Here is a 72,089-nt window from a genome sequence, read left to right on the forward strand (position 1 = left end):
GAACCGTTGCACATACTTGGATGGCATTGGTGCAAATGGGCTTTAGTAAAGTCTGCAGAGTTTGCCACGGTACCGACTGTACCGGCGTTGGCTCAGCCAGGATTCTGCAGTGTCGAAAACTTCTGGACCGCAGTGGCTCAGGAAATAGGCTCGTTTCCTGTTGTCTGAAACTCCTTGAGTTCGTTTGCCTCGAGGAAACACTCAAGCGAGCCATGTATGACCCCATTTTCCTTAGCTGGGTCGAATGGCGCTAGCGGTGTGTAGCCGGACATCGCTGCTTTCCGCCCTTGTTTTGCTGGGTTCGCGTCTTCCTGGTGAGTTCAGCTCTTTTCCTGGCGCTCTTAGCCTCGAGATCCCACCTTCGTCGCCAGTGTTAGATTCGGGCAATAACGAGGCAGGAGACCAGGATAGTGACAACAGCTCTTTACTATATGGTGAACCCAGCAACCCGGGCTGGGAAAAACCTCTCCTTATATACAGTACAGCCGGTGGCTTCAACCAATCAGCAACGTGCTATTTTCCCGCCAAAACTTTTAAAGATACATTACACTTGACTTACGATCACAACCAAGTCCAAAATTTCTATCGTTAAGCAAGAGGGTTGTTAACTGAATTTAGCCCCATTTTACGAGCTGTCTTGCCACAGTTGTTAAGTGAATCATTGCAGCTGTTACGTTAGTTACACGGTTGTTAAATGAATCTGGTTTCCCCATTGACTTTGCTTGTCAGAAGGTCACATAGGTCACTGTAATTGACGTGCCAGCTGCTAAACATCCAAATTTTGATCACATGACCGTGGGAATGCTCCGATGGTTGTAAGTGTGAAAAAAAGCCATAAATCACTTTTTTCAGTGCTGTCTACTGTAGGAATTTAGCACCCACCCCCCTCCTAGAAGAATGAAATATTTTAGAAAATATTTAAAAAGGCAGAATATATTTCCCTGGATGAGAAATGGAGAAACATGTTTTAAAGACAAAGCAGCTCCCTGCAACTTCCTGCCACCCCCCACCTTTGTCAGTGGGCCATCATCTGCATCATAATAGAACCCATCTAGCAACTGAAACTCACCACATGGCACCTGGGAAGATTACATCAGCCAGCAAGGCTAGCTAAGACTCCCACCCCCTGGGAGTCTGACAGCCAATCAGGGTACTCTTCCTGTGCCCCAGAAAGTTCAAAGCTCAGAAAAAGCATAAAACCAGGGAGCACACAGGATCTCATCCCTTTTCTGTTCAGGAACTCAAGCCATGTGATCCTGACCACCATTAAACCATCTTTCCAAGCAGCCTCCATGTTTCCAGTGTCTTTGTCCCCACTTGGAACTGAACCCAGATGGATATTTCTTCCAACACTACAGTGTGGTAAAGCAGTATATAAGTCTAAATGCTATTGCTATTGTTGTAACTTTGAACAGTCATTAAATAAATGGTTGTAAGTCGAGGACTACTTGTATACCTTCAAAGCTCAGAACTGTGCAAACGATGGTATTCCCTGTGACAATGGAAATGAAAGATGGACAGGAAATATTTTCATTTTGAACCTTTGTGTTGTTGGGAAAAAAAATCCAGGTCCATTTCCAAGCCGGGAATAAAATGGAGGCTGCTTAAGAAAGGAAGGTCCGTTTATTTGATTAGCAGAACCAACACATCCAGAGCGTGCAGTTCTGGGACAGCTGACCAAATGGAGTTGAGAGTGGGTGGGTTTTTATACTTTCTTGATTCCTGTGGGATCATGTTGGGGTCATTGCTGACCCTATAGGCAAAAAGGGAAATGCAAATCCTAGGTGTTTGTCTGAGCTAATCTTATCAACCTTTGGCTTGCATAATTGAGTTGCTTATCTGGAGTCTGTGTCTGACCCAGCCTTTCTGAATGGATTTCTGCTTTAAGGGAAATGTTCTTATTTAATAGTCCCCCAAATATTTTGTTCTCTAGGAGGATGGATGGGTGCTGGCTGACTTTCTACAGTGTTGGAGAAGAGTCCTCAGAAGAGCATGGACAGCCAAGAAAACGAGATGTATGGCTCAGTTACAGTGGCGATGGAGGCATCATTGAAAGATCTGAAGGTTGAACAGCTGGCAGCTCATTATGGAGAAATCTATGTGATCACTAAGAGTCAACAATGATTCCATGATACGTAATCAATCAATTAATTGGGGTAGTTTTAGAGTAGGGAGTTATAAACACTGGACTCATACTTGGCTTTTACTCTGCATTATTCTAAACTTTTGTAGAAGCCAAAAATGGCACCAACTACTTGCCCATTTCCACCTTCCAGCTAGAGCAGGGGTCTACAACCTTGGTCCCTTTAAGACTTGTGGACTTCAACTCCCAGAGTTCCTCAGACAGCTTTGCTTTGCTTTGCTGGCTGAGGGACTCTGGGAGTTGAAGTCCACAAGTCTTAAAGGGACCAAGGTTGGAGACCCCTGAGCTAGAGATAAAGGCTGACCGTTTTTCCCTTTTCTACCGAAGGCGACTACTCTCAGCCGCTAGAGGGCGCAAGAGACTCACAGACGACACCAAAGAGCGCAAAGGAATTACCAAAGAGGGCGTGGCTTGAGGGGACTGGCAGGGCGAAGATTGGAGCGCTGGAAGCAGTGAGGCGTGGCTAACGAGCCCAACAGTTTATGGCTTTTACGTCATGATATAAACAATTAGTGTTAAGAAATGACGGAGAAGCATCGCTTATTAGGAAGGAGACGCTTTGTGGCGCCTACGATCCGAGAGTGGGCGTGGCCGTTTCCAGTAAAGGAACGAAGTCACCGGGGGAGGGGGGGCACTATCAGAAGAAAATAGGGGAGGAGGGAGAGGGCGTGGCTCCTGTGGAACCCCTTCCGCGGCGCGTGTACTACGTTCGAAGGAAGGGGGCGTGGTTTCATCAGCCAGAGCAACGGAGGGCGCGGGGACAGGCGGGGGGGGTGAGGTGGGGGCTGAGATAGGACGGCTGGTTGCCATGGGTTCGCTTCCGGCGCTGCTAGCCGGAAGTGGCTGGAATTCTGGTGCTGGTTGGTGTCTGGCGTCGTCCCTGTCGGTCAGTGTGAGCGAGGCGGGGGGTGGGGTGAGGACGGAGCAGGCGGGAGTCCCGTTTTCCCCTTGGCCGCTCGCAGGAGGGAGGGCAACAACGGCTCCCAAAGGGAGAGAGAGAGAGAGCATGGCCGAGGCAGTTTGGGGGAGGAACCGGGAGGGGGCGCGGGGCTCGTGGACCTCAGGACGCCAGCTTTTCCCTCCAGATAACCACTCTCTTATCTAATAAAACCTGTGGCGAGGTGAAGGAAGAGCCCCCTCACCCCACCCAACATTGCTGAGGAGAGATAACGTTCAATTTTCGAAGGGAGCCGATGAGAAAAAACTCTCGATGGGTGCATAAACCAACCGCGGCGTTCATACCGTAGATAGAAGAACATGAGGAGCTATCTAATATTGGGCCAGAGTATTGGTTTATCTAGGCTAGTGTTGGCCTTCCTGATTGGCAGCTGAGATGTCAGTGGAGATCTCTCCCAGGCTGATTTTTGGCAGGGTAATTAGTGGGATGGATGACTGGATGTACCATAGGTGCATGGGCATCCCTATATATATATATATATGAGGAGAGAGTGAGGGGCTGATTCTCACCTTCATTCTGGAGATGAGATGGCCGAGCAACTCTGGGGCTTCCATTTTTGGATCATGTGAAATGTCTTTGCTGAGGTTAACATTTAAATTTTGTTACAAGAAACGTGGATAAAAGGAAAGCTTGAAGCCCAACTCTACTGGAAGTAGTGATTACTGGTCAAAGTATGTTGCAGTAACTTATCCCAAGATCAGAAATGTTTTCTAATCTGGATTTACATGTTATACAGGGCATGGTGTCTGAGGCTGGAACAACTGGAAGAAGACCCTGTATGGATAGTTTAAATCCAGAACAATTATGCTTATTTGTGTTTGCCTTTGAAAACTACTCCATGGACAGATTTAAGTTTGAAGACAAGATCTGAGGAGTCAGTCAGGATATGATAATGGGACATTGTGCCTTGTGCACTCAACAGTACACGTACTGTAGAATGGACATCGTACTGTAGAATGGACAACTACGTTATGAGATGGAAAACTCTTTAAGAACCTTAAAGACTTGAAGGGAATTACCGTGGGATCAGGAAACCAAGTCACAAACCTGAAGTAGTGGCTGGGATTCCACGAATTACCAGCATAAGAAGCTCTATCTAGACAGTTAAAGAAACATCACTCATTTTGCTTTACCTGTTTGCACTGATTCTTCAAGAAGAAGCTTGGAAGGGGGAGGGGGGTGCCAAGAGGCCCCCCCTCCCCCAAGAGAGGGTTTTTGGCTTTCCATCCTACATCTATGGAACAAGGATGTTTACCAGGTGAGATTTATTATAATGGAATGGGATTTGGTATAATTCATTTGAGATATTTTATTTATAACGCTGGAAGAGCGTGGTTGAATATCAATGTTCAAATCCATTTTTGGCATGTTTAATACGATTATTTTAAGTTTCTGGTCCTAGGAGCAGAATCTGTTAAAAGCCAATTTCTTCTCTTTAGATTTCTTTTTGTGTCTAATTTTCTTCTAGTATATAAGGTAAGGTAAGTTGATTGATATTTGTTTGGCTTTCATTTATTTATTCTTGGGCAGTGTTTCAATTTAGCTTCGTGGTTACAGTTCTTTAAATATTTGAACTTTCTTGTAAAAGACGGGTTTTTTTATGTTGCCTGCACTTGAACATTTACATATAGAACTTGGGCCTCCAAGTTCTTAGCAGTAATTAGTCCAAGAACAGTTTTTAGGTCCTTTAGCATTAGTTTATAAAGAAATGTACACCTTTCTACAAAGGGACTTCAGGGGAATCCAGGAATTGGGGCTATATAGGGCAGAAAAGACCATATATAAATTTTGCAGGACAAGCCAATAATATACATGATAGTTACATTGAATGCTAATTGTACATCATCATCATCATCATCATCATCATCATCATCATTATTATTATTATTATTATTATTATTATTATTATTATTATTATTATCATTTATATCCCGCCCTTCTCCGAAGACTCAGGGCGGCTTACACTATGTTAGCAATAGTCTTCATTCTATTTGTATATTTATATACAAAGTCAACTTATTGCCCCCAACAATCTGGGTCCTCATTTTACCTACCTTATAAAGGATGGAAGGCTGAGTCAATTTTGGGCCTGGTGGGACTAGAACCTGCAGTAATTGCAGGCAGCTGCTGTTAATAACAGACTGCATTAGCAGTCTGAGCCACAGAGGCCCTTTATACATATTATACATATTTATATTATATTATATGTATATATTTATACATATTAGTCCATGTGGATTCTTTCAAGATGATAATGAGATATTCTTTGAAAAGTATTTTCAGGACCAATGTAACTCTAATTCCTGGAAACTAATGTGAAAATGTGTTCCTATTCATATGTTTTGAATTATGCCAGATTTTATAATCATTTGTACTGGGAAAAGATGTGACTAGGATATTGCCCAATGTTGATCCTACCATTTCACAAGCCCAGTTTTAGCCACATTTGACTAGAGTAGCTATCCTGGTATGGTAGTTATATCATGAATTAGTGCACTCTTAAAATAATCTGCAACATTTTATAAGTAAAAGCTGTTATGTATAAACTATATCATTATTTTATTTAAAGCAGCACATACTTTAAATAAAATGGTTTTTTTTTTAGTTTATGTTCATGTAATTTGCAGCACTCTGATGCAAATACGTTTTGATCAAAGATTTAAGCACCCTTCTTTATAGGGATTCTGATAATACATGTTTATTAAAATATCTGCATAATTTATTTCAAGCATAGCCAGTTTCAGAAGAGCCAGTAATTCTCTGAGAGTTGAATGTGGATTTCTTCCCAAATCATTCTCAATACTGAATTGGGCAGTTATTATGAACTGAAGTAGGAAGATGAATGATAAATTAATTTATTCCATTTAGATGTTGCACGATTCCAGATAACTTCGGGCATCTTACATTACAAGAACAATAAAATACAGTGTGAGTAATAAAGTACTACAAAGGACAAGAAATGTGTTCCAAATATGCTGGGTGTGCCAAAATAAAAGTGGCTTATAGTGTTTTTTTTTTCAATCAGTGGTATGGTTATGATAAATGATATATGGTATGACCTTTCAGCCAGCAAGACAAGGAACTGTGGTAGATCTCCAAGACATCAAGCTCTGCTAAGTAATTTATTACCATATAATATTAAATTAATGAAACATTATGAAAAGGGTCCCAGTGAGCTGCATATCAAATATAAGCCCAGTTGATAATGAAATCAAGGTTCACATTTCTGTGCCTCTTTCTCCCATGCGTCCAAGGTAATGAGCTAGAAGCCACTTCCTTTTGATTAGGAGGGACAGTTTCTATCTGGCCTAATTCTGTTTAATGGACTGATCCAGTGGTGTGTTGCCCCTGATTCGGTCCGGTTCTTGCGAACCAGTAGTAAAACTGGAGGCGGGGTGTGCCCACCCACCCGGATGTCGCCATAAACCATCTGCGCATGTGCAGAAGCTCGGTGCATGCGCGCAATCCCATTGCAAACCGGTAGTGAAGGTAAGTAGAACCCACTCCTGGACTGATCTCTTATCAGTCTCTTTGCTTTTAATCATGTGAGACTCTGCTCTCACAAATGATCTACAGCATAACTGATAAATTGATATACTGAAGTAATTTAAGTAATCAGACATATACAGCCTCTGTGTTTAAATACACTACATGTATTGTATAGCACACATTCTGTACATGTTGTTGACTAACAAATCAGTGTTGCTGAATTTGCTTCCATGATAATTGATCAGGCTGGTCCCCCAAAGGAAGTTTTGGCCCATCTTTATCAGATGCTGGCAGGTAGTTCTTGACTTTCAACCATTCATTTAGCGACTGTTTGAAGTTACAGTGGTGATGAAAAAAGTGACACGCAACCAGTTCTTGCACATACAACCATTACAACATTCCCATGTGATCAGAATTCAGGCGCTTGTCAGCCACTATGTATTTGCAATTCTGAGTCATGTGATTGCCATTTGCAACCTTCCCAGATTTGCTAACTGAGTCAATTGGGGAAGCCAAATTCAGTTCACAACTGTGGTGATTCATTTAACAACCCTGACAAAAAAATATTGTAAAATCAGGCACGACTCAATAACTGTCTTGCTTAGCAATGAAAATTCTAAATTGTGGTCGTAAGTCAAGGACTACCTGTATGGTGAATACAGGACTTCCCCTACCCATGACTCTGCTTCTAATTATATAATCAGAATAAGAATTCTTGCTTTTAATATTGATTTTTTTCAAATATAGGGGTATAAAAGCATGTGAAGAAGTCATATATGATCGTTTTAATTTTTATAAATATTTTTAAAAGAAACGAGCAAGTAAGCAAAAGGAGAAAAAGAAAAAAATCAGAGAAATATGTAAGTGGACAAAGTAATGATTAAGATTGTATATCAGTATATCTTTGACTAGAAATTGGCCATAAAAAACACTGTTGCATTTAAGTACCTAACATTTTAACAGAAGGAATTTTGATATCGAGTTAAGCCTAAATCTCCACTATTTGTTCTTTAAGAATACAAAGAATACCTACTGAAAAAAGTATAGATAAAGCATTAGTTTTTAACTATTTGTCATACTTTGCTTAACGTACAATATTTATAGACATTTTTAAAAGCTTATTGAAATCGGTTCTTTTTCCTCTTAAAAGTTGTACTCTGGATACTTATATTTTACTTACTGTGCAGTGTGCAATATGTAATATGTATGGGACCCATTCTTGCTTAAATTTGATTAAACTCCTGTTGTGAATATATGCTGTTACTTTTGCTATTACTTCACATATTCTCTCAAATGTAAGTTTTCAGTCTGATATTTTAGGTAACACATCTCTTTTTCAATGTTGGACTAAATTTATCTGTGCTGACGTAAACGGTATCTTAGTGATTGTTTTTGTTAAGGTTTTGGAATTATGCCTAGTAAGAAGAATTGTGGTTTCATGTCAGATCTGATTTCTAAAATTCTCTGAATAATGCTGTGTGTTTCTTTCCAGTACTTTGGGGGCTTTTTACATGTCTACTACATCTGATTAAATGTTTTTTTTCAGGTTGATGACATTTCCAATAATAATTACTACATGATTTGTCAATGTTTGGCAATTATTGACAGTTGTATACATCTATAAAATGTTTTGTATTGGTTTCCTCATAACTTACAACCTAGAGTAAATTTTATATTCCATAATTCTTCCCTTTGTTGGTTTATGATTGTTTCTTTAAGATTTAAAACATTTTATCTTGCAGTTTTTTATTTCTTTAGTTTCGATATGAGTTTATATGTACTGTACATCTGAGTAAATGGTCTTGATTCTGTATGAACATTTCAAGTTCCGTCTTATTTCTTAGAAGCCCTCCCTCATTTGTTAGGTCACTTTAATTCTTCCAGAATAAAATGAAGAATTCATGTGTGATCCTAACGAGTCTCCCCTCTGGCTAATCAATTCAGTATGAGGGCATAGAACTACTTCCTTTGCATGAAATTGGGATTAACCATTTTGGCTCAGATATGAGTCACATGTGGATGGATCCAGGAAAAGCTCATGTGTCAACAATGACTTGTGTCCAAGAAGATCTCTTTTACTGTCAGAGCTGCGGGGGAAAAGGCTTCTTTGTGTTGCTCGATCTGCTGAGTTATCCAGGTTTTCCATGGTTGCTAATATTTGTGTTTTTTTATAAGGGTGCCTACATTCTATAGCAAAACCACTGCTCCAGGAAGAATTTTTTGTATTAAATAAATAAATATAATGATTTAGTAAACTGCCAAAAAAAACAAACCTTAATGACCTTTACAAGAATGATATTATCAACTTACTGGATTGGCTAATGGCCTATTCTCAGATAGTGTCTAGGAAGCAATAGATAAAATATGAAGACATTTCCCCCTGATCAGCAAACGGTCAGATTTATGCTGCCTTCATATGTCATAATTTCTATTTAGTTATCAGACTAAGTGGAAGTTACCACATATCCTCTGATATGCCATCTGATGGTGGTTTTTGTGGGGAAAATAGGAGGAAGGAGTATTAGGTATGTTTGTCGCCTTGACTAATTTATAAAAATAAAAAGGGTGAGATATAAATAAAATCTAAATTTATAAATTGACTTGATCTTTACTTTTGTGATGAGCCATCAATTGCTGAGGTTTATTGAACAAGCTTGATAAAATCTAGTGGGTGAATAATGAGCATTACACTCTTTGAAGCTCTGAGATTTAGAATTCAGCACAGGCTAACACGAATTCAGTGGTCTAGGAATGTGTACATGTTCTGGAGAAGAACTAATTTTATTAGCATTAAATATTGAAAGCCATTTCAATGCAGTTGTCTGGCTTGGCAGAATGTATGAATAAACATTGCCAAGCTCAGAGATTTTTGCAAAGCTAGAAATCTTTGACTGGTTATGCTGAGATTTTATGCTCAGCGTTTAATTGCCAGTGTGGTAGATGGGGAATTCTGAAAGTTGAGATCTACACTGCTTAAAGTTGCCAAGTTGGAAAAACACTGATATAAATGTTTAAAGAACTGTGATGCTGTGTAATACAGCTTCATATCTTGGCTCAGCCAAAACTTTTTTTCTGGCTAGTCTCGATGCAAACGCTTTCCTTCGACATAACAAACAGTATTGTAATAAGTAAGGTAGTCCTCAATTTATGATCTCAATTGGGACCAGATTTTCTGTTGTTAAGTGAGTTACATCCAAGTTTACAATCTTTTGCCACAATTGTTAAGTGAATCAGTCAAATAAATCCAATTTCCCCCATTGACTTAGCTCATCAGAAGTTGGCTGGGAAGGTTGCAAATGGCGATCACATGACCTCAAGACACTGCAGTAGTCATGAATAACATGCTGGTTGCCAAGTGTCCAAATTTTGTTCATGTTTCTACGGGGATGCTGCAACAGTTGTAAGTGCGAGAGTACTGGTTATAAGTCACTTTTTCAGTGCTACTGTAAAATGGTTGTAAGTTGAGGACTACCTGTATAGAGGGAGAAAAAGTCTCTTCAGGGAACCTGAAGTTCAGGAGTAATCATAAATATGAAGCCTGCTCCTTACCATAAGCTCATTGGCCTATGGTAGCCCTGAATACTAGGACAGAGTTTTTCAGTCTTAGCAATTTTAAGGTATTTGGACTTTATCTCCCAAAATTCTCGGAGTTGAAGTCCAAATGCATTTAAAAATGCCAAGGTTCAGAAACACTGCTCCAGGGCAATGACTTGTGTTACCTTTTGACTTTAAAATGGTTGCACAGTTTTTGTGACACCAAGAAGATGCAAATTTCCCTTCTTCACTTCTCAAAAAGGATTTTTTAAAAAAATAATAAAGAGCAATATTCAGCAGATCATTATGCATACTGAAAAGTGTTTCCTAGGCAGTGATCTGTTTCTCTCTGCCTCCTTAAAACAATAGTAGCCATGCAATCAAAAAATAAAATAAAAATTGTGGCACTTTAGCAACTAAGAAATACATTATCTTGGATGTCATGTTTATATGATAATGGTCTATGTTTTAATCTTTACAGGCTGCCCGGAGTCACTGATGTGAGAGAGGTGGCTATGCAAACAATTTAAATAAAATAAAAGTAAAGATAAGATAAGTTACGCAAACATTTGTGGGATGTATCTGTTTTATTAGATAGATTGAATTTTAGGTTTATTGGGACATAATATGCCTCCTATATCTTCTGAGCTAGGGAGTAAATTGAAAACAATTGAGAAATGCAAAAGATGCCGCCCTTACAGTTGCCTTCTTTATAGCGATTGCCGTTTCACGTAGACACAATAAAAATATCTGCCTGACCAGCTGGCTTTGCCTCACCACCTCCCAATTGACATTCAACCAATTTAATAACATTCTGTCTGGTTGGCTCGCTAAAGCTGCACCACTCCGTTTGGTTGTATATTTTTGCACACGTTGTTCCTGACACACTGTTCTTGTCTCTGCTTTGAGTTGCCAGTAGGAAAAGCTAGGTCATATAGCTTAATTGGGGAAAGCAGCAAAACTTTGAAGAGAGTGGTGTTGGCAACTGGTGACAGGTCTTTAAAAAAGTAGGTCAGGATGGAAGAGTTTTATAGGATGAATGCTGGCTATTCTGTGGTTGAGCAGAGGACAGATCTTGCTATTCTGTGGCCAATGCTAATAAATGATCCAATCAAGAAAGAACGCCACTGGCCTGTGGGCATATTATATGGAATATTTAACAAAATTTGAAAGATCACAATCAGCACTGCCAGAAAAGTGGAATCTGGTGGGTATTAGCTACTTTGGAGGGTTGTATTTTTTAAGTACCACATTCTCTCTGGAAAACTTTTTATGGGCTTCTAATATTCACAAGAAAGGCATACCAAATCATTTGTAGTTATAGGTCCTGACCTGTTTTCAGCAGTTACAGCTGTCTAGAAACTTTTGTAATGAACTGAAACAGATTTTGAGTACTTTGACATTGTCATTTTTATATGCTTTCATTCTGGACGGTATAAACTTTCTCTGGGGAAAAATAAAACTCAAATATGTAATTAGGAAATACTTTTCACAGCTGTGAGCAAGACTTTTGTTATCCGGCAGTCTTAGAATGGCTATGTACAAAAAGATAGAGGTAGTCCTTGGGTTACAGTGATTTTGGGACCAGGACTGCTGTCTCTAACCAATGAAGTCATAAAGTGCAACATTAGTGATGACAATCCCAGTCCTGATTGCCACTATAAGCCAAGACTACCTGTAAATCGATTGTTCATAATCATCCTAAATTGGATAACAACATTCTTGCATATGGTAATGTAATGCTTTACCTTTTAATTATATTGTGGCTCAGAGACCCTTTCAATCTTACTTTATTCTCCCATTTTTATATGGATCTATTTTTGCTTCCATTGTTTATATAGGGACTCCTCATGTAATGTCCACTTGTTCAGCAACCATTCAAAGTTATGGTGGCACTGAACAAGGACTACTTACAACAGGCTCTTGTAATTGTGGCTGTCACAGTGTCTCGGCCATGTGGGTTCCATGTATGACCTTCAGTGCTGACTTTAAACCATAGGGAAGCAGATAGGAAGTCACAAATGGCAATCATGTGATCACAGATCACTGCAATGGCATGGGGTTTGCCTAGGGCAACTGGGACTACCAAAACTGCTGTCATAAATCAATATGATTGCATGACATTGCACCTTATGACAGCATCACTTAATGACAGAGTTCTCAATCCCAATAACTTTCAGTAAACAAGGACTCCTTGCATCCCCTAGAAAATATTGATGTGATGCTTAAGCGTATATGTTAAGTACATGGGAACTATGATAGGAGAAATATACGTAGGTGATGGTAAAAGAGAAGAAAGCAACATGCTTATAGGTGTCACTTACGAGGTTCTATTGGGTTAACAGATAGATGGAATTATTCAGATTTCCATTCAAATCAGAAACCTGTGTTTCATTACAGCCTTGTTTTTATGCTTTTCTTATTAGCTCAAAGTAAGAATATATTATCAATCTAATGAGAGGGGCTATAGGAAGTGTGTATAAACTCGTGTTAAAATTTGGGCACAGTGAATTAGACTGAAACTTTTTGGAAATCGCACTTTCCAAAAAATAAAATTAAAATGAGGATTCTCATGTTTAGATGTTAGGCTTTAGGTTTGAACAATAAATATTGCAGCTTCATCCCAAGTTCACTGCAAATATCAAATATCTCTTTTTTACTTTAAAACATGTGATGTACAAAAAAAGCATTAGACCTACTTTTTTAAAACAATGCTGTGTGGTACTTTATTTTACTCCCAGCATAAGGGCATGCTGCAGCAAACCACAGTGCTGTTTATACATTGCTTAAAAGAATAAAGCATAACCAAATAATATTTATTGTAAACTTACTTGAAAGTTCAAGTAAGTAAATTTTGAAAAGTGTTGGCAACACATCTCATACTTCAAAAACTACCTTTAAGGTAATTTTAATTCTTTTTTTCAATACAGTAGTGCATTATTAATGTTCCTAAACAAGGGATAGGATACATTAAGGAACCAATTCAAATTTGTTCAGTTTTGCCAAGGTTAATATTTTTACAAGCATTCTTTTAAGATTGCTTGCTCTTCATGCAAAATCATTGCTTCTTCACCTAGAAACAATTCTTATTCATCACTATCCGCTAAACAAATCCGCTTACAAAATTTAACATAGATTTCTTCTAAAGTTTGTTGTGTGTATATGTTTATTTTATTTATTTAAATTTAAATTTTATTTAAATTTAAATTTAACAGACTGATATGTGTATATCAGTCTGTTAAAATACCAAGATATTTGCTGTGAAAGGGTGAAAAAGATTTTTACTGAAAAAGAGAAATGCTAAATTGGAAATGACAACTTAAATCTTGCTGATCTAAAATGAAATTGTTTTAAAGTATTTGAAGTCATTGAAATGAAAGTAGAGCTGCTAAAATGAGTGCATTATCTCAACAGGTGTCTGTCCACAATGACATAGCAACTTTCAGATTTGAACAATTTGAGAGCCAATTATAGTAGTTGGAAACTAAAACAGACACATTTGCCTTGCACAGGAAATGCTTGTGTGTTCAGTTTACTATTATCTGTTCATTATTCTAGACTGATGTGCTGCCTTTAAGAGTTTTATAAACAGAAAGATAGCAGACATTTGACATGCTTTATTAATGTATTTTTAGCTACTTGCTGTCTATGGTCCCCCAAGTTGCACATATAAACAGAACTTCTGAATGTGTTCCACTAAATCCAATTTTGTATCATTAGTCTTGGAATTATTCATGGACTAGAAGAGGCTGTATGTCATGAGGCCACCAACTGTATTTCATGGTGGAAGTATCAAGCCCAGAAAAAAAATGTTTTTTAAAAAATAGATGTGGCCTGAAAGAAAAAGTTCTCTCAAATAAGCTATTTTATTAAACATTATGAATGTTGCCTTATATTGCCTGTTTCAGATGTTCAATCTCTTCATAGCTGTTATCAAGCATTATGCCCCAGACGGAGCTGATAGGAGTCAGTACCTTGTATATGTACTGACATACAAAGTACTTATTAATAGAATGGAATACAATTCTTCATTGGCCATATGACAACTCTAATAAAATGAATCTTTGAGGAATTGCTTGCTTGGTTGGGGGTGTTACTTGGAACCCTGACATATGTGAGATTGGAAACAGAACAATTAATCAGTGGAACAACTTGCCTGAAGAAGTTGTGAATGCTCCCACACTGGAAGTTTTTAAGAAGAGATTGGACCATTTGTCTGAAATGGTATAGAGTTTCCTGCCTGAGCAGAGGGGTTGGACTAGAAGACCTCCAAGGTCCTTTCCAATTCTGTTACTCGGAATTTGTCTTTGGTGCATAAGTTCTCTGCCCATACAAACAACAAAGTGATAAATCATAAATTGTAAATCATAAGGTACAGTCACAAATCATAAGATACAAACAGCAAAATGATAAATCATAAAATCATAAGATACCAAAAGGAGAACGTAAAAGGAAAAATGAGAAGGATAATAGCGATACAGTCCTACTATATGGGTAAATATCCTTAGGCATAAGACAGTGCTGTGGGAATTAGGTGTTTAGCAGAGTAATGGCACGGGGGAAAAACTGTCTTCATGACCAGTTGTTTTGGCACGCAATGCTCTATAGTGGGTCCCAAGGGGAGGAGTTGAAACAGTTTATGTCCAAGATGTGAGCATCTGTAGATACTTCCTCAGCTTTCTTTCCAACCTGTGCAGTATACAGGTCCTCAATGGAAGGCAGTTTAACAGTTTGTTTAAAAGAATAGATATAAACCAAAGTAGTGAGCGGTATAGCATTATATACTTCAGAACAGAGAGGAGAAATTACCTAGTAGGTGGAGTTCATCCATCTAAGAAGACAGCCCAGCAAGTTGTCTTCTTCTTTTGCCTATTTTTCCCAACTTAGAATTAATCATCTTGGGCCACTTTATTGACTACTCCTATAAAAATATCTTATGCAATCTTAAAGGTTACCGGATTCATTGAATCATGAGCTAGAACCTACTTCAGGAGGTGCAAAGACCATTGTCTCTGTTACAGTAATTATGATTGGAATCAAGGAAGGAAATTCAATGGAAAGGGTTTGAATTTGTTCACTGAAACGTTTAGGTAGAGCAGTTAAGCATAACGACTGTTCATAATAACAATCGAAGGAGAACACATACGATTCTAGGTCAGTATATATTTATTTATTTATTTATTTTGTCACAACAGTATATATAAGCATAAGCATGAAAGTAACTATATAATATATAAGCATAAGTATGCAATAACTATATTGATTGGATATAATGAAAGAAAACAATAGGACAGGAATGGTAGGCACATTTGTGCTCTTATGCACACCCCTTACAGACCTCTTAGGAATGTGGTGAGGTCAATAGTAGACAGTTTTTGGTTAAAGCTTTGGGGAATTTGAGAAGAGACCACAGAGTCAGGTAGTGTGTTCCAAGCATTAACAACTCTGTTACAGAAGTTATATTTTCTGCAATCAAGATTGAAGCTGTTAACATTAAGTTTAAATCTATTGTTTGCTCTTGTATTGTTGTGATTGAAGCTGAAGTAGTCTTTAACAGGAAGGACATTGCAATAGATGATTCTATGAATTAAACACAGGTCCTGTCGAAGGCAGCGGAGTTCTAAGTTTTCTAAACCCAAGATTTCAAGTCTGGTGGCATAAGGTATTTTGTTGTATTCAGAGGAGTGGAGAACTCTTCTTGTAAAATATTTTTATGGGGGCGTGGCCATGACCGTGGTGGGGTAAGGACCTTTCCTTCACTTCACAGGGCTTATTAATGAAGATTTATGAGAATTTATGTCGTTTGGAATGCACTGTTATGGACGAAAGTTAATAAATCATGAACTGAAAGTGTTAACAGCCCAGCAGATTGAATTTAAAACTGGTAGGTCATTTGAAACGGCTTGAATTAAGGAGTTTCTACAGCGTGTGACCGAGCCGGCAGACAGGATAAGTTGGAATAAATTACTGTGTTCTGTTTTTTCAAAATTAACTATCTTGTTCTGTGTTAAAAAAATTTTTTCTATTGCTGAGGCTAAGTGAAGGACTGAATTTGATAATGAGAAGATTTTTTTTTTTTTGAGCCTTCCGGAAGTTCAGCCAAGAAGAATTTAATTGAAGAGAAGAGAAACTGATTTTTTATTGGATTGTTTGGTAGTAAGAGGATTTTACTGAGCTAATTTTTTCTTTATTTTTTTTTTCTCTGGAGAGCAAATTAATAGCTTGTTTATATTACAAAAAAAAAAAAAAAGGATTTTGCTTCGTTTAAGTTGGTTTGTCTTCCTTTCTGCTTTGCTGACGTGGAGGAAAAATGGCGCTGATTAATGTTAGCTGTGAAGTTTTGTGTTTCTTTGTGGAGTATCCTTGAACTTGAGAGATAACAGTGCAAATAAGCCGCTTCGCTTCAATTAAAAGACAGTCGTCCTTTGATCTTCACTAAGACCCTCTGTAAAATTGGTTTGGAATCCTAGTTTGGGAAATTTTTTGGTTTTTTTCAAAATGACTCAACAACTTTCAGAAACGCAGCAACTTGCTGCAGCTTTAAATAAAATTGGGGAAAAAATAGCAGGACTATCAGAGCGTATAGATAATTTGACATTGAAACTGACATCTGAAATGCAGAATTTAAAGCAAGAGATGAATGAAAACTTTGCAAAACAAAGAGGAAATGATAATGATTAAAGATGAAATGGAGCAGATGCATGTGCATGAAGTAAAAGTAGATCGGCAAATTGGTAAAATATTTTATAAAATGAGCAGCAAGATAAGAGAATTTGTCTTTTGGAAGAAGAGATGAGGAAATATAATTTGTTATCAGAGGAATCTCAGAAGAAAAGGAGGATAAATTGAAACAGCGGGTTGTGAAATGGATTAATGATTTGGATACGCAACTTACGTTCACAATAGCAGACCTGGCAAGTGTTTTTAGAATTGGATATAGAAGGCAAAATGGTTCTAACAGGAATGTGCTTGTCAGGTTCGCAAATCTTGGTGATAAGTTGGAAGTTATGGCCAAGGTGAGAGAGTTGGGAGATGCTTTGAAGTTTGAAGGGAAGACTATTCAAGTCTTCCCGGATATATCAAGAGAAGAAAGGGCATGGAGATCTTTTTTAAAACCAATCACAAAAGTTATGAGAGATAATGGAATTAAATACAATTGAGGCCACCACAACAATTGAAATTTTTTATAAAGGAAGGATGCGTACAATCACCCCAGATATAGATGCATTATTATATTTACGGAGCTTGGACTGATTGAGATGGAGGATTTAATGGAGATAAAAGATCAAATGCTTCAGATGGGTGGAACATACGGAAACATCAATCCCAGAAGAAGAAAAAGGGGCTATTGGAGGGCAAGACTCCAAAGGGTTAAAGAGGAAAGAAATATCACCTGTGTTGGTTGAACAGAAGAAGAGTCGTGAGGATACAGTAAGAGAAGAAGCAGATAAGAGTCTTGGAAAATATGAAGCTGAATGCGGGTCATCGTTATCTTTTTTTTGAGTGATGAATTTAAATAGACAGCCCGAAAGAAGTGGCCCGGCATTGGCACGTCCCTCTCCCCATTCTCTTTATAGAGGCGAAATCGATGAGGATGTGGGGAAGAAGATTGTTTGTACTTTATTGTTGTTTTTGTTTTTGTTTTTGTTTTTTTCTGTTTTCTTATTGTTGTTTATATGTTAAATATGGTAGTTTAATGTCGGGTGGCGGGCACAGAAAGGAAGATGCGGGATAGGATTAAAAATTTATATTTTAAATGGGAGTTATAAAAATAATGTCATGGAATGTGAAGGGTACAGGGAATCAGATTAAAGAAGAAGATTGAGTTTAAGATTAAAAGGATTGCCAGACATTTTATTTTTACAAGAAACCCATCAGAAATCTGAAGATTCAAATAGAATGTATATAAAAGGTATGCAAATATATGAAAAGCATTTGGAACTTCAAAAGCTAGAGGAGTTGCAACACTGATATCAGATAGGGTGTACTTTGAAAACATAAGGTAATTTTGGATGAAGATGGAAGATATGTAATAATTGTTGGAAATCTTAATGAGGAAAAAGTGACACTTGTTAATTTATATTTACCGAATGAAAACAAAGAGAATTTCTTGAAAAATAACAAAATTTTGGAGAATGAAAGTGTAGGAAAGTAATTGTGGCTGGGGATTTAAATTTAATCAGAGATAAAATAGATAGTACTAATCCCACCCGCTGTGGAGGAGCAAATAAAATGGGGATTTTAAATATGTGGATGCTTCGAAATGGCGTGGTTGATGTGTGGAGAGAGGTTAAAGGAATTGAGAGAGTATACACTTTTTTCTAAGATATATAATACATATTCTAGAATTGATTATATTTTTCTTTCTAAAGATTTGTTGAATAATGTGGATAAGGTAGATGTGGGAATTTTAAAGATTCTGATCATGCAGAAGTTATGGTGGACTTAGATTTTAATTTTGAGAAAAAGAAGCTATTGGAGATATGACGAAATTGTATAAAATGAAAAGGATAAAAATGGATACTTAAAAACTGGAGGAAAGTTGGAGATTAAATGATAACGGGAGGTTAAATTTGAAATTGTTTGGGATGCGATGAAAGCGGTGTTTAGAGGAGAGTATTAAATTATCAAGTAGGAAATATAAAATTATAAAATTAAAATGGAAAGAGATAAAAATCAGATTAAAGAATTGGAAAATCAATTTTGCTTACTAAAGAAAAAAATTCTTCAGGAGCTTAATATGTTAAGAAATAAAATGATAGAAGAAGATACAGAGTTAGTAAAAGAAATTTGAGATTTTTAAATAGGAATTTTTGAATTTAGTAATAGAAATTCTAAATTATTGGCAAAGATGGCGAAAGATAAAAGAGAGAAGAGAGAAATTGGAGTTTTGATAGATGATAGAGGTATAAGATGTTATAAAATTAGAGAAATGTGAAGTGGTTAGAAATTTTTTCAGAATCTATATTCAAAGAAACCAATTAATCGGGAAAATTGCAAAGCTATTTAGAAAAGTATGTGGTGAAAATTGATCAAACATATAAGGAATTGATGGAAGAAGATATAACACAAGATGAGATTAATGGAATAATACAAAATTAAAATTAGGAAAGCTCCAGGTGAGGATGGATTACCTGTTGAGTTTTATAAAGAATTTAAAGAATTAATAATACCAAGATTGCAAAAATTATTCAATGGAATATTACATGGTGGGAAGTACCTTCGTCATGGAATAGAACGGTGATATCCCTAATTCCTAAACCAGATAAAGATTTAGAAAGGATTGAGTCCTATCGGCCCATTTCTTTAATTAATCAGGATGCAAAGATATTTACTGCTATTATAAGTAATAGATTAAATAGATTTATAGATAGATATATAAGTTATAATCAAGTAGGTTTTGTGAAGGGTAGATACATGAGTGATATTGTTAGAAGAGTATTAAATATTATAGATGTAGCTGAATATAATGGTGATAAAATTGGTATAGTATCATTGGATATTTTTAAAGCTTTTGATTCTGTACAATGGGAAACAATTAAAGTAATTGTGGAGGCTTTAGGCTTTGGTAATAAGTTTATACATGTTATTTCAAAATTGTACCAAAAGAGCAGTGCAAGAGTGAAGGTGAATGGAATATTAACTGAAGAGATAAAATTAGAAGCTGGTACGAGACAAGGATGTCCCTGTCCCCAACATTATTTTTATTGGCTATGGAAATATTGACAAAATGATAGAAAAGATGAAGAATTAGAAGGATATAAGGGTATAAGATAAATTTGTATGGATGATACTTTAATTATTTTGAAAATGTAGAGAAAGATTTGAAAAGATATATAAGCATTTGATAGAATTTGAGGAAATGACAGGATTGAAAGTAAATTGGTCAAAGTCAGAATTATTGATGGATAGTAATGGTAATGAGTCTGAGAATATGCAAGAGCAATTTGGGATAAGGATTAAAACACATTGAAATATTTGGGTATAGTGCTTTCACTTAAGGTTAAAGAATTGAAAAACTTAATTATGATGTGGTGATTAACGAAATTGAGAAGAAGATAGATAAATATAAAATTTTAAAGTTGTCTTGGTTTGGTAGAATTGCAATGTGTAAGATGATGTTGCTGCCCAAGTTCAACTTTTTATTCGAGATGCTACCACTAAATTTGACAGAGAAAGATATTGAAGGATATCAGAAAAGACTGGATAAATTTTGCAATGGTGGCAAAAGACCAAGATTAGTGAAGAAAATGTGGTATCAAAATCAAAAGGAAGGTGGATTAGGAATCCCCAAATTACTTAATTATTACTGTGCGTATGGTATCCGGATAGTGGTAAAAATACTTAAAGGTGAAGATAATTATTGGAGAGATTTAGAGTTAAGGGATATAGAGAAATTTGGATCAAGGTGGTTTTTAGATAAAGCAAATTTAAAATGTGCAAGTAGAAGTTATTGGTTAAAGGGATTAAGTAAAATGTGGAACAAATTTGTTAAAATTTTAATTCCGGATATAATCTTTTTGGGGGAGACAACTGGAATTTGGCCAATTAAAAATAATATAAAACGTAATGAAGTGATTAAAGAGGAAAATATAGAAATTATTAGAGATTGGATAAAAGTTATGGAAATGAAAGGAGGAATAAAGAAATTATTGAAAAATTAGGGTTAAGTTGGTTTGAAAAATACAGATAGAAAATGGACAAAAACTAAAGGAAAATTATTCGATAAATAGATGTGAAACTGAATTTGAATATTTAGTATCTCGGATTATGAAAGATGAAATTGGGCTAAAGGGACTCGTTAGTAGGGTTTATAAGATTATAAATTCTGATGAAAAATTACAAAGAGTGATGAGGACAAATTGGGAAAAAGATCTTAATATTGAAATACCAGAGTCAGATTGGAATGTGAATTGGAAGAGTAGAATTATGAGAACTTTATCTATAAGGATTAAAGAGCACAATTATAAAGTTGTTTGGAAATGGTATTTGACTCCAGTAAGATTGTCACAAATGGATAAAAAATTTAGTAAAAAATGTTGGAGATGTGAGATGGAATTGGGGACTTATGAACATATGTGGTATAATTGTGATAAGGTTAAAAGTTTTGGCAACAATTGGAGAAAATGATATTTGAAATGATGGGGAAAGTAATAACATTGAGAGTGGAAACTATATTATTGTTGGTAATTAAGGAAATAGAATTAACAAAATATGAAAAAGAATTGATTAGAATTATGATTATAATAGGTAGAATTATAATAGCTAGATATTGGAAACTAGATGTGATTTTTAGAATAGAAGAGTGGAATTCTGAAATGTGGAAATTAGCTTTAAATGATAAAATGACATGTGATATTAAAATTAGAAGTGGTGTGTATAAAGAAGATACTTTCTGGAAGACTTGGAAACCATTTGTGGACTTTGCGCTTGGAACATTGGACGCTTCAGTACCTGTACCTCGAGAACGTGGATTTTGGCAATCATGAGGATATATCCGAAGACCCAAATCTTCCTTTTATGTATAGCACAAGGGTGTAATAATGTATTTTTTTTGTTTGTTTGTTGTAAAAAAAGTAATAAAAAAAAATAAAATAAAAAAAAAAAGTAAAATATTTCTGGACATGTTCAATTGTATTGATGTCTGAAATGTGGTATGGGTTCCAGACAGGCGAGCTGTATTCAAGAATTGGTCTAGCAAATGTTTTATAAGCTCTGGTAAGTAGTGTAGTGTTTCTGGAGAAGAAGCTATGTAAGATTAGGTTTACAACTCTTAAAGCCTTTTTTGCGATGTAGTTGCAGTGGGCTTTGGCACTTAGATCATTTGATATGAAAACTCCAAGGTCTTTAACAGGGTGGGGGTCATCTGTAAGGTAATGTCCATCGAGTTTGTATTTAGTGTTTGGATTCTTTTTTCCAATGTGTAAGACAGAGCATTTGCTGGTTGAGATTTGGAGTTGCCAAGTTTTTGACCATTCTGACACAAAATCAAGGTCTTTTTGAAGGGTAGCTGTATTGTTGGTACTGTTAAATAGTTTGACATCATCAGCAAAAAGAACACAATTACTTTTAATATGGTCACAGAGATCATTAATGTATAATATGAAGAGTGTTGGTCCAAGAACACTGCCTTGGGGAACGCCGCTATTGACAGGAACAGGATTTGATAGGGCACTGCCTATTTTGACCACTTGTCTGTTTGACAGGAACGCTGATATCCAATTGTGGAGGGGTCCGGAGATGCTGTAGGATTTTAGTTTTAGGAGAAGTTTGTCATGTACCACTGAGTCAAAAGCTTTACAGAAGTCTATGTAAGTTGCATCTATTGTTTTGCCTTGATCAAGATTTTTAGTCCATATGTTTTTGCAGTGAAGAAGTTGTAAGTTACATGATAATTTTTTTCTGAAACCAAATTGTTTATTAGAGAGTAGATTGTTTGTTTCTAGGTAGAGGACAATGGATTGGTTGATGATAGATTCCATAACTTTACAGGTGACACAGCATAGAGAGATTGGTCTGTAATTTTCAACTAAGCTGGGGTCTCTCTTTTTGAAGACTGGGATGACCGTGGCTAGTGATCAAAGTTTGGGAAGGGAACTGGTCATGAAGGCTTTTCCAAAGATTATGCTTAGGGGTTCTGCTATATTAGTGGAAAGCTTTTTTAAGAAGTATGCACATAGTCCATCAGGTCCTATACATAGGGATGGTTTCAGTTTGCGAAGAGCTTTTTCAACATTTTCTTCAGTGAAATCTATATGTTTTAGGTCGTTGTTGGTGTGTAGTATGGTGTGTAGTATGGATGGGTTCAGTTGTACATTCGTTTGTTATCCAGTTAATATGAGGTAGATATACTGGGGTCCTCTGTAATATTACTACCTAAGTAAATTTATGGAGCTGTCATAGATAAATTGTAGAACTTGGCTCAGTTTCTGGATTTGTTACGGAGGTCAAGCAACTGGATAAAGCTTTTTTTTCTCCTTCCAAATAGCCTTCATGCTTCTCCTTATTTGTTTCAATTCAAAGCTGGATTGAATTTGGGACTTGCTAAAAAGGAACAAAGTATGCTTAACACACACACACACACACACACACACACACACTCTCTCAGTGTTCTGAGTACTGATTTCTACAGCCCAAAGCCAGCCACAGAGTTTGGCGTTAAAGATAACAGGTGTACAAACAGAGAAACCAGAAAGTTTCCAGAATGCAAAGTGTTGTCTTAAGGTAGTTCTAACAGCTTTTTTTTCTTCTTCAGTGTTAGAAATTCCAGTCCTAGTTACGCTAGATGGTCTTGCTCAACTGAAGATAAACCGAGTTTGGTTTTTTTTCTGTTTAACATTTGGTACCTTCTTGAAAACGCTAAATGTTTTTTTCCAGAAAAAGGCCTGGCTGCTTGAGGAATGCAGGATGGCTGTTCTTTGAGCCCAACCTCTCTCAGCTCTGCTTCCCCAGCTCCTCTTCTTTATAGAGATATGAGCCTAGGCTTGTAGTAATATTTCACCCTGCATGATCTTATAATTAATTCTCCCAGACCTAATAGCTGGGAGCCACAGGTAGGCAAAGGACCATTTAGGCAAGGGAACATTGTGCACCAATAAGCTAGATAAGGAGGACTTCCTCCTGAAGTTTCAAGAGAAGGCATGTATTTGTACAAGTTGGACTTCATTATTGACAGCAAAGCTCAGTGAAATTATAAGTTGGTCCAGTGATCTTTTTAAGTCTATCTTTCTGATTTAACAGAAAGTCATCTTCCTCAATGTTATTTTTAAACATTTTGGGATACAAGTAGTCCTTGCTTTCCAATCATTCAGTGAGCATTAAAAATTACAATGCCACAGAATCAGGAGAGTTATAACCGGTTCTCAGAGTTCTGGCTATTGCAGCAGACCCATGGTCACATCACGATTTGGGTACTTGGCAATGTCTGCACATTTATTTGATTGCCATTTGCAGTTGGCAGGAAGTCACAAGTCACAGTCACTTGATCTCACACCCTAACGACCTGGGTGCTTATTTTAATGGTCACATTATTATTATTTTCATTTTACCACCATGTCATTTAGGAAAAGAGTTGTCAGTCCCAATTGCAGTCAGTAATTGAGGAATACCTGTAATTGAAGAATATGCTGGCCCTGAATGGTGCACATCTAATTAATTACAGTTTATTATTGTTATTTTCTACTGATTTTAACATTGACTAAGCTGCTCAGGATCTATAGAAATGAAGTAATATATAAGATGAGGTAATAAGAACATCATAAGCGAGCGGTCACCAACTGGTGGTCCACCAGAAAATTTTGGTGGTCTGCAGAAAAATTATTTCCATTTTTTTATATTGCACTAAATACTATTTATCTTTTTAAAAAATTCATATTAGTGGTCCGTGGGATTTAAAATTATGGAATTTGGTGGTCCCTGAGGTCCAAAAGGTTGGTGACCTCTGCCATAAGCAGTAAAAATACAGAGAAAACAAGCTGTTATAATTAAAATACAATATAATAAGCAAAACGTTAGAACATAATGTAAAATATATTTCAGCGAACCTCTTAGAATGTTACATGAATAAAAATCTTTTCCTCAGCTACTAAAAGAATGGCGATAGAATAGAATAGAATAGAATTTTATTGGCCAAGTGTGATTGGACACACAAGGAATTTGTCTTGGTGCATATGCTCTCAGTGTACATAAAAGAAAAGATACGTTCATCAAGGTACAACATTTACAACACAATTGATGATCAATATATCAATATAAATCATAAGGATTGCCAGCAACAAGTTATAGTCATACAGTCATAAGTGGAAAGAGATTGGTGATGGGAACTATGAAACGATTAATAGTAGTGCAGATCCAGTAAATAGTCTGACAGTGTTGAGGGAATTATTTGTTTAGCAGAGTGATTGCCTTCGGGAAAAAACTGTTCTTGTGTCTAGTTGTTCTGGTGTGCAATGCTCTATAGCGTCGTTTTGAGGGTAGGAGTTGAAACAGTTTATGTCCAGGATGCGAGGGATCTGCAAATATTTTCACGGCCCTCTTCTTGATTCGTGCAGTATACAGGTCCTCAATGGAAGGCAGGTTGGTAGCAATTATTTTTTCTGCAGTTCTAATTATCCTCTGAAGTCTGTGTTTTTCTTGTTGGGTTGCAGAACTGAACCAGACAGTTATAGAGATGCAAATGACAGACTCAATAATTCCTCTGTAGAATTGGATCAGCAGCTCCTTGGGCAGTTTGAGCTTACTGAGTTGGCGCAGAAAGAACATTCTTTGTTGTCCTTTTTTAATGATGTTTTTGATGTTAGCTGTCCATTTGAGATCTTGCGATATGATAGAACCCAGAAATTTGAAGGTTTCTACTGTTGATACTGTGTTGTCAAGTATTGTGAGAGGTGGAAGTATGGAAGGGTTTTTCCTAAAGTCTACCACCATTTCTACGGTTTTGAGTGTGTTCAGTTCCAGATTGTTTTGGTTGCACCACAAGGCTAGTCGTTCGACCTCTTGTCTATATGCGGATTCGTCATTGTCTCGAATGAGACATAGTCTTGTTTTCCTTTTCATGGTCTTACAGAAACCTGGAGTAATAGCCAAGATGGCCAACTTTCAAGTCCTTTTAAAAAAATATGCCATAAGTGTTAGCAAGCAAGACAGCACATCTGTGGCAGATTCTTAAAATCTGAGTAAGCTCATGTGATGCATTTGTGGTTTCTCAGTTTGAATTGGTAAGAGTATCAGGCTTTGTGGGTCATAATTAATGAAACTGATTAGGATTGAATATACTCTCCATAATTTACTAGCCAGTACTGCATCTGTAAGGATTGTGAATTGACTGCAGTTGAAACACCTAAGGCAGGGGTGTCAAACTTGTGTCTTCACGGAATCATCATGTGACATATCGTGACTTTTTCCCCCCTTCGTTAAACCGGGCGTGGGCTTGGCCAGCGTGTGATGCATCTGGACTGTGGGCCGCAGATTTGACAGCCCTGAGCTAAGGCAGCATTTATATTGTGCAGACACATCTACATGTGGTGTCCAGAAATTATTTTCATGAAGGATTGGACTCATTTTAGCAAATGTAAGTGTGTGGTCAAGGTATTATTCTATTACATTGATAAGCTAGAAGATAAAGGATTGGAATTTCCTTTTGCTATCAATATTTATGGATCACGTGCATTGAATTTGGAGATTTTAATACAGGTAGTCCTCAACTTACGATTACAATTGAGCCAAAAATTTCGGTTGCTAAGTGAGACATTTGTTTTGCCCCATTTTCTGACGTTTCTTGACACAGTTGTTAAGTGAATTGCTGCAATTCTTATATGATTGTTTAGTGAATCTGGTTTCCTCATTGACTTTGCTTGTCAGAAGATTATAAAAGGTGACCACACGACCCTGGGATACTGAAACAGTCATAAACACATGACCATCAGGAATGCTGCAATGGTCATAAATGTGAATGCTGCAATGGTCATAAATGTGAACATAAAGTGGGTGCCACTGTAACTTCGAATGGACACTAAATAAACTGCTGAAAGTTGAGGACTACCTGTATGGGTGACTAAGCTAAATTTTCGTCATCGCTATTTATCTCAGACATTAACATTTATGTAATACTTCTTTTATAAGTGCCTTTATTTTAGTCCATTGCCTTCTAGCCCTGTGGAGAAGACCCAGTCCAAGTGTGAGGAAAGTACATGACCTAACTGAGCAGTCTGTCAGGACTGAGTAGCTGCTTCTTAGCAGATGCTGCATTTTGAGTCAAAGAGCTACTGGTGTCATATCTGTGGGACAACTTGCTTTAGGACTGATCAGGATCTGGACAGATGACTAATACCGTCTCTTTCCATCTTAAGCAACATAGCCTCTGGAAAAGCTTTGTCCTTACAACGCGTCCCAGCTGCACATTCCTTTGTGTGAGCCAAAATGTAAGGAAATGAGCAGCTGAGATGATGGGAGAGTCCTGCCCAAAGCCTCCTATACAGTTTTAAGCAAGTAATGGTTGGCAGAAACTTGAAGAGCAGTTTGTTGATGTCTGAGTTACATGAAAGAAAGTGGATTAAGGAGGGAAGGTGTTTTTTTTTCCTTCCTTGAAGGTCACTTGCCAAATTGCACTGTCAATCTTCCGCTTTTCTTTCCCTCTGTCTCTTAAAGAAACCGGTTCTGAGACTATTTGTCCTTTCTGGAATCAATTAATACCAGTTATCTCTCTGGATATCCTTTCTAGCCTTCAAGTCATTCTTCCTTCCTGCCTGACTACATGTCTTTTGGATTTTCTGTTTTTTGTTTTTTTTAATTCATGCTAATATTATAGAGAAGATCAAGCATGATGCAGATTTTTCTTTCCCATTCATGTTCAGGCAGCTGGGCTGTAGATGGAGGTGGAGATACAGCGTTTCCTTCAATCTTATGTCTTCCATTTTATGTCTGGCTTTCTCCTTGTTCTGTTGCAGACAGAAGTTTGATTTATTCTAATAAAAGTGAATTTAATTAGGAAGACACAAAGAAAGTTTTACTCGTATGTTTTTCTCTAGATTACAAACCTCTTGATAACTGATTTCATGGAATTGTCTGGAAAGCAAAACCAAATGTAATCAGTTTAGAAGTGCTGCTTGTATATAACATGATGTATAAATACTAAAACACTTTTTTTCCATTATCTGCGTACAGTTAAAACTTGTCCTCTTAAATTAATTCCAACAGAATAAATAAAAATTCTTCTTCCTTCCATTCCATCTACCAACACTTTTAATTGGAAAGAATTTAAAGTAAGTCTAGGGTTGCTTAAAAGATCAGGCCTGTGGAGTACAGTCAGTGGTGGGATTCAGCCAGTTCGCGCCACTTCGGGAGAACCGGTTGTTAACTTTCTGAGCAGTTTGGCAAACTGGTTGTTGGAAGAAATCATTAGGGCAGAGAACCGGTTGTTAAATTACTTGAATCCCACCACTGAGTACAGTGCTCGATTGCGGAAGGGTGCTGTTATATGTGAACATAAGCTTTTTAAGACAGCTGCATCTTTTCCAGCTCCATAGCAGCTGCAGAGTACAGCCTTATAAGCCCAGGACAAGGCGCAGCTGCTTTAAAGAGTTGCTGGTGGGTGCTGTGTGTTCATGTTCTGAAGCACCTTTTGGGGATTAACTCAAAGGACTACGTAGCTCTTTGAATTCCTCTGTCACAGAACAGGTAATACAGGTAGTCTTTGACTTGCAGCCATTTGTTTAGTGACTGCTTGAAGTTTCAATGGCACTGGAAAAAAGGGACTTATGACCGTTTTTCACACAACCATTGATCAAAATTCAGACGCTTGGCAACTGGTTTTTTTGTTGTTTTTTATGATGGTTGTAGTGTCCCGGAATCATGTGATCCCCTTTTGCGACCTTCTGGCAAGCAAAGTCAAAATGGGAAGCCAGATTCAATTAACAGCCGTTTTACTAACTTAACAATTACAATGACTCGCTGTTAACAACTGTGGCAAGAAAGGTCATAAAATGAAGCAATATTCACTTAACAACTCTCTTGCTTAGCAACAGAAACGTTGGGCTCAGTAGTCGTCGTAAGTCAAGGACTGCCTGTACCTATAAACTATGCTAGATGCACCTTCCCATTCGGTCAGAGATCATTGTGCTGGTGGAAGGGTCAACAAATAGAGCCCAGCAAGAATGACAGGCTCGTGTTTCCTCTCTACCTTCCAGCTTCTGTTCCATTACAGGACTTGGGTGGGGTGGCCACAGTCTGGATCTAATGCACAAGAGACCTGTTTGTTTTGACTGGTGGTTCCATACGGTTCTGCTTTCCCCATCCTGTATCCTGTTTATTCCTGGACAGCTTTCTCTTTAGATTGTCCAAAAGAAACAAGCCAACAATTGACTGGGAAGAGAATAGTTAATGGTTAACTCTCTTCTGTAGTGAAACGTGGCAGCAGAAATTAGCTCATTGTGGTCTTTGCTTACTTCGCTAGCTAATCATCTCCAGGAAAGCTGTTTACCAGAGTCTTTTTCTCAGTATTTCTAACAGTCATCTTTTACCGGGAATTTGTGTTCATCTTTTCTCTATTACTGCTATTGAAGTACTGATTCCAGCCCCATCCCACGTGCATGGCTAATAAAACAGGACCTCATTTGATTTTGTTTTCCAACTGGCTAATTGCACCTTGATAAGGATCCTGTCATATGATGTGAAAGCAGGAATTAGAATGCGTTTCCTGTTTTGACTTTAGACTTTGACTTTAGTGGAGTTGCGGCATCTAGTGCGATGCCACTAATGGAAGTAAAATTCCCAGCCTTCGTCTTTTCCCATGTTTGTCAGGGCAGCAGCTCTAGGATCGCAAAGACCTAACTAAAAGCCCAGCTATGTAAGAGTGTGAGAGCTTGTCTTGCCATCTTCAGCTGCTCTGTGTACGTTTGTGAGTATTTAAATTATTTATTCTGGTATTTCCCTGTGGCTTTGGGCGTGTGATAGGCTTCAGCCTTCTTCTCTGCTTAGGTTGGAGGGAAGAAGAGGCCCTGACTTCCTGACTGCGAGGGCTGTCCTGTGCAACCTCTTTAACCCTGCCCTCCCTCCCCCTCCAAGGGAGGGGTTGTGATTTCGACTTCCCCTTAGGGAAATGAAACAAGCATTCAGGGCTTCAGACTTGGCAGAGCTGCTGGCCCATGTTTGCCGTTTTACTCTGTATCCTCACACAAGATCTGACAGAGAGCGGGAACTTTGCTGCCTGCTTGCCAATCGGAATTGGATCCTGGTAGCAAAGATTTTCCAAGCGATTAATGATGCCTGACGGACAGCAGCTTCATCACAATGGATGAGAATGGAGAGCGGTAGAGAAAAGGGCAGAGAAAACAGGTAAAAGCAGAACTTAACAGCAGAGTGTTCTTGAGCTGGATTTATTTCTGTGCTGGGACACAGGAGATGTCTCCAAAGTAGGCTTGATAATCTGCTTAGTTAGTATGTGTGTTGATTTAAACAGCTTTGGTAGAGAGAGGAAAACGCTTGTATCAAGTGTGTGACAAGGATATGGTGATGATGGTACAAGCTGAACTTTTTCTTTTCTTCAAAAAATGCTGTACAGAGAGAAGGATTAAGAAACACTGCAAGCAAAAGTTTAAAGTAGTGAGGGCCTTTGAATATTTCTAAAATGAATGAATTCCAGCTGTACTCAGCAACTCTGTGGTGCACAGAAGGATCATAAGGAATATGGTGTGTGGGGACAGTATAAGCAGTCATGTATGTCTTAGCTGTTGAATGTGGCTTTGTGTTAATTGAAACACATCACAGGACTGTAAAAGTTTGGGAACGCGTGATGATCTTGGAAAAACTGATTGCAGGAGTTTATATTCAGGTGTGGACTTGGATTGCTATATAGTATATACAGTACATATATCTTTTTTTCCCCTTTAAAATAGTATAATTTCCTAGCAGTGCTCTGTAAATTGTGGACGTTGTATCCCTGCTACTTTTGTATTTATTTTCCCTAAAATGAATATTCAGAATCATTGAGAACTTGAATAGTTTCTTTAATAAAATTGTGCTTTTGTCACATCAGTCCTCTCAATTCCATTGGTGTAGGGACCAGAATTTTGGTTGCTAAGCAAAGATGGTGGTTAAGTGAGTCACATGCAATTTTACAATATTTTTTCCCCATGCTTGTTAAATGAATCATGCAGTCATTAAGCGAATCCAGTTTCTCCCAGTGATTTTGCTTGTCAGAAGGTTGCAAATGGCGATCACGTGGCTCAGAGATGCTGCAACCATCGTAAATTCATGCCAGTTTTGATCCCAATATCCCAGTGCAAGTACTGGTCATAAATCCCTTCAATGTAACTTCAAACAGTCACTAAACAAATGGTTGTAGGCTGAGGACTAGCTGTACCTTCCATTAGGAGTAATAAAATTAGATAATGTGTTCTTTTCAATAAATCCAGAGAAAAGTTTTATTCTTTGAAGGTGACATTTATTTATAAGAATATTTGCAAAAAAAAGACAGTTCAAGATACTTATAAGCTGACTGAAGGTAAAGCTAAATCATAAAATGGTCACTGATTTTCCATTCCAGCTTTGCTTTTTCTTGCTAGTGTGAAATGCTAAACCAGGGAAGTCAAACTCAAGGCCTGCAGGCCAGATCCAGCCCGTAGGATGCTTAGATCTGGCCGCCAGCGAAAACGGGCTCCCAATATCCATTTTCAGCCGGGACAGCCTCCTGCAACCCTCTGCCAGTGAAAACGAAGCTCGGGAGCCCGTTTTCCCTGGCAAAGGCACCACAGGCCACTACAGGCGCCCCTGACACGAGTTATGTTAAGCTGGCCACGCCTACCCTGGCCACGCCCACCCCTGCCCCTAGAAGTCAAGCACAACCCTGATGCGGCCCTCAATGAAATCGAGTTTTGACACCTCTGTGCTAAATAGACTTGGTGAGCCCTGCTCTGTGCATTGTTATAAGTTCTTTATGAGAATTGAAAATGCTTCTTTGGTAAGAGAGAAGCAAGCTAGAGGTCCAATGTGCACATAGCCCAAAATAAGATATGGATACGATTTTGCTTACTTACACCTGTGAGAGACGAGAGACAAGAGTCAAGCAAGAAAGATTTGGCATTACCACATGCTGTGTATTTATAATTAATCTTTCTACATTTTGGCGCAACATAATGTGTACTAAGGGTTATATTCTTTGAAGCTGTGCCATAATTGCAACAAATTTGTGGTGTTTTCTGGGCATTGTTCACGTGTGTAGAAATATAACTAGAACTCAAGGCTAAAGGGCGACTCATGTCAATAGGCTGTGTTGCTAATCTACCTTGGGATAACTTGCTGATAGTTGCTATTTATTTTTTGCTGTTACAATGTTTGCTGAACCTGACTGCACCATTTTGGGGCAACTGAAACTTTCTAAGTTTTGGTGCTTTTTAGTTTTCCTTCCAGATTGAAGAATTGTGATTAGGGGAACACATCTGTTTTTTCTCAGTCCCCCCACCCCATCCCCCCATTTCTTTCCTGGACAGCAGAGTAGAGAGCAGGATTGGGATCCTGTGAATATAAAACAGGACGGAAGAGGGTGTTTCCATCAAATTTAAGCTGAGGCTGCAGCTGCACCAAATTCCTGAATAGCCCAAATTAGTTTATTTAGCTCCAGTACAGTATGAAAACACATTTTATTTTCTCCGGGTAGGACAGTTTGGACTTGATTTAGAATTTGCTGAACAACTTTTTTTTTAAATATGTCTGAAGCATTCCCTACCCAATTTTATTCCTGTCAAAGATATTAATATTGTTAATTTATTTGAGAGGTGTTATCCTCAGTTTCTCATATATCTTCAGCTTTCTGTTTACACATGGCCTGTATAATCCCATTCAAGGATAAAGAGAGTAGTTATCTAGGTGGAGCTACAAAATAAATTTATGAGAATTTGAGTTTGATTAACCTTGTGCTTTCCAATTTGCTGAATTAGCTATTTATTAATTAGATTTAAATCCCTAGAAACATGGAGGAAATACGTTTAGATCCTCCATAAATGAAATGATCCAAACCCAGTTCAGAATAGCTCCCTAACTTCCATAGAGTTTAATTCTAATTGAAAGAAAATGTGATGTTAAAACAGATTGCTTATTTTTTATTAGAGCAACATATTCATTTCAGTTGCCAAGGTACAATACGTAACATTCAATTTCCTTTTTTTCTTTCCTGCCACAACATTCCTATGAGGTCTGTTGAATTGATAGACAGTGACTAATTGGTCCAAAGTTACCCACTGAGTTTTCTGGCTGAGAGTGGGGTTGAGCCCAGTTCCCCAACTATAACCAATACCTTAATCAACATATCCTGTTTTTCCTTAATTACTTGAATTTCATTCCCGCATTCTATAATTGTAAGGGCTGGAATCCTAATTTCTTAGAACTGAGATATTAATCTAAGATAATGTTTCATGAACCTATTTGTTGGAGTACTAATAGTAGTTTTTTTATATATATAATGGGAGAAAATTGGGATACTCGTAATTCCTCTTCCTAGAACACTAGAAACAACAAGTAGGGTGCCGTTTTCTTGCCTGGTACTAAGTTGTTGTGTCAGTACAGTTGTTTCTTGGATCTGTGGCCCTCCTGGGATCTGTGGCCCTCCTGGGATCATTAGGGTTGCCATGAATTGGGGTCATCCTGTGGTGGTGGCTTCTCTGAGGGAATCTTGAAGGAGGTGGGAGTGCATCCCCCTCCTCAAGGGGCTGTCGCTGCACCCAGGGGTTTTATCTTTGTATTTCCTAAAAAGGGAAGGTTGTCTAGTGGTTAAGGCACCAGGCTAGAAACCTGTCAGCTCTAATCCCCCTTTAGGCATGAACTGGGTGACTTTGGGCCAATCATTCTCTCTCAGCCCAGTTCAATTCACAGTTCCAGTTGCTATGGGGAGAATAGGAGGAGGAGGAAGGAGTATTAGAAATGTCACCACCTTGAGTTATTTATAAAAATAATAAAGGCAGGATTTTTTAAAAAAATGTCTAGGATCCTGGAGGGAGTAGATTATCTACCTGGAGAATTGTTTCAGTTGGGCTTCAAATCAACTTTAGTATGGCGATAACTAAGATGGAGGTGGTGCATCTGTTCTCATGCTCCATGGTTTTTAGGTGGTTTTCACTATTATCAACAGTATCACTACCTTGTTCTCTCTCTCTTTTTTTTTTTGTATGTGTTTCTGTTTTTCTCTATAGTGTACTTCTTTTGTCTTGTTTTATGGTGAGCTGAATTGGGGCACGGCCTAAACTTGAAGAACTAAATAAATATGTAAATTGTCACAATGTTCAGACTAAATCTACCTCAAAGTATGGTTGAGGTTAAAATACAGTTATCTCAAGGTGGAAGTGCATATGTATGTATACATGCATGTTTTAATATGTACAATAATAATTATTCAGAATTCTTCATGTTTTTGAGGGAAGCATGTTTACTAGATAGGTACTGAAGCAAATGCTATATTTAAAACAAAATAATTATGAAATAAAAGAGCAAAACACTTTGAGAAATTGGCCTGTGTGTGCTCTTGGTTTTTTCTCGCTTGAGACCAGATTTTCCTTCCTGAGGCTTCAAGCTGGAACCAGATGAAGCAGAGGGAACCCAGGATCTGTTGACCTCCTTTCCTTTTCAAATAAGGTCAGGATTCAGTGGTAGGCAATCAAACTGGTTTAGCTGCCAGAAACTTTCCTCTGACAGTTTGATAAATGCTCCTGATATTCAAGTAGCTATTATTTATTTATTTATTTATTATTTAAATTTTTATACCGCCCTTCTCCCGAAGGACTCAGGGCGGTTTACAGCCAAGTAAAAATACACCATGATACAATATGAATACAATTAAAATACAATTTAAAAAACTTATTAAATTGGCCAAAATTAAAAATTTAGAATAAAAACCCATTAAAAACCCATAAATTTAAAACTAACCCAGTCCAGCGCAGATAAATAAGTGAGTTTTGAGCTCGCGACGAAAGGTTCGGAGGTCCGGAAGTTGACGGAGTCCTGGGGGGAGTTCGTTCCAGAGGGCGGGAGCCCCCACAGAGAAGGCCCTTCCCCTGGGCGTCGCCAGACGACACTGTCGCGCCGACGGCACCCTGAGGAGTCCCTCTCTGTGAGAGCGCACGGGTCGGTGAGAGGTGTTTCTCAACCTCAGCAATTTTAAGTAGTGTTGACTTCAACTCCCAGAATTAACCAGCCAACATGGTTAAACCAACATCTTAAAGTTGCTGAGGCTGAAAAAAACATTGGTTTGGTGGTAAGACTCAAAACGTGAGTTACTGACTTCTCCTAGATGGATTTGTCTGGCCTTTCATTTCTCATGAATTCACAAAGACTTGGTTCCTTTATTTAACCATGTTTTAATACCCAGAACTATCCTTTTCCTAAAGAAAAAAAAATTCTATTTGTTTAAACTGTGCTAAGTCAACTTCTATGCAACACACAGAGTCCACCACCACCCCAGTCCCCGAATTATTGAATGTCAGAGATGAATACCTAAGACACTTCGCTGTATAGTATTTGTCCTCTGTTGCTTGGGATTGTGATTTACACAATTGCTAAACAATTTCATTGTGATCATGTACTCTCTATCTAGTCTAGCTGTGAGGGAAAATGGAATTTTATTTACCATTGGATTTTAAAGGTCTTCAGATTGGAGCTCCACAGAGGCATATGTGAAATTTTTTTGTTAAGCCTCACTAAATTGATACTTGCATCTTACAAGTTCAGACAATGGGCATTTGGAAAGTTTTTCTCTTAATGGGGGTAGTTGTTAATATGATGCCACATTTAAGTACATATTTTTCTTCTGTTCAGTCATGTCAATTTCCAAGACAAGTCCCCGCAGTTTTCCTCGCAAGGATTTTCAGAAATGGTTTGCCATTGCCTCCTTCCTAGGACTGAAAGAGAGTGAGTGGCTGCCCCAAATTCACCCAGCTGGTTTTGTGTTTAAATGGGATTTTAACTTGTGTTCAAATGGTTTTGTGTTTAAATGGGACTAGAACTCATAATCTCTTGGTTTCTAGTCTGGTTCCTTCACCACTGCTCCAAACTGCCTCTCTTAGGTTTATTTATTCAGCTGTAAAAGGCAGAATCCTGCATGCTAAATAAAGGTTGCGAATAAAGTTTATTAATTTAGCACCCTGGTATTGGTAGAGATTCTTAGGGTTGAGTACATAAAACAGATGTAATTTTGTTGCTATTTATTTTTGCATTTGGTGCACATGTGTTTTCACATCTGTTTTTAAATTTTTGTGAAAACATTTATGTGGTGTGTTTTTTTTAAAAAATGGCTTCACAGAAACTTGAAATATAAAACAGTGTTCTGCTCTGTGCATATTTTTAGAAATTCAAATTATTGAAATATAAATCAACCAATTTAGCAATCCCCCTTGATTTCCCCCAAAATATAAAAATATCTTTCTGCCTCTTATTTCTGAAGAACTGATAATGATTATAGGGCAATTTATGGGATGGATGAGCTAATAAACGATTAGAGTTCATTGTGAGACAAACAGTTCGTGCCTGAAATCTGATTCTGCCTTCAATTAGTAAATAACCTATCTTGGTTTTAAAACTGTTTTCTTCAAGTTAGAAGTCTTCCACTTAGAAAGTTCTGAAGCTTCTAGGTAGAGTAACTAAAGCTATGCTTTGCTCCTTCATATCACCAGGATCTTTCTTGATGTACTCTAGAGGGCCGTTCTCTAGAGAATCTGTTTTGCTCTGAGACTGAGGTAATCGGCCTGGTGTTAACAACAGGAATTGTTAATTTCAGCTCTCATAGGTCGCAGCCAAAATGGCCGCAGAAACACGTAGTTAGGAGTTCAAAGTCAAAGCGCTAGAAAAAGTGCGAGTGAGACAACATTCTGTCTCCTTTTGTGAACAGAGCTGTGCTGTGGTTGGAAATGGAAAGTACAGGTAATTCTCAACTGACAACTGAAAGTGTGACTGGAATTTCAGTCATAAATAACGACAGTCGTAACTTAAGGCACCCATATAACCAGGCCTGATTTTATGACCATTTTATGGCATTTGTTAAGCAAATCACATAAGTCTGAATCCATTCTCCCATATGGACATTGATTGCCGGAAGCCAGCAAAAAATTCACAAATCTCTGTCATGTGACCATGTGGCACTACAGCCTGTCATAATGTGAGCCGGTTGTCAAGTGCCTGAAATGTAACTATGGGATGTAGAAGCACAGCATTTTACAACAGCAGGAAGATGTTTACATGCCATAAAGCATCCTTTCTGAGGCTACTGTAATTCCAAATGGTCATTTAATGACCAGTAGTAAGTCAAGGACTACTTGTAGTATATGTGTGCGAGAGACTGTATATGTCTAAGAGAGAGAGAAGGAGTTATTTTGATTTGTAAATCTCATTTTCAGAGGAATGCCTAATGGAATTATTGTCTCTAAAGTAAAAACTTGGGTTTGTTTCCTAAGCGCAGTTGTCTCACATTCTGTAAATTAACTATCTTTGTAGTCATCCACTATGGGCAAAACTTTATTGAGTGAAACATAATAAGAAATTGAAACCCAAAGGTGATTTTTCAAGAGGCAACTGGACTTTCTGTTTGTTTGTTTGTTTGTTTTAAGCTCTGACTGGATGGTGGGGAATGGAAGGATTCAGTCAGAGCTGAAGAAGCTTCTTGGATGAGAAGTGAAACGTCTTCAAAGAAAAACAAGCAACTCCAGTTGCTTCTCGAAAAAGCACTTTTGGGACAACCATGACCTGGATGACTTGAGAATCTCCATAGACAAGGAATTGAAATATAATAAAAGGTTTTGGGTAGGCAGAACATTCTGGAAAGGCAATGCTAACTTTGTCAGCACATCCTAATCTTTATTTTGCAAGGCAAATACAAAAATCTAGTTTCCTGTTCTGAAAAGGAACTGAACTTTGTTTTTATTAGAGGAAAAACAGCTTTGTTGAGGATTTTTTTTTACTTGCTGCTGCTTAGATAAATTTCAGTTGATTTAAGAGACTGATCCACTTAGACCTTTTCCCCCAATTAGTAAACTATTATCTAGGAAACTGTTCTTCTGCTTTAAGAGATAAAATAGTAAAACCCTTTGTTAAAAAGACTGAATATGGATGATCCTGATGGGATTAGCACCCCCCATCCACGATGACAGAAGAGGCAGACTGTGAGCCCCTTGGTCAAGGAATTTTGGCTATCAGGGTCCAGGATACTGCTGAAAATCACTGGCAAAATTGCCAATTTTTTAAACTATTATTGGTTGTTTCTCTTCTAAAAGGGTAGAAATGAAAAGAGAGCTGTGGAAGGTGAGCTTTCCATTAGCATCCTTTAAAAAAATGTTTTAATGATTAATTTACTCCAAAACAGCCTGAAATTGTGCAGCCATAATTTATCTATGAGCTTCCATGGACTACTAGAATCTGGCTCTCACCATTGCTTTCCCTCTTGCACCCTAAAAAGCTGCAGACGGCTTGTATCAGAGGTCAGATGTATTTGGAAAATGCCGTCAACCTTGGTGAATTTACCATGTCAAGTGTAGCTGGCGGGTCTTAGAAAATCTGATTGGAATTAGACAAGTCGGTGGAAGATGCAGCCAGACATTTCTTGATCCAAGTGAGCAAACTGCTTGCTATCCTATGCAGAATCCATAACCCTCCTGATGAACTGAAGTTCCTACTAACTTTAGTCAGTGTAACCGTTAGTAAGGAAGTTTGGAATTGTGGTTTCAGTTGCATTTGAGAGACTACAGTTTAACACATGCGCTGGGATAATTAAACTTCTTTTGGCCATGATTTTTAAAAACTGTCAGCACTGTTTCCCTTCATGCTGAGATAGGAAAGCAGTGAAAACTAGCATAAACCTTAAAGTATAACACACACACTTCTAATGCCCTCTAAAATTGAATCCCATTCACTCCATCTTTTTGAAGTACGTTTTCTGTTTTCAAGACTCCTTTGCTGAAGAGTTGAGTTCCACGTAATAAAAAGATTGCTTCTTAATGGGTGATGAACCTAAGCCTTTTGATGGGGAAACATACCTATACTTCTTCATATTTTGGAGACAGATGCTGCAACTTAGGCCAGTAACACAAAGCCTAAAAGTACAGAATGTTACCTTTTGGAAAATGCTGAAATCAGACAGGACAGATCTTTGCAATTGAAATTATGTAGGTATATCTGTACAGGAATGCACTGTTACATGAAGACAGTACTTTGTGTCTGTGCTTCAGAATACTGTACATGTTTTGTTCTGCTGTAAGCCCTTTTCTTTGCGGTATGTCTCAAAAATTTTAGTGCGTATTAAAGAAATAGTGGCATTATGATCCCGGGAAAACAATTTTGAAATGAGCAATAATTCTTTAGTAGAACTGTTGAAAACTTTAGACATTTGGTAGCCTTATAGAGTTCATTCATATTATAAGAATGAGGACCATTTTTAAAAAATTTTTTTTGTTAAAAGCAACTTCTGGGAATGTTCCAGAATGTCAGACAAATCCTCCTCCTCCTCTGTTTCTCTCCTTCCTCCCACTCTGCTCTTTCAAAATGTAGTCATATTGTTAATGCTGTAACACAGTGATGGCTAACCTTTTTGCCATCATGTGCCAGGAGGGGGGTGGGGGGTGACGCGTGCACATGCCCATACCCATAATTCTATGCACCCCGCCCTCACGCATGCACATGCAACTCCCCTGCTTTCCCCGGCTCTTGGCACGCGATGGACTGGTAGGCCCATTTTTCTCTCTCACCTGGCTCCAGAGCCTCTCTAGGAGTCTGGGGAGGGCAAAAACAGCCTTCTCCACCATCCCCCGAGGCCCTCCGGAGGCAGGAAGCAGCCTGTTTCCCTATTTCTGGTGGGTCCAGAAGGCCTGAAAAGCAGTTGGCTGGCGCACACATGCATGCCGGAGCTGAGGTTGCGTGCCCACTGATATGGCTATGCGTGCCACCTGTGGCACACATACCATAGGTTCGCTATTCCGGCTCAAACAACTTTTCTGATGTAATGTCATTCAAATATGTGGGTCTAAAGTAACCAGAAAGTGGTCAGAGAACCAGTTTTGTGTAGTAGTTAAGGCACTTGACTAGAGACCAAGAATTCTTCACCCACCTTAGGCACCCTCTTTAGGCACAAAGCCAGCTGGGTGACTTTGGGCCAGCCCCTCTCTCTCAGCCCTAGGAAGCAGACATTGGCTACTTCTGAAATCTTGCCAGGAAAACTGAAGAGCCCTCTCACCCTAATTGGAATAGCCTGCCCCACTCCAGCAGAAGAAGTCTACTATGGATCCCGCCTGCTAAGCAATTCCGGCAGACAGGGCCAAGGAGAAGAGCCTTTTCCACTGTGGCCCCCATTCCTATGGAATACTCTGCCACTGGAGGTGAGAACTACTCCCACCATTTTGGATTTCCAGAAGGGTATTAAAACTTGGGTTTGCCGGTTGCCTTGTGGCCCAGGCAGAGGGGGGGGTGGCACTCACCACTGGAGTTGGTTAACAGGGTAAGACCACCTTTAAATTAAAACCCACCAGAAATCCTGGTCTGGATTGGATGTGCTAGCTGAGATTACCGTAACCTACTGTGTCTGGAGAAAATTAGATTGTAGGAGGCTGCAATTCAGTTTACACTCTTGTTCATTTTACTTTTTATTTATTATATGTTGTGCCTTAAGATATGGCTGGCATAAACCAAATATGGCATTGGTGTGGGACTGTTCTCTTTCCATTCAACACACTTGTTTCACATCCGACGGAGTACTAGGTAATAGCTAGATCATACTTTATATATCAAGTAGGAATATTTTCTTTTCGTTTGTTTTTAAAAAGTGCAGTCAAGTACCAAAGCGTCTGCAAACCTGTGATGTTAATTATAGGGAGTCTCCCAAAAGACTTGATGCAGTGCTGGAACTTTTGCTGAAGGGAAATTAAGAAGACTACTGATCCAGCTGCTAAGCAGCAGAGGCCACAGCAGAGTTAAGATGATCAGGGATTTGTTTTGAAGAGTCTATAGAGTCAAGTGATTACTTGTTAAGTTTATATCCCATTTTTTTCCTTACATAACATTCTCTTCAGTTTTTCTTGAAATAATCCTGTTTTGATGTAAGTTAGGCACAGAGAGAGCTTGATTCACTCAAAGTCACAAATTGAAGGTGGATGTGAACCAGATATCACTTGCCACAGTAAATTTGGCATAAATGATGTAACAGGAAATTGAAATGTCAGGCAAACCATTTTATATTGCCTTAATTCTTACCGCATCATACATCACAATGATCCCAGTCTTATATTTATGTTTCTATGCTGATATTCTCTGGAACTTCCTTCCATGCATGTCTGCTCAGCACATATTATTTATAAAAGTATGTTAGCTATCTTGCCATCCTTCTCATTAAAACGGGGGCTTAGTCAGGGAACAACAGTCGCCATTATTATTGCAGACCCCCCCCAACAGTTGTTCAGTTTGTTTTTATAGCAGAAGATTAAATCTAGACCATGGAATTATCTCGCCTTTGGTTCCTCTCTGCTGATGGAGAAGAGCCAATTCAAAAGCTGAGAGTTGACAGATTCATTATACCCACTTTTATGTTCTTCCACAAATGCATAATCATCACTACATCTGTCTCTCTGTGTGTGTGTGAGGAAGGGAGGGAGGGAGGAGAGGGAGAGAATGAGTGAGAAGGACATGGTCCACATTTTGGGAATATAATTTAACAATATATTAATATTTTTGCTCTTAACTTCTTTCCAAGAATGTAATTCTCCAGAGTAATATCTAGCAAAAAAAAGAACCACTAGAGGATATGCACTAACTTTACTTATGTTGATTACATCTCTAGCATGTTCAATAGCAATAACCAAACTTTTTGGAAACATCTGAGTCCAATATCCCACTCCCCTCCCTCCCTCCCCCCAGTTCCTCTGTTCTAATTGAATTGTGTCCAGGTAGGTGATGGTGTTTCTCAGTCTACTAATGCCAGTCAGGCATTATATATCATTTCATTTGCGTCAGAGCTCAGATTCCTGCCTGGTTAAGCTATCAAAGCTATGTCATTTGATTTAAAAACATTGTTTCCAACACTAAAAACGAAGCCTTGGCATATAATTTCAGTAGGCTCAAGGAATATACTTCAGTCTTTTCCTTATAAGCAGGAGAAATAGCTGCTACGGGTATAGATAGTTCTTGACCACAACTGAGTCGAAAATTTCAATTGCTAAACAAGACAGTTTGAGAAACTATCATGTCACTTTTTACAGTGCCATTGTAACATCAGATGGTCACTAAATGAATTGTTGTAAGTCAAGGATTTCTAGCTGATAATCAGTTGTTTCTTAACTATTTATCTTCAGAGTTCAATGTTAACCAATTAATAAGTTCCTGAATGTAGAAGCTATTGAAATTAAAGTACAACATTAAATGAGCTATGCATTACAAAGCCACCCTGAATATTTCCTGTTTTATTCCTTGATGGCGCTGCTACAGAGGAGCCCAAATTGCTTAAGAAAGAAATGTTCCTTAAATATGCAATTGTCCCAGAAACATAGAAAATTGATAGCAGAAAAAGACTTACTGGTATGGTACATTGAGTCTGCCCTTTGAGGGTTTTTTTGTTTGTTTTCAATTTATTGTTTTAATATTTTATTTATTTTTTTGTATTATTGCAATCATTCTCTTTTCTTAAGAAGCCAAGTTGAGGGGTTTTTTTTTGTGACTCTGAAAGGAGAGCTGTTCATACTTGGTTACGCCAAAAGATGGAATTGTATTTCCAAATAAATTATGCAGAGGGAATGCACATAATGACTCAAACCCTTTTATTAGTATGAAGTCAAGTCTTTAAGGTTTTGTGGAGGTAAAAACATGATGAAAATGATATGTTAAGAAGAGTAAAAGATTCTGGTGATATAATTCAGAAAAGATATGTGAGTATCATCCCTATGCATACTACTTCTTCCTGGCCCCACTAACTTAAAAGGCAGTACTCTTCTTATTTACACAGGGCAGAAAAAGGGTCATTTAATCTAATGAAGTTATACTCATAATACTCATAATAAAAACAAATGAAAGGACATTGGAGCAATAACAAAAAAAAACAATATTCTAAGAATTACAAAAGCATTTTTGTTGTTGTTAGTTGCGAAGTCGTGTCCGACCCATCGCGACCCCATGGTCGCATTACATTACATTACATTACATTACATCACATAAAAACACATATAGGCTGTTACATAGCAATGAGCCAGCATGGAAATCAGAAGTTGCTACAAATCACTCTTTTGCCCCCCAAACATTCTACAAAGGAGTTGATGTCAGTTTGCAAGCTGCTCCATAATGAGAAGACTTTGTCTAAAAAGGCCTGTTTTCAAATCCCTACCCACTGACATCATGGGAAGGGGATGTCTACAACATGCCCCTTTGGCCTGCTCCTACTTCATGAGCAGATTCTAATTACTTACTTTTTAATTAATAAATTTAGAATCTGTCAGCAGGTGGGGAGCAATATTTTGCACCAGGTATATCCAGGAGCAGCCCTATATAGACAACTGTAGTAATCTAGTCAGTGGTTGCCAAACATTTTAGTCTCAGGATCCCTTTACATTCTTAAAATTGTTTGAGGACTACAAAGAAGGTTGATTCCTGTGTCTATCTATCAATATTTACTGTATTGGAAATTTAAACAGAGACATGTTTAAATATTTCTTTATTTGACTTTGCAGATCCCTTGAAAGGTCTTGGGGTCCCAAGGCCACCTTTTGAGAACTGCTTGTTGAGATGATAAGGGCTTGAGTGTCTGTTCAGTTTAATTGCTTGTGTTGCAGTTTTTTATTTTTCTTGTTCAATAACAGCCATTTTAAACTTGGTGATGCTATATATTGGGATATTTAAAAATGCTGGTTTTTCTATTTTGTCATTTCTTTGTGTGTGTGTGTGTGTATTAAAACTTTTCAACAAGAACTAGCACAAACATAAAGGAAGGAAGGAAAGAAATCAGAGAAAAAGCAGAAAGTGCAAGAAAAGAAAAAATAGAAAATAAACAAAAATGATCTTAAGAAATTGCTTCTGATACTCTTCAGAGCAGTTACAAGTACAAATACATTTTAACCACTCTCTCCAAAGTTGCATCACATTCTTTTTTCTATAATCTGGCCTGTCTATAATTGTCAAAACCATAAATCACAAATTCATTTTTTATTCTCGGGTGAGATTTCCTCTTCCATTTTATGCAAGAGTTGTTTAAAATGATTGCAAGCATATAACTACTTCCTTGTTAACTTGCTTATGTGTGCTTTTAATACAGTGCATGAAGTATGTTCTCTCTACTGACAAAAACTTACATTTAACAAAAGAGAAGCATGACTGGAGAATGACAACCATAATTAATCAATTGAATTGAATTGAAATAAAATGTTATTCTCATTCTAGATTGATTCCACATCATTTAGGGGCAATTGTGGCCTTTAGTCAAGAAAATGTTGTATATCCTGATCTAGGCAAATTGGTTTTGCCTTCATAATGTAATTTTTGGTTTGTTTGTTTTATACCTCTGATCTAGGAATCAACGGTGGTGCCTGCTTACATACAGTTCTACGATGAAAGGGAATTGCAGGCTCATATATGCCTTTGTTTAGATTAAGAAGCAAGTCCAAAAACCATTTGGGAACCATTTAGAGAGCAGCTAATCTAACTCAGAGCAAAAATGCTTCTTTCAAAAAGACTCTTCAGCAAAATTAATTTTATCTGATATTTAAAACAAATAATGAGAAACAAATTTTCATTTTAAAAGATAGATAGATAGACAGACAGACATTTATTGTCACTTTTCTGTGTATACAATGACACATTAAAATGAAATTCAGATGCCTATTCTCAAAAGAAATATATATATACCCATACCATACATACACACATATACATACACTGTATACATACAGTCTCTCTCTCTCTCTCTCTCTCTCTCTCTCTCTCTCTCTCATATCATATCTATCTCAGTCCATTTTGAATACATGTGCTCAAAAATGTGTTACAAATATTAGTCCCAACTCGCACATTCTGGGATATATCAATGTGAAAAGCCAATTGCACACAGGAGTATTAAAGCCTAAAAGGCCCAGTTTATCTACTAAACGCTATGGGGTGATTGTATTAAAAGCCAAACTAAAATCAACAAACGGCATTCACACGTGAGAATTTCTTTCCTCTTAAGTGCACCAAGCTCAGATGGAGAACAGCAGAGGAAATAGCATCCTCTGTGGAGCGATTCACCTGGTAAGCAAACTGAAGCGAGTCAAACGCTGGAGGGAGGCTGGATAGATTAAAATACTTTTATCAGCCTTTTGAAAGGTTTCACGATGATGGACGTAAGTGCAGCCAGATGATAACCAAAGTGGTGAAGGAGGGGAAAAGACAGATGAATCACTAATACTGTTTTATCCCTCATTTTTCAGGTTGATGGTGGCAATTTGAAGCTGATCCGAGGGGTGGATATAAGAGGACAGGGTGCGGCCTATGCCTGTGAAGGATGCTGAAGAAAAGTAGCCTGATTGTCTGGGGCCTGGTGCTTTTTGTGGCCTGGAACGCCCTGATCCTTTTCTTCCTGTGGACTCGGCCACAGTCTTTATCGGACCATAGCCACTTAACTGAAGAGGTGATCCGACTGGCCCAGGATGCCGAGGTAGAATTAGAGCGCCAAAAGGAGCTTCTACATCAGATCTACCGCTATAGTTCACTCTGGAACAAACGGAAGGCCAAAAACCTCCACCTGTCAGGTGCAGTGTCGGTCCAGCCTTCCACAGCTGCGCCCTTGCCCCATCGCAATCAGATATCACCTGATGCCATTTTGCCTGTGGTGGTGATTGCCTGTGACCGCAGCACAGTCCGCCGTTGTCTAGATAAACTATTGCATTACCGTCCCTCAAAGGAGCGATTCCCCATCATTGTAAGCCAGGACTGTGGACATGAGGAAACCGCTAGAGTCATTGCCTCCTATGGAGAGTCTATCATGCACATCAAGCAGCCCAATTTAAGTGACATCCCTGTGCCTACCGACCATCGCAAGTTTCAGGGATACTACAAAATTGCTCGACACTATCGCTGGGCCTTGAGCCAAGTTTTCCGGACTTTCAAATACCAAGCAGCCATTGTGGTGGAAGACGACTTGGAAGTCGCTCCCGATTTCTTTGAATATTTTCAAGCGAGTTTCCCACTTTTACTGGCTGACCCAACCCTTTGGTGTATCTCTGCCTGGAACGATAACGGCAAGGAACAGATGGTAGACGTTGCTCATCCCGAACTTCTCTATCGTACTGATTTTTTCCCTGGTCTGGGCTGGCTTCTGCTCTCTGACTTGTGGGACGAGCTGGAGCCCAAGTGGCCCAAGGCATTCTGGGACGACTGGATGCGACAGCCTGAGCAGCGGCAGGGCCGTTCATGCATCAGGCCTGAAGTGTCACGCACAATGACCTTTGGCCGTAAAGGCGTGAGCCACGGTCAGTTCTTTGACCAATATCTGAAGTTCATCAAGCTCAATGACCGTTTTGTGCCTTTCACCCAGATGGACCTTTCTTACCTCAAGAAGAATAACTATGAACACTCATTCTTGGCCCAGGTCTACGATGCCCCTCAACTGCGTGTCGAAGAATTACAGGGGAACCAGCGCCGGGAGTTAGGTACTGTCCGAGTGCAGTACACCACTCGTGACTCTTTCAAGGCCTTTGCAAAAGCCTTGGGTGTGATGGATGACCTCAAATCAGGAGTGCCCCGTGCTGGGTATCAGGGCATTGTTAGCTTCCTTTACCGAGGCCGCCGTGTTTACCTAGCTCCTCCTCCTGACTGGACAGGCTATGACCCCAGCTGGAGTTAGCAGCTGACGATTCTTGAGCATGTTGGACCCCATCGGGGAAAAGGGTGCTTGGGTGGAGGGTGGGGGTGGGGCAAAACTCTGTATTTTCTTCTCCTGTGTGGCATTCAAGGTGCATTCCAAGAATGAGGATTGTTTTGTGCACTTAATTTGGGGGACGAGTTAATGGCAGGACGGATGGGTTACCAGGGGGTGTGGGGGAGGCGGGGGCATTCCAAAGCCCTAACATCATAGATGAGAAGGAGCGTTCTGGGTTCTCTGTTCTCTCCCCAGTGCCTGCCTGCCTTCTTGACATTGCTGCCTGTCCACTGATTAGACCCTTGGTGGCTTGTCCAAATTGGTGCATTTTGAGGTCAAAAAGTGAATGCTAAACCAAAGCAGTGACCCACTGAAGTTTTCCCAGTTTCGTTGAGATACAGCAGGCCAGAGCTAACTTGTGATCTCATGAGGCAGATGTAACTCCTCAATCAAATAGCATGTTTGGCCACAGACTTCATACATATCTTTTAAAATCCTAGCCAAGCAAAATGGGGAGGCTTGTTAAGTTGCCAAGAAACTAGGATTCAAAACCGGCACACTGCGTTCAACTTGATAGGTCACAGGTTAAAGTGTACGGAGAACATAAACAAGTTTTTTTTTCTCAGCTCTTGGTTGCTGCTTCACGTCTCACCTGGGCACCTGTAAGATTTGGAAAGCAGGAAGCTCTTTTGGATGATCATTGAGCCCTCAAAAGGACCATCTTTATTGACCATATTGGCCATTTTTATGTTGATCTCTTAGATATCCTAATCCTTTAACCCTATTGAATGGGACAGTGGAGAGACAACGTGCACAACGACAAACTTAATATGATTGTCACTCAGATGCGATGGAAAGGAAGGTCAGAGCCTCTTTTATTGCTTTTATGTGGGCACTAGGATAGAGTAGTCAGAGAGCATGAACATGTGCTACCCTTTTTATAGCGCCATGCTAGGACTTGTTAACTTTAACTTAAAGTTTGGATGGAGGTGGGCATTTTCTTCTCATCCTCTTACCTGGTATTGAGATACATGAAGGTCTTGACTTTGCAGCCTTCCAGCCAGTGCCTGCTGTCAAATAGTCCTTTCTCTGAGCCACAATGGAAAATGATGGGCTGCAAGTGGGCCATTAAATTTGAAAATGGCGCCAGGGGAGGAAGGCCCAAGGCTAGCTCTTTATGACGCATGAGGGAGCAGTCGGACCTTTCAGCCTCCCCTTGTAATCTGAAATGATGAAGGCTTCCGGTATATCTATTTATGGTAAGCTGACCGATGGCTTGATGTCAGTGCCATGTTCTCTTCCCAGGTTTATGAGGAGAACTTGCCCAAGGCTGCCTTAATTTCCCTGGTGTAGGAACTCCATCCAGATCTACGGCAGAGTGTGCTGGTGGCTCTGTTGCATTTTTTTTAATTGCTGTTTTTTTTTCTTCTGAATGGCCATATTGGAATTGGTCACTGCTGCATATTTAGAACACTGTGGGCAGTAAAGTAGAATGGAGGGAGGAGACTCCTTGAGGCATCGGAGCATCTCATGAGAGGACTTCTCCGAACAAGGAGTCCAGCCTTATTCAGTGGGGCAGAGTCCAATCTTCCCCATTCTTGCCTTTGGGAGTTGCCACTGAGCTGCTCCAGATGCTCCACTTTATGAGGCAGGCATGAAGAAGCGACTTCAGACCTCCTTTGGCCAAAATTTAGACCACACCAAAGGGCATTGCGTTGTTTGAATTGCCTCATATTGCTTTCTCTCTCTCTTTTCAAATAACATGCATAAGGCCACCTCCTTGATGAATGGAGGAAGGAAGATTGTGTTTTTGGCATTCCACTTCAGCAAGGGGAGGTTTTCCCTTTATATATCTGCTCCTTTGGTTGGTGCAAGTGGGCAGGTAGGAGATGGTGCCTTGGGGAGACTGCTTTGAATGGTTTTGATGCATCTGCTTACGTCCTGAGATTTTTCTTTTAAAAAAAAAAAGAAAGAAACGAATGCTGCAGAGGAAGAGGCTCTCTAAAAATAATTTTAAAAAAAAGACCGACTGTGATCTGCATCTGGAATGTTGATAATTTGGACATGTCCATAGGTTGATTTCACTTTAATTCTCTGCAAGAGACTACCGTTTAACGATTTTCTAGGTCAGGCTTCCGTTTGAAAAGAAATGTGTAAAGTAGGGCAGGAATGTGTATAGAACATGAGTGGAAATGTCTCGATGGAGAGCAAAGATCTTTCAGCATGATATTACTCACTTTTAACAGTGTCCTGAATAGACACATACGGAAACGATCACTCGAGTCATCTGTTGACAATGTGGTCCCCATCAGAACCGTTGTACTCTACCTTATCTGGATGTAGAGGGCGTGTGAGGAGGAGAGAGAGGGTTGTAATGGAAAATCGGATTTTTATTTTTTATTTTTTCGGGCAGGTTATTTAATCCTTACTTTCAAGATTTGCTGGATCCTGGGTGAAGAATTGCCATTTTTAAAACTAGAAACAGCAAGAGAGCTGTTCTTACTTTTAGTATTATGTTCTGGGACTCAGCCTCGATGTCTCAGTTTGCTAAGTTATATTGCCATCTCCTTTCAGTAGAAGGCAGCTACTGAACTTACAGAGGAAGGGAGGGGAAAATAGAAATTTCTTTTTCGGGTTCCCTCCTCCTTTCATTTCTGTCCTCTGGTGCTCAGTCAGCCAATCAATCAGTCAATCAGGGAAATGAAAATAGGAGGATAGAGATACTACATCATGGTTTGTTTGTTTTTTCTCTGAATCTTCAGTTCTGTGTAACTTAATCCACACCATCTGTAGGCCAAACTCTCTCCTTTGGCCTACTGTCCGTATTCGTGTTTTGTCCTGGGTCACAGTGAAATGATCATATTTTCCATTCCAGTTTGTGATTTTGGTGAAACAATTGGAAGATGCTCAGCGGAGACCCCAGCAGAAAGGAAAACCCACCAGCAGCTACCATTTTTTTTCCCTTTCTGTCCTGAGCTGCCTCCTCCTGTTCCCGAAAATATCTCTGCTGAAAAATAAGTGTCACCACATCTGGATGTTTGAATCAAGGTTGTTTGATGGAGAGATGCTAATTTTATGTTGACAATTAATTGGTGAGAAGAGCTTAAAGAAGCAAAAAAACAAACGTTATTTTCCACAATGAAATAAAAACCGTTCCTTTTCAGACAGCCTGTGTAATTGATCTCATGCAGCAATTTATTGCGTTGGTAATGCTTTAAGTGGAATTTGACAAAGGAGATGGGGGGGGCATAACATTGTCTTTTTAGAGGCCTATACACAACCATTTGTTACCCTCTGCTTGAACCAGGAAAAACTCCTGGCATCCAACGTAGCATTTCTAGGCTTGTCAAATATAGGTTTACATCAAATGAGATCAAGACCCTTTCTCTGTTGTTCCGAGTGCATGACATGGGATAATGGGTTTAAATTACAGGAAGACAAATTCCAATTGTTTTTCACTGTGATGTTTTTTCTAGCTTTTTGATAAGGCTAACTCGTCAAAAGAAGCAATGGACAACCATCTCTTGAGGATGCTCTAGAGCAGTAATGGCTAACCTTTTTGCCATTGTGTGCCAAAAGCGGGGGGAGTGGGGGGGTTTGCACGCGCATGTGCCCACACCCATAATTCTATGTGCCCATCCCCCATGCATGACCCCCCCCTGTGCCCCGCCCCCCTTTGGCACACGATGCCACCCTGGGCCAGCCTGTTTTTCATCAACCGTAGGCTCCAGAGGCTTTCTAGGAGACTGGGGAGAGTGAAAATGGTCTTATGTCTGGGGGGTTGGGGGAGAGCGAAAAACGGGCTTTCCAGTCCCACCAGAAGTCAGCAAACGAGCCGTTTCCAGCCTCTGGGGGGTGGGGAAGGCCGTTTTCACCCTCCAAAGGCTCTGGAACCTGGGGAGAGCAAAAAAAGGGCCTTCTCCACCCACCCACCTATCCCGGAGACCCTCCAGAGGCCGGAAACACCCTGTTTCCCGACTTCCGGTGGGCCCAGGAGGCCTGAAAATCAGCTGGCCAGCATGTGCACGTGTGCTGGAGCTGAGTTCACGTGCCCACCGATATGGCTCCGCATGCCACCAGTGGCAAGTGTGCCAGAGGTTCGCCATCACGGCTCTAGAGTTTGGGTTGCATTGAGCAGAGGGTTGGACACAATGGTCCCAAGTGTTCTAGTTCCTCAATTTTACCTCCAGGTTTATGAAGATGGATCAAAAGTCCCCTTTAGCAGCGTTTTTCAACCTCAGCAACTTTTAAGATGTGTGGGAAATTCTGGGAGCTGAAGTCCACAGGTCTTAAAGTTGCTGAGATTGAGAGACTGTCCTGTAGCAACAAGGAGTATTCTGCCATGGAAATCCCAGGTACCATTCACTTTCCCTGCTGATATTTCCCCAACACTTTTCAAAAGCAACCCCCCTCTCTCTCCCAATCCCTGCTTCTTACCTTGCTATCCTCGATTTATGCAAAGCCCTATATTATTATTAGCATGATTATGTAATCCAGCTGACAAAGCTCCAGGACGCTTCCTTGCATTTCAGTCCTGATGTGTTTGAGCGAAATACATGGAAGGACACATTACCATAGCAATGACTTGTTTTGTGGGCAGCCCGCGTTGCTTTGTTAAACAAAAAGATATCTTCTATCAAAACCACTTAGATTTCCACTAACTTTTAAATTGATGGGGATATGCAGTTTGAGAAATAGCAAATTGAGAAATTATTGCTTTCTGAAATTCCAAAATTTTGAGCTCAGGTTCTCTGCACTTCTTTAATGAGCATTTATTTAGCATGAATGCTGCTATTTGTATTGGTAATGCAAACACAACACAACAATTCTACTCAGTTAGCTTTTTATGGGATTATTTCAAATTGAACAATCCAGACACTGCATTTGTTTTGCGTCTGATACTTTTTCTCAAGCAATTTCATTTTTTAAAAAAAATTATTTGCAGAATCCTGTGGCGCAGCAACTGGTAAAAAGATACTGGTGCAAGTACTAGTGGAGAGTTGCCATTTTCCTTTCCTTACAGATTTTTCAGGAAAAGTACCTCCGTAGCACTGCTTGCAAAGCTCTTAGAAAGTACCTGAACCTTATATAAATACGGATGCAGGCATTGGGTATTAAAAAAATTTGGCTAATGGGATCTGCTCTTGTGCGTCAGAATATGTACTCTGAAAATAACATCCAAAAAATGAATAGTTGTGCAATGCTGATTGATTTTTTTTATCCTCAGGCATTTTTATTTTGCCAGGTGGTGGGTTCAGACACTGATTAAAGCAATTAAACGAGAATAGTTTACAAATCCTGTGTCAGCCAACCATTTGCAAAAAAAAGAAAATTATGTTACTTTCTAGCGGTACTGAGAAAAAGAGACAAAATGATATGCTTAAGAAAATGAAGAAAAGAGAGCTAAGGTGAACCTCTCTTTTTCCATGTTCACTGTCTCAAACTAAGCCCCAGAGAGACAGTCTCCAACCATATGTTATGACACTTTTTGCTGACAACTAACAATATTTTTGAGAGCAAGAAAGAGAGAGAATGTCTAGTTTTGTTTGCTTGATCCCTTTTAAATAAGGAGCCTGGATTTCATTTGGAGGGTTGGATAAAAGGTGAACACCATGCCTGAAAAGATTGTGAACTACTGGGATATTATTATTATTATTATTTATTTGATTTTTATACCGCCCTTCTCCCGAAGGACTCAGGGTGGTGTACAGGCAAGATAAAACCAGCAATACAATATACAGGTTAAAATACAATTTAAAAAACTTATTTAAATTAGCCTGAAAATTAAAATTTACCATAAACTAAAAACCCCGATTAAAAAATTAATAAAATTTAACATTAAAATTCCAATTTAAGCCAGCCCCGCGCGGATAAAGAGATGTGTCTTCAGTTCGCGACGGAATGTCCGAAGGTCAGGTATTTGGCGTAAACCCGGGGGAAGCTCGTTCCAGAGTGTGGGAGCCCCCACAGAGAAGGCCCTTCCCCTGGGGGCCGCCAGCCGGCATTGTTTGGCGGACAGCACCCTGAGAAGTCCCTCTATGGGAGCGTACGGGTCGGTGGGAGGCGTGTGGTAACAGCAGGCGGTCCCGTAAGTACCCAGGTCCTAAGCCATGGAGCGCTTTAAAGGTCGTAACCAACACCTTAAAGTGCACTCGGAAGGCCACAGGCAGCCAGTGCAGTCTGCGCAGGAGCGGTGTTACGCGTAGCTCCCTCTACCACCCGCGCAGCTGCATTCTGGACTAACTGAAGCCTCCGAGTGCACTTCAAGGTGAGCCCCATGTAGAGAGCATTACAGTAATCCAAGCGAGAGGTAACGAGCGCATGAGTGACTGTGCATAAGGCATCCCGGAAGGGGCGCAACTGCCGAACCAGGCGAACCTGGTGGAAGGCCCTCCTGGAGACGGCCGTCAAATGATCTTCAAACGACAGCCAATCATCCAGGAGGACACCTAAGTTGCACACCCTATCCTTTGGGGCCAGTAACTCGCCTCCGACAGCCAGCTGCGGCTGCAGCTGACTGAATCGGGATGCCGGCATCCACAGCCACTCCATCTTGGAGGGATTAAGCTTGAGCCTGTTTCTCCCCATCCAGACCCATACGGCTTCCAAACACCGGGACAGCACTTCAACAACTTCATTGGGGTGGCCCAGGGTGGAAAAGTACAGCTGGGTGTCATCAGCGTACTGCTGGTATCTCACCCCGAATCCACTGATGATCTCACCCAACGGCTTCATGTAGATGTTGAACAGCAGGGGCGAGAGAATCGACCCCTGTGGGACCCCACAAGTGAGGCACCTCGCGGTCGACCTCTGCCCCCCTGTCAACACCGTCTGCGACCGGTCGGAGAGATAGGAGGAGAACCACCGATATACGGTGCCTCCCACTCCCAATCCCCCCAGCCGGCGCAGCAGGATACCATGGTCGATGGTATCGAACGCCGCTGAGAGGTCTAATAGGACCAGGGCAGAGGAATAACCCCTGTCCCTGGCCCTCCAGAGATCATCCACCAATGCGACCAAAGCTGTCTCCGTGCTGTATCCGGGTCGGAAGCCGGACTGGAACGGGTCTAGATAGACATCTTCATCCAGGTATTGGGGTAGCTGTCGCACCACGGCACTCTCTACAACCTTCGCAACAAAGCGAAAAGAAATGGCAAGATTAGAAGTTCACTAGAAGTGAAGTCATCCACTTCCGTGCCACTCACTAACCTAAAACAGCTGCATTTCAGAAGATTGCTCCCATATGGGATACTATCTCTTCCCAACTCTTCAGTTGCTGAAGAGCAATATGCCATCAGAATGTGCTGCCATAGGCCTGGTCTGCCATAGGCTTTCTATGGGCAACTGATTGTCCACTGAGGAATGCATAATGCTGGACTAATAATGAATCACTGCTTTCACCTGAAAGGGACAGGCTCTGAAAATATATTGAGGAGACCAAGAAGTTTCTCGTTTCCTTTTTTGAGTACCATTACTTGTAGAACATCCTTGTGGTGGCTTCTTACCCTCCTAGCCTTCCCTCTCCTTTCAAAGGTAGGCTACTTGATGTCCTCTGAGTTTTTGTTTTTACACTTACCGTTAGCAGTACTTATTGAAATTGATGGAGTGCAAACATTTAGATCAGCCTTCCTTAACAGGTGCTCTGCAGATGAGCAGACTTTGGCTCCCAGAATCTCTAGCCAGCATGACCATTGCTAAATTGAGGCTATATATGTGGAAGATGCCAGATTGGAGAAAACTAATCTGGACTACAAAAGGAAGACTGGTAATTCTCCAAACAAAGATATCCAAAGCTTTGGCTCCCACAATTACCAGTAAATCACTAGTAAGGACTCAGGAGAACCACAGAGATCTCCCCCTTAATCCTAGAAGGTACCAGTTGACCTACATATAGTCCTTGGTTGACAACTGCCCAGTTTAGCAACTATTCAAATTTACAACAATGCTGAAAAACTAGCTTTATGGCTAGTCTTCCAATTTAATGACTCTCTGCATCCACAATCACATGATCATCATTCAGGCACTTCACAACTGGTACACATTTATGATGGTTGCAGTGTCCCAGAGTCATGGGATAGCCATTTGTGATCCTGATAACCTTATGTCCATTTGGCTGACTTCATAGGGAATCTTGATTTTAGAGCAATTGTCCATTCATGCACATTCTTTTAATGGAGTTACTTATCTTCTATCAAGCTGGTGTTGACTGTTAGTGATCACACAAGACAGTCGCTACAATCAAATCCATCCATCTTGCTGCTAGTCATCTTCCTCTTCCACTATTATTATGTTATTATTGTTTGTCACACAGTCAACCAGATGTTCAGACTGGATTTTGCCTTTTTATCCACCTATTGAGGTCTTCCCATGGACCTGGGATAGATAGGTGTGAATGGTTCATGGTGCTACATCATTATTATTATCTTTATTCATTAAACATGAAACTCAAGTCAACTGAACATTCAAAAAGGCATCACAAATACCAATGACTGGTGCTAATGGTTGATACGGGTTGCTGCCAGCGTCCTAGGTGTCAACCAAGTACCTTCTTAAGATGTACTATGTTCCAAGTAGCACAATTTTTTGCAGTTCTGCTGGTGTTATTGCAGGAAGCTGCAATTTGTTGATGTATCTTATAAAATTCTTGGACATGGTATCAAGTGCCCCAATGACAATGGGTATCACTGTTACATGTTTCATCCATAGCCGTGTAGTTTCAATGGCCAGGTCACGGTATTTCATGATTTTTTTCCAGTTCTTTTTCTTCGATAAGGGACTGGTAGAAGAGGTGTTGGGTTTTTATTTTTATTATTATTATTATTATTACTACTATTATTATTATTACTATTATTATTATTATTATTACTATTATTACTACTACTACTACTGCTACTGCTACTGCTACTGCTACTACTACTGCTACTATTGTTCAAATTTGTATGTTGCCTGACTGGGCAGCTCATAACAATGGAAGAAATTACAATAAAATAAATTTATTTATTTATTTATTATTTAAATTTTTATACCGCCCTTCTCCCGAAGGACTCAGGGCGGTTCACAGCCTGATAAAAAATACAAGATAATACAATATAAATACAATTAAAATACAATTAAAAAACTTATTAAATTGGCCAAGGTTAAAATTTAGAATAAAAACCCATTAAAAACCCATAAGTTTAAAAACTAACCCAGTCCAGCGCAGATGAATAAGTGAGTTTTAAGCTCGCGACAAAAGGTTCGGAGGTCCGGAAGTTGACGGAGTCCTGGGGGGAGTTCGTTCCAGAGGGCGGGAGCCCCCACAGAGAAGGCCCTTCCCCTGGGCGTCGCCAGAAGACACTGTCGCGCCGACGGCACCCTGAGGAGTCCCTCTCTGTGAGAGCGCACGGGTCGGTGAGAGGTATTCGGTAGCAGCAGGCGGTCCCGTAGATAGCCCGGCCCAATGCCATGGAGCGCTTTGAAGACGTTCACCAACACCTTGAAGCGCACCCGGAAGGCCACAGGTAGCCAGTGCAGCCTGCGCAGGATAGGTGTCACGCGGGAGCCACGAGGGGCTCCCTCTATCCCCCGCGCAGCTGCATTCTGGGCTAACTGAAGCCTCCGGATGCCCATGGGACGCCTGCCACGCCCACCAAGCCATGCCATGCCCACAGAGCCACACCCACAGAACCGGTAGTAAAAAATTTTGAAACCCACCACTGCTCCAAGGCCCCTTTCACCTCTGTTATTCTATTAATATTTTCACTGTCAAGCGCGATTGCTGTTCTTTTCCTTTAATTGGTCTTCTTTATATTTAAAGAAAATGAATATATTTATACTTGTTTCTTTTTCACTGAGCTACTTGATTCTCACTAGTATTTGCAGATCATTTGCATTTTCAGCTATTGAGAGGAGTGTCACTAGTATAAAACAGGTTCCTCCAGTTTTAAAACCACACTCATCTTCTAATTCATCCTTTGTCAATGTATATTGAGCATAAAGTTTGAATAAATAAGGAGAGAACATGCTACCTTGTCCCACATCCTTTGATGATGGCATTCTGTCCTATGTATAGGTTTCTCATGAGAACAATGAGATCTTCTAGGATTTCCATTTTCCTAAGGACATTCCAACTAACTGACACAATGAAAGGCCTTGGTGTAATCAGTGAAGCACATGTTGGCTTTTGTGTGTGTGTGCTATTCTTTGACTTTCTCAATTATCCAGCATGCATCAGCAATAATGTCTCTTGTTCTTTGGCTTTTACATAAAACCAGATTGAACATACGTCTTTCCATTACAGCTCTAATCTGTGTTGAATTTTCATAAACAATGTTTTGCTAAGTGTTTGAAATTAAGGCTATTGTATGATGTTTATATACTGTGTTAAATCATCTTCTTATGGAATTGCTATGTAGGCTGATCTCTTCTAATCCGTTGGCCATTGTGTCATTCTTTAGATTCCCTTGTTTGGTTTTTTTCTGTTGTTTGCCATATTTCTGTAGATATTCCTAGAGCCTTCTGAATTAGTAATGACCAGAATGCTGATCTAAATTTATCTTCTATATTAGAGGTTAGTGTAAATAGTGTAACCAAACTCTGGTCTGGAACTTGCCAGTGAGACTCAGAACTTCAAACTAATTCCTGTTTTTTCCCTCCCTGATAATGATGAATCATATGCTCAAGATCATATCATGAAAAATGATTGGTTGTTTTTCCTGCTTGGCCTTGATTTTTAACAGTTCATGATCTGTTGCACAATCAATTCTTAAGTCATGTCTTTGCTGTTATAACTGAACTCTTTCATCTCCTCGTGGTAATAATATAATCAACTTGACTATACGCCATCTGGTGATATCCATGTATATAGGCATCATTTGGGTTGTTTGAAGACTGTTAGTAATAAATTGGATTGACAGAAAGTGGTAAGTCACTCTCTGGTTTCATTTTGGTTACCTTGACCATACAGTCCAACCAGGAGTGGGCTTCAAAAATTTTAGCAAGGAGTTCTCTGCCCAGTTGCTAGGTGGGCGTGGCATGGTGGGCGTGGCCTAGTTGGCCTTCTGCACCATGGGGGGGGCGTTTTTGCCCTACCCAGGTTCCGGAGGCTTTTCTCAAGCCTCCAGGAGGGCGAAAATGGCCTCCCCAGGCTCCGGAGGGCTCTAGAGGCCAGAAACAGCCCTGTTTCTGGCCTTCCCTAACTTCCAGTAGGCCCAGTTTTTGCCCTCCACGAGCTTCCACGCGCACCCTGCACTTACCTGCATCCCAAACGGAACATGTGGGGACTCCTGGGAGGGGCAGGGCGGGGTGGGCGGGGCCAGCCAGGAGTGGGATTTGGGGGTTCTCTGAACTGCACAGAATCTTAGCTAGACGTTCTCCCGAACCCCTGTGAACCCCCAGCAGCCCACCCCTGAGTCCAACCACTTTCCTCATAAATATTTCCAACTTTGGTATTCCAGTACCGAAGCATAAGCTGGAGAATTTACTTATATGTTTTGTTGGTCTCAGACTGAACTTGATAAACTAATCAGCCTTGTTTCTCTTCTTCTACAGCAGAGCTTGGAGCATAAATTTAGATAAAGATAACATGAAAGGATTAGCCACAAAGTCTGATTATCACTGAGTTATAGCCAAATGCTACCTTTGCTAAGTGGGGTGTGTGTGTCAGAATACAGTCTTCCTGGATGTTAAAAACTATGTTACACCATTTCATAATCCATCATATCCATCAACATCTAGAACTGTGCATATATGTAAATGTTCCCATTCTGTGCAAATCTTATTTAGCACAAAATTCAAGGCAATGTATGAAGATATAAAGACACAAATATATTCCAAGCCCTGGTGATCTTTCATTTCTTTCTGTCCAAATTATTTTTTTTAAAAGATTGCTAGTGGTTTCTTTTTTAAAAAAAATTAAACATGTTCTTTCTCTTTTGGCACATGGCTATTCCAGTTGAATCCTGGGAAAGCAACACACACAGACACACAGAGCTAATTTGCCATTGCAAGGAACAGCAGATTGCCTTCCTGTCTCTACAGGGTTTGCAAAAACTAGGTGCTGCTAACCAGCAAGCCTAGCAATTACTCTGGCTGAATTGTGCATCCAACACCTCACAATTCTCTTACCACTTTCAGGAGTTCAGTGGCAAGTGGCAGTCTCCTACAAAAAATGTTGCAAAGACACTCCTTGAAGTTATGAGAAATGCTCAAAGGGGAGATTTGGGCAGAGGAAAATGTTCGTCTGTCTGTCTTGTCTTCTGATGGTCCAAGCAACAGAAAGGCCAGGGCCACTTTTAAGAAGTACTTCTTGTCAATCATGCTCCTGCAAAAATATAGTACTTTTTCTCGCAGTATATCAGATATGAACCACAGGGATCTCTGCAAGGGCGGGCTGCTGGGGGTTCGCAGGGGTTTGGGAGAACGTCTAGCTAAGATTCTGTGCAGTTCAGAGAACCCCCAAATCCCATTCCTGCCTGGCCATGCCCTCCCTTCCCCGTTTTGGATGCAGGTAAGTGCAGGGTATGCGCGGAGGCTCAGGGAGGGCAAAAAACAGGCCTACCAGAAGTTCAGGAAGGCCGAAAACTGGCCCATTTCCGGCCTCTAGAGGGCCTCTGGAGTCTGGGGATGTCAAAAATTCCCCCCCTGTCATGGTGGAGGCCGACTAGGCCATGCCCACCATGGCCACGCCCACCCAGCAAACAGGCAGAGAACCCCATGCTAAAAATTTTGAGGCCCACCCTTGGATCTCTGCCATTTGACAGTCAGTCACCAATTCAAACTTAACAATTCAGTCAATTATCAGTTCAGACCAACATTGGGTAAAACCAACTGAGGAGTTGGCACTTGGATCCAATGATAGCTGGGAAGTATGAAAATCATTGAGTAGACTATGCACAGGTACAATATCCAGAGACACTCTAAAGTTAACAAATGAGGCTATCTGGTGGCTTTTGTTCTTTGCGATTGTGGTGACATGCAGACAACACACACACACACACCTGCCCTTTGTGTCCTGATCAGGGTACACTTGGGGACTTAATGGCAGTGTGATGGAACACAATGTTGCTAGTTTCTGGGCAAGATCTGTTTTAATTTGTACAAGTTTTAATCTTGTATTTTTAATTTTATGTCATATAGTATGCCTTATTTTAATTGTGTTGCTTCTGACACAAATAAACCAGTTCAGAAGAAGCTGCCTTCAGAAAGCATGAAGAAATGGGACCACTGAAAAATAAACTTCTTGATTGCTTATTTGTACCCTATGACTATCATTAAGTGTTGTACTTTATGATTCTTGATGAAGGTATCTTTTCTTTTATGTACACTGAGAGCATATGCACCAAGACAATTCCTTCTGTGTCCAATCACACTTGGCCAACAAAAAATTATATTCTATTCTATTCTAGTCTAGTCTAGTCTAGTCTAGTCTAAAGAGGGAGACCTTTGCAGCTGGGGAATATTTTTGAATCTTCACCCATCGAAATTTATAATGCCTACTGGGCAATCCCTCCCTATCTGCCCTCCTTCCCAAAAGTACATAATAAACCGGAAGCTACTTAATAGGGGTGCAATCCTACCACATAGTTAAATGAAAGAAGGGGAGGAAGAATAGAAAGACGGTCAGATCCGTAGACAGGGGTTGGCCCTTTGCAATCCCGGAGAAGACAACTTCAGGGGTCATCAGACAAAATACCCCTGAATTTAAGGCAGTGCATGTGGATTCGACAAAGATGGAGCAGACAGCGCTACTCTTCATGTTTATTTATATTTATAGAATTTTTTATTTGCCAAATGTGATTGGATACACAAGGAATTTGTCTTTGGTGCATATGCTCTCAGTGTACATAAAAAGATATATTGGTCAAGAATCATACGGTACAACACTTAATGGTACTCATAGGGTACAAATAAGCAGCCGAATCATAGTAGGAAACAATCAATATAAATCGCAAGGATACAAGCAACAAAGTTACAGTCATGCAGTCATAAGTGGGAGGAGCTGGGTGATAGGAACGATGAGAAGATTAATAGTAATAGTGATGCAGACTTAATGACTAGTTTGACAGGGTTTAGTTCAGGGCTATGGTTGAAAAACATCGCTGAAATTGATATGCGCTTCCAAGCAAGCGTGATATACGTCAGGAAAGCCTAAGGAAAAAATTGGATGGGGGCCCAAATCTTCAGAGGCCCTCGAGCACCTTAAAGACAGGTGATGGGCAGCGCCTCCCCTCCCCGGGGAGCTCGCGGATCCTTGCACCCGAGCACATGGGAGGCGCGGAGACTTCCTGCTTTGTCGACGCCACGCCCTCTGCTGGAGGAAGGCTGGAATGGCAACCGGTTAAGTGGCTAGAGATGAGCGGAGTTGCAGTTTGGCTGTTCGGCTATTAAAAAGTTTGTTCTATATTCTATGTGGCATAGGGCACATTTTTAAACCTTTTTTTGCAGGCGGTTCAGTCGGGTCGTCCTTTCCCGACTTGTGGTTCCCAAAATGGGCTCGCCCGCAGCTCAGATCATCTGCCAGTGACAGCCACACTCATCGTCTCTCGAATCCTGTATTCATTCATTGCATTACAAAAAAAAAACCTCGCAAATGAATCGGCGTGAAATTCTGTGCATAACGGAAAACATCTGTTTATATTTTCTCAGATACTTTGCATCAGGATTATCAGTCATGATCGGACTGTGGGTTGCCTTTAGAATTAGAAAATATATACTATATCACTGTAGGAATATGCTTGGATAAAAAGAAATAAAAGAAATGAAATGAGAAAGAGGGAGAAAAAAATATATCCCGGCAACTTCCTCCTAATGAAATATATAGGAAACAACCAAAAGCAGCTGCCATGTTCCTTCGATAGCTCAGCTGGTAGAGCGGAGGACTGTAGAGGCTTCCTAGAGTCATCCTTAGGTCGCTGGTTCGATTCCGGCTCGAAGGAGATTTTTTTTTTCCTGTAAATCTTATTTTAATTTCTTAATCGGACAAAGCAGAAGCTGAACATTTTGAATAGATTTGGCTTTCTCATCCTTTGCCCATTTGCAACTTTTTAAAATTAAAAAAGTATGACGTGCTAGATTAGGCGCCACGTATTTCTCGAAGGATGCCTTTTTTTTAAACAGAATGAGCCTTTTGTTTCTACGTTTTCTCAGCCGCATTGTGATATGAGTTTATAGAATAGAATAGAATTTTTTTTATTGGCCAAGTGTGATTGGACACACAAGAAATTTGTCTTGGGTGTATATGCTCTCAGTGTACATAAAAGAAAAGATACCTTCATCCAGGTACAACACTTACAACATTTAATTATGCTTATAAAATTATGCTTATTTTGAAATAAAAAAAACATTTGGAGACCGACTGGTTTTTTTTGTTCACACAGGAAAAATGGAGAAAACGAACAGCCGCAATTGGGACCAGAAGAAAAATGCAAACCGCAAATCAGTTCGATAAAAAAAAAAATTGCGGCTCTGACTGGAAACGAGCTTCCTGATTGGCTCCTACAGACTGGCATGAGCCCTCCTATTGGTTGCTAGAGAGTAGAAGGCCGAGGTTGAACCTGGCCAAGGAGGTTTGTCCAGTCATCTGCAGGCGGAACCCAGTTGCAATCTGAAATCTCTGACTCGCAACCTGTTCATACGTGCTTTGTAAAATGCAGACGCGATGGCGTCCCCGTCACGGTAGCCCTGGAGAGTTTGAAAACTTGCCGGCACTTCTGGGCCCTTGGCTTGACCAAATGAAGTTATTACCGTTTTGGACACGGATTTTATTTATTTTATTTATTTATTTATTTTGTCTCACAGTATATATAAGCATAAATATGCAATAACTATACAATATATAAGCATATATATGAGTATGAGTATATAATAACTATATCAGTTGGATATAACAAAAGGAAACAATAGGACAGGAACGGTAGGCACGTTTGTTTCTCTTTAATTTTCAGTCAGAAATCAAGTGGCACCGTTTCCAACTCACAAAATTTATTCAAAAGCGTGAACTTGCACCCAACCTCATCAGATGCATTTCAATACAAATTTGCCCCACATGACTCTCCACCTACAATATCTTAAATGATGGATACTAATGTCTTAAATGATGGATACTAACTTCAATGTCATAACCAGGGGTGAAATGCTTCCGGTTCAGACCAGATCGCCCGATCCGGTAGCAATGGCAGCGGATGGTTCGGAGAACCAGTAGCAAAAATACCTGCCCCCACCACATGCCCAGCTGAGCCGTGCGCTCATCAGAGGGTTTTTAAAAAAACTTTTAAAACCTTTTTTTCTTCGGCCAAAAAAATGCTTTTGAAAGTAAAAAAAAAAAGCCTCTGATGATTGCGCGGCTCAGCTGGGATCATCAGAGCCTTTTAAAAGCATTTTTTCCACAACCTCTTCGGCCGAAAAAGTTGTAAAAAGAATGCTTTAAAAGGGCTCTGATGATCCTAGCTGAGTTGCCTGATCATCAGAGGCTTTTTTTTCTTTTAAAGGCAAAAAAAATGCTTTTAAAAGAAAAGAAAAGCCTCTGACGATCAGGCAATTTCGGCCGAAGAGGTAGTAGAAAAAATGCTTTCAAAAGTTAAAAAAAAAGGTTGGCCACGCCCACCCAGTCACATTGCCCCCCACCAAGCCATGCCCACAGAACCTGTAGTAACAAATTTTACATTTCACCACTAGTCATAACAAGCCATAGTCAAAAGAATGAAGTGTGTGTCCTCACATTATCCAAACTGCACAGCCATTATTTGTGTGAGGCAAATCTCACCATTTTGAAGTCACTGGCTAGCGGTTGACACTGCTATGAATGGTATTGATCATTTAAGACAGGGGTGTCAAACTCAAGGCCCGGGAGTCGGATCCAGCCCACAGGTGCTTAGATCTGGCCCACAGGAATACCCGGGAAGCAGCAAAGAATTGGCCCCTGCCAGTGAAAATGGAGCTTGGGAGGGCCAAGTGCATCCCTCACAAGCTCCATTTTTGCTGGCAGAAGTTGCAGGAGGCCTTCGCAGCCAAAAACGGAGCTCAGGAACCTGTTTTTGCTGTCAGAGCGTTTGGGCCACCAAAGGCACCCAACATGAGTGACTTCGAGCAGACCACACCTCCTCTGACCACGTCCCCCCCAGCCCAACTGAGGTCAAACACAACTCTGATGCGGCCCTCAATGAAATCAAGTTTGACACCCCTGATTTAAGACTAAGGAGAAACAAATCCTTTGTCTGCCTTCCATTGTTTTTCCATGACTAGTGTCCAGTTAATATTTGTGTTTTGTATAGTATGATGACTGGGGCACACATAAGGTTTAATTTTGTTGAGTGATATCACAGAAAAATATCCAATATTATTGAGAGTTAGGAATGCATAACATACTGCAATAAAAAAGAAAAGGCTTATGGAAGATAAGATACAGCTGCTTTAAAGAACTACAAAAGTGCTATATTCTTTCTTGCATTTTCTTGCTATAAATCTGAAAGACATTATAGGAAACTGGAAAATGGATAGGGAACTGAGGGAAGTTGAGCAAAACTTGTTCATACATTCTAATATGGAGCCAATATTTTTCCATCAATGTCCATTTTTACCAATAGTATTTACATTTTAAACGTTCAGCCTTCTCTTCCTTTTCAGTTTGCTGCCACTCAGTGGCCATTCTGAGGCAATGTCTGTTCAGAGATGCTACTGTGTGCAATAATGGAAGCCTGCCCATCTACCATATACAGCCCAAGTAGGATTCAAATCCCGTCGCTACTGGTTCGCATGTGAGCGGGCGCGCTCACACGCGACACTTCTGCGCATGTGCAGAGACGTCCGGGCAGGTGGGCAGAACTTCCTGCTGCCGCTAGCGATCCGGGGAGAACCTGTAGCAACCCACCACTGATATACAGCCTCTAAAAACTCAGATAACCATTCAAAGGCAAATTTTTATGCAGTTTTCCTGGAAGATTTTTATCTTAGTATTCCTTCTGACTGCAAAGTCCTTGCTTTTCAGATTGCTAGGAGCAGGCTGTGATGAATCAACATCAGGGAAAACACACTCTGCCCATGCTCATGGTAATGACATATATCCCAGGCTTGCATATTCTTATTCCCAGCAAAATCTGCAATATCCAAGCAATGGGCAGAAAGAAAAATGGGATGTACTGATATATCTTCAGGTGACTTGTAGCAGTCAGCATGGCCTCCTGACTGCCAGTTTTTTCACAATAGTGAGAATAAAAGCACTTTCTTCCTCCTAAAATATAATCTTTTTGTATGATACCTACATATATTGTTGTGACTAAATAAATAAATAAATAAATAAATAAATAAATTAAAAAAATTAAAAAAAATTTAAAAAATCTGAAATCAAGAATGATTGGGGAAAAAGAGACGGTTAGCACAGGAGGTTAGTTCAGAGAACAAATTTTTGGGCTGAACATGTGCCCAGATAAATCTTTTTTCTTAATCTGTCTTCAATGTCTGTATTTTGCATCCGGTTTCAAGTGTCTGCAGTTCAAAGTTTTAGTGACTAAAACTAAATGAGATTTAGTGACTCAATCCCATACCTTAAAGTCAGTGCCTTTTTTGATATCCGATGACTTGGTTCAGGCCATGGATTTTAATTTAAGAGATTAGATTAATTTAACCATTGTTTGTAAACTATTATTGTAGTCTTACAGGTGGTAAATAAAGCCAGCTACTCTCGCTTAGTCAAATCATGGTTAAATAAATCATGACTTAGCATAATGTTTGAATGCTGACAACTTTCTGGCTAGAAAGGTGAGAATTTGTGTTCTTGAATTTTTTTCTTTCATTACTTTGAATTATTATTTATTTGACTGATATCCCACCTTTTCTGGAGGAGCTCCAGATGATCCCTCTTTTTCCCTTCAGCACCAAACTTGTGGAAGAAGTTGGGCTGAGACAGCCCAAAGTCCTCCACTGCAAAGGGACTAGGGCCTGGGTTTCCCTATTTCTTAGTTCAGGGGTGTCAAACTCAATTTCATTAAAGGCTGCATCAGGGTTGTGTTTGACCTCAGGGACTGGGGTGGTCGTGGCCAATTTGATATCACTCACGTCGGGGGTGTCTGTAGTGGCCCAAGCCCTCTGCCAGCAACAATGGGCTCTTGAGCGCTGTTTTCAGCCACAACAGCCTCCTGCCATCCTCTGCCAGTGAAAACAGAGCTTGGGAGGGGCCCTCGTGAGCTCCATTTTTGCTGGCAGAGGGCAACAGGAGGCCGTCGCGGCTGAAAATGGAGCCTGGGAGGGCCGTAAGCAGCAGTGGTGAAATCCAATTATTTTTACTATCGGTTCTGTGGGCGTGGCTTGGTGGGCATGATGTGGTGTGGCAGGGGAATGATGCTGCAAAATCCCCATTCCCATCCCCTCCAGTGGAAGGATACTACAAAATCCCCATTCCCTCCCCACTCCTGGGGGAAGGATATTGCAAAATCTCCATTCCCACCCCACTCTGGGGCCAGCCAGAGGTGGTATTTGCCGATTCTCTGAACTACTCAAAATTTCCTCTGCCGGTTCTCCGAACTGCTCAAAATTTCTGCTATTGGTTCTCTAGAACCTGTCAGAACCTGCTGGATTTCACTCATGGTACGCAGCCCTCCCAAGCTCCGTTTTTGCTGGCAGAGGCACTATGGGCCGGTCCTTTGCTGTTTCTAGGGCGGCCCCAAGGGCCAGATCTAAGGCCACGGATCTGGCCCCCGGGCCTTGAGTTTGACACCCCTATTCTAGTCCAAACTTTAGCACACCATGCCAGATTGGCTTTCAAACTATTTTGCTGTGTTTTGAACCAGAAACCTTGTATATAAAATACAAAGTTCCTTTCCACTGTGCTGCTTTAATACCAATTAAAAAATCAGTTTCATTTTATCCCTTTTTTTTAGTTTTACAGGTAGTTCTTGGCTTACGATGGATCACTTAGTGACCATTGAAAGTTATGACGGACTCGCCCCCCCCCAAAAGGCACATGACCCAGTTCCAAATTTGTGACAGTGCCCCCCCCCCTCGTAACCAGCCCACATTTATGGACATTTGCAGCATCTTGCAGTCACATGACCATGATTTACAAAGTTTTCTCCAAAACTCAGAATTTCCTTTCAATTTTGGCAATACACACCCCATTGTGAACAGTAGAACACCGCTGTTGTTAATTTAGACGAGGGGTCTCCAACCCTGGCAACTTTAAGACTTGTGGACTTCAACTCCCAGAATTCCTCAGCCAGCAAAGCTGAAGTCCACAAGTCTTAAAGTTGCCAAGGTTGGAGACCCCTGATTTAGACAACGATTCATTATGAAAGTAAGTGCTGGTTTACACCAAAACTGTTGCAAAATATGGTCATGTGACAGTGGGATGCTGCAAATGATCGTAAATGCAGCCATATTGCCAAGCATCCAAAATTCGTTTATATGACCACTTTGGGGGGAGGGGAACAGAGCGTTTGAACCAGTGGTGGGATTTAGCCGGTTCGCACCACTTCGGAAGAACGGGTTGTTAACTTTCTGAGCAGTTTGGCAAACTGGTTGTTGGAATAAATCATTAGGGCAGAGAACTGGTTGTTAAATTATTTGAATCCCACCACTGGTTGGAACTTCAACTTCAGGTTATAAGTAGCTCCAAGGTAGGTCTGCCGTAATTTCAAACAGTCGTTAAGCAACCAGTCATAAGTTAGATTTAGAATAACTTTATTGTCACTTTGAATGTACACTAATCGGCATATCTTACAATGAAATTTCATTGCATTCATCTCTCATAGGATCACTACCTCCAATATACACTACATAAACATGACAAAATGAACTGAGGGCTATTTGTATATATATGTTTATCAGAAATAAATGACAGTACAGTAGAGCTGCATGTATATTTTGGAAACATTTGAGTATAGAATGTCTGATGTAGTTTAGCTAAATTTATAAAACATGCTTGACCAACTCAGTTAAAAACATTGCAGATGTATCCGTACAACAGGGTGAACTCTTTGTTTGAGCACAGATTTGTTCTTTGACAGGTCACCACCCCCTTCCTTTTCCTTTTACTCTCCTTCTTTACCTTCTTCTACTTTCCATAACCATCCTCCCCCTCTCTTATCTACATCCTCTCCTCTTTCCTCCCTACTCCTTTCTTCTCCCTCTTCCCCTCTTCCTTCCTTCCTTTCCTCCTCCTCCTCTTCTCTTTCCTCCTTCTCTCTTCTACTTTTTCTTTCCCTTCATTCTAAAGTAGTAACCAGGCAGGTCCGATCTTACATTAATTATACATCTTCAATCATCTTTGTACATTAACTATCAATCCATTTTCTACCCCTCCCTCCCTTCCCTTCCTCCCCACCCCCAGGACTTCCGAGAACCGAGTACAGGGTATAAAACTAACAACAAAATTAAAATCTAGCACAAATCATAATCCATAGTCGTTCCTTAAAACCTCCACTCCTTCCAAAGACAAAGAAGATACTTTTCTTCCACTCCATTATATATCAGACCATTCCACTCCTAGAATTCTCAAAGTTTCCGATTGAGTTAGTGTTTATTCTTGAATAAAGTACGTAGTTTTAATATCCAACCTTCATCAATCAATATCAAAACAACGTTCCATCTTCCAATATTCACCAAGGTTTCTTCTAAAATGTCTTTCTTCCTTAGCAGTCTCTCAAAAATAGTTCATATTTCCAACTTAGTTTCTTTAATTTTTCTGTCCAACCTTCAGGGTAAGCAATAGTCCATCTTTTCACATCTTTAACATTTATATATACAACAAATAATATTACAAATATCCAAAGTGTCAATTGTAATAATTAAAATCTTCACTTTACCTTACTTATGTCAAATAACATTGTTAAAATTACACCTATAACATCCAAAATATATCTATTATAACAATTACATTCTAATTAACATTACATCCATCTCTTAAATATAATATTTAATCCAAGTTCCTAAATTTTACTATCTATCCTCCAAAATTAAACAATATTCCATCTTCCTATTCCTTTATACCTTTAATATATCATATAGTACCCCTAAAATTACACATTTATATCCACAATAAATCATTTACAAAAATTAACCATAATCATATATAATAAAATTAAACATTCTCCCTCCCCTTCTTCTATCTTACACATTTTCCACCATCTATTCACCATTCAACTTAACATCTGTTAACAAAGAATTCCCAATCTTTAATACATTAGTATAAAAATCTCGTGCTTTACAAATTGTATTGAGAAAATACTTTCTTCCTTTATAATTCAGTGTTAAACCTGCTGGAACCTCCCATCTAAAATATATCTGATGTTTCTTAAGCTCATCCACCAGAAAGGCAAATTCTTTTCTCTTTCTTAACATTTTAGGAGGAATTTCCTTCATCATTATTATATCTTGTCCTAATATTTGAAATTTATTTTTATAAAATGCTTGCAAAATTCCATACCTAATCCTCTTATTTGTAAAATAAATAACCACATCTCTCGGTAAACACTTCTGCCTTGCCCACCAGGAATTAACACGATAAATTTTTTCAATATTAACTTCAAAATCTTCTAGTTCCATTCCGTCTATCTGGGCAAAGGCCTGAATAAAAATCTCTTTCAAATTTTCCTCTTTAGATTCTCTTAAACCCCTTACCCGATTAATTGTATATGAGGGTACATTAAATATGTTATTGGATATGTTATTGGATAAGAATGTCAAAATAAAACTTTTTAAGACAAAAAAAAAAAAAAAAGATTTGTTCTTTGACAGTCAGTTTGCTTGATGCTTCATATAGTTCAGTGTGTTGTACAATCACAGAAAATTGGTTCATTGCATAATCTAACAAACTGCTAAATCTTCTCCAGTAATTCAGCTGGGTAAATAAAGAGGACAATAGACTAAGCCTGGCCCATCGCCATTTGCTGTGCTTTGTGCCTGAGCAGCAACCTCGAACCGGGGGTGTCTCTGCAGATCTGAAGGGTAAGGAGTGGAGCACAGGCGTAGCACAAGACAATATCCAGCTTGCAAGCAGAAGATCCTGCCAAGTGATCTGGACTGGAGAAGGATCTCCGTAGCTGGATCCTTGGTTTATTCTTATCCATAATTCATTGAAAGTCACACATTCAATCAACCCATAGTTCGTTTTTGTAGAACATGGAAATCAATGCTTGAGAAACAGATATGTAGACTTCTGAGATTCCCTTTGACCATTTGCTGAAACTATCATTTTGAGACAGAAAAATAGAACAAATGAAAAACGGGGATTTTGTTTTTTTAAAAAATTAAAACTGCTTTTTCACTCAGACATAGGAACCCGTCTTGTCCCCTTCCCTTTACTTTACTCCTATTACAACCCTTGAAAGGATTCTCCTTGCTGAACCACAGACAATTTCCTTCCATTGTGTATTTGTGGGCCAGGCTGTGTAAGGGCTTTTTTGGCAGATAATGGACGCTGTAACCCAACATATCTGCCAGATCGAGATTTTTTTTTTAATTTTATTTTGTCATAACATTATATACAAGCACATACAGTGAAAGGAAACAATAGGATAGGAACGGTAGGCACTTTTGTGCACTTATGCACGCCCCTCTTAGGAATGGGGTGAGGTCAATGGTAGACAGTTTTTGGTTAAAGCTTTTGGGAGTTTGGGAAGAGACCAAAATAGTTAACCAAAAACCTCAATCACTCTTTGAGTAAGTCAACCATTTTGTAATCTGTCTCAGAATTCACCCCTTTACACAGCTTTGAATTTGATGGACCAGTTTATCAATAAGTGCAAATAGCCTTGTGATCATTGTTTTCTTTGAAGAATTGGATAACGGTGTTCCTGTCAAACAGACAACAAGTGGTCAAAATAGGCAGTGCTCTATCAAATCCCGCTCCTGTCAATAGCGGTGTCCCCCAAGGCAGCGTTCTAGGACCAACACTCATCATATTATACATTAACGACCTCTGTGACCAAATTATAAGTAATTGTGTTCTCTTCGCTGATGATGTTAAACTATTCAACACTACCAATAATGCGGCTACCCTTCAAAAAGACCTTGACTTTGTGTCGAAATGGTCAAAAATTTGGCAAATACAAATCTCAACCAGCAAATGCGCTGTCTTACACATTGGAAAAAAGAATCAGAGCACTAAATACAAGCTTGATGGACATTACCTTGTAGATGACCCTCACCCCGTCAAAGACCTTGGAGTTTTCGTGTCAAACGATCTAAGTGCCAAAGCCCACTGTAACCACATCACCAAAAAGGCTTTAAGAGTTGTAAACTTAATCTTGCGTAGCTTCTTCTCCAGAAAGATTACACTATTAACCAGAGCATACAAAACATTTGCTAGACCATTTCTCGAATACAGCTTGCCTGTCTGGAACCCACACCTCATTTCGGACATTAATACAATTGAGCATGTCCAGAAATATTTTACAAGAAGAGTTCTCCACTCCTCTGATCACATCAAAATACCTTATGCCACCAGACTTGAAATCCTGGGTTTAGAAAATTTGGAACTCTGCCGCCTTCGACATGACCTGAGTATAACTCATAAAATCATCTGCTACAATGTCCTTCCTGTCGAAGACTACTTCAGCTTCAATCGCAACAATACACGAACACACAATAGATTTAAACTTAATGTGAACCGCTCCAATCTTGATTGTAGAAAATATGACTTCAGTAACAGAGTTGTTAATGCCTGGAATGCACTACCTGACTCTGTGGTCTCTTCTTACAATCCCCAAAGCTTTAACCAAAGACTATCTACTATCGACCTCACCCCATTCCTAAGAGGTCTGTAAGGGGCATGCATAAGAGCACTAGCGTGCCTACCGTTCCTGTCCTAATGTTCCCTTGATTGTATCCAATTGGTATGGTTATTTCATGCTTATACTTATATATACTGTTGTGTTTGACAAATAAATAAATAAAATAAAAATAATAAATAAAATTTCTGCATACCTCTCGCAAAGCTCGCAAAGCTCTTGGGTCTGTGTTTTCGTTTTGTGGTTAAAAGTTAATTATATATTGTGGGAAATATTTCCTTAGGTAGCAGACACCTAGCTTAAATATGTTGTTCTCTATCATCATGATTTGACCAAGGTTATAAAGATTACAGGTAGTCCTGAATCTACAACCATTCATTGAGCAGCCATTCAAAGTTATGATGGCACTAAAAAGTGACTTTTAACCAGTCCTCATACTTAGAACTGTTGCAACTTCCCCACAATCAGGTGATCAAAATCCAGGCACTTAATAACTGGCATGTATTAACTAAGGTTGCAGCATTCTTGAGTCAAGTGATCGTCATGTGCAAACTTTCCAGTAAACTTCTGACAAACAAAGTCAATGGGGGAAGCTGAATTCATTTAACCATAACATGAATCACTTATGAATCATGTTGTTTGCTTAACAGCTGTTTGCTTAACAACTATGGCAAAAAAAAAAAATCGTAAAAATTGGGCACAACTCTCTTAACCTTGCATAGCAAAGGAAATTCTGTCCTAATTGTGTTTGTAAGTTGAAAACACCTATTTTTTCTAGGATAATTTAATTGTTTCAATAAATGATAGGTGGAATAATGTGTTTAAAAAACTGTTCCGCGGATAGGAAGAGAATTCTGCATGCATATTACTTAGGACATTTTCATTTCCATAAATGTGTGTGCTGGAAATAAAGCACTAGCTGATCTTCAGAAAGCCACAGGT

At 39.5% G+C, this 72,089-nt stretch overlaps 1 protein-coding gene and 1 non-coding gene across 7 annotated transcripts; both read left to right on the forward strand.

The window, feature by feature from the left end:
* The first annotated feature begins 2,928 nt into the window (after positions 1-2,928).
* On the forward strand, positions 2,929-49,612 carry MGAT1 (alpha-1,3-mannosyl-glycoprotein 2-beta-N-acetylglucosaminyltransferase). 6 transcript variants are annotated; one of them, XM_058169096.1, is made up of 3 exons: positions 2,929-3,029; positions 3,838-4,359; positions 45,020-49,612. In XM_058169096.1, exon 3 carries the CDS (start codon positions 45,094-45,096, stop codon positions 46,432-46,434), a length of 1,341 nt encoding a protein of 446 aa, XP_058025079.1. In that variant the 5' UTR covers positions 2,929-3,029; positions 3,838-4,359; positions 45,020-45,093; the 3' UTR covers positions 46,435-49,612. The 6 variants fall into 6 exon arrangements, 5 of the variants coding, with proteins under 5 accessions (XP_058025079.1, XP_058025082.1, XP_058025083.1 ...); XR_009153448.1 differs by lacking the exon at positions 2,929-3,029 and having other exon boundaries at positions 3,072-4,359; positions 45,020-47,311; positions 49,325-49,612; XM_058169099.1 differs by lacking the exons at positions 2,929-3,029; positions 3,838-4,359 and adding an exon at positions 5,085-7,450.
* Positions 49,613-61,276: 11,664 nt separating this feature from the next.
* On the forward strand, positions 61,277-61,364 carry TRNAY-GUA (transfer RNA tyrosine (anticodon GUA)). The gene is given in 2 exon segments: positions 61,277-61,313; positions 61,329-61,364. It is a non-coding gene; the product is annotated as a tRNA-Tyr (tRNA).
* Positions 61,365-72,089: the final 10,725 nt, after the last annotated feature.

The sequence above is a fragment of the Ahaetulla prasina genome, chromosome 2 (assembly GCF_028640845.1).
Source record: "Ahaetulla prasina isolate Xishuangbanna chromosome 2, ASM2864084v1, whole genome shotgun sequence".
Lineage (NCBI taxonomy): Eukaryota > Metazoa > Chordata > Lepidosauria > Squamata > Colubridae > Ahaetulla > Ahaetulla prasina.

Coding starts and splice junctions, on each gene's coding strand:
- MGAT1 (XM_058169096.1), top strand. CDS start 45,094: ATGCTGAAGAAAAGTAGCCTGATTGTCTGGGGCCTGGTGCTTTTTGTG.